A 72,089-nucleotide genomic window follows, 5' to 3' on the forward strand; every position below is an offset into this window, starting at 1 on the left:
TGAGCTCGGTTGCGTCACCTGCACGGTATCATCGGCACCTGCAAACTGGTTTTGGAAGTAATCTATGAGTCATGTGGACTCAACAATCTCACACCCTCGCGATCAAGACTATTTAAGCTTATGGGTAGGTAACAGGTATGTGAGGTGGAGCTGCAGCAAGCGCTAGCATATATGGTGGCTAACTTACGCAAAAGAGAGCGAGGAGAGAAGGCAAAGCACGATCGTGAACTAGAAGTGATCAAGAAGTGATCCTGAAACTACTTACGTTCAAGCATAACTCCAACACCGTGTTCACTTCCCGGACTCCGCCGGAAAGAGACCATCATGGCTACACACGCGGTTGATGCATTTTAGTTACGTTAAGTGTCAAGTTCTCCATAACCGGACATTAACAAATTCCCATCTGCCCATAACCGCGGGCACGGCTTTCGAAAGTTCAAAACCCTGCAGGGGTGTCCCAACTTAGCCCATCACAAGCTCTCACGGTCAACGAAGGATATTCCTTCTCCCAGGAAGACCCGATCAGGCTCAGAATCCCGGTTACAAGACATTTCGACAATGGTAAAACAAGACCAGCAAAGCCACCCGAATGTGCCGACAAATCCCGATAGGAGCTGCACATATCTCGTTCTCAGGGCACACCGGATTGTCCAAGGTTCCGGTAGGCCAGCCCAGAGTTGCCCCTGGTGGCCACCGGCAGCTGACGGGTTGGACCAACCCTCAGAGGAGCACTGGCCCGAGGGTTTAAATAAAGATGACCCTTGAGTCTGCAGAACTCAAGGGAAAAAGGCTAGGTGGCAAATGGTAAAACCAATGTTGGGCCTTGCTGGAGGAGTTTTATTCAAGGCGAACTGTCAAGGGGTTCCCATTATAACCCAACCGTGTAAGGAACGCAAAATCAAGGAACATAACACCGGTATGATGGAAACTAGGGCGGCAAGAGTGGAACAAAACACCAAGCATAAGGTCGAGCCTTCCACCCTTTACCAAGTATATAGATGCATTAATTAAATAAGAGATATTGTGATATCCCAACAAATATCATGTTCCAACCAGGAACAAACTCCAATCTTTACCTGCAACTAACAACGCTATAAGAGGGGCTGAGCAAAGCGGTAACATAGCCAAACAACGGTTTGCTAGGACAAGGTGGGTTAGAGGCTCATGGAAATATGGGAGGCATGATATAGCGAGTGGTAGGTATCGCAGCATAGGCATAGCAATAGAGCGAGCAACTAGCAAGCAAAGATAGAAGTGATTTCGAGGGTATGGTCATCTTGCCTGCAAAGTTCTCTGAGTTGACATAAACTTGATCCTCTAAAGTGTACTCAACGGGTTCCTCGATCGCGTGCTCGACTCCCGGCTCTACCCAAAGAAAGAACACAAGCAAAGGGAGACACAATCAACCACGGTGCAATGCACAAGCAACATGATGCAAAACATGGCATGATATGCGGGACGTGATATGCAATGCATATGCATGTTTCGGGAAGGAAAGATTGAACTTGGCCTCAAATTGGAAAACCAAGAGTGCCGCTGGAAAGATGAGTTGATTTTGGTCGAAATCGATATAAAGATCACCGGAAACGGATGCACGGTTTGCAAATGACAAGCAAAACAATAATGGCACAAAGTTGTGATTAACAGCACAAGGCCATCTAAATGCATCAAGAACAACAAGATACGGCACTCTAACATAGCAACAAATCACATGGCAGTGATCCACACAAGATGCTTGACAAAAGATGAACACTGAGCTACGCCTAATTCACTCAATAGCAGGTTCAAACAAGCATGGCAAAAGTGCAAAAGATAACAGGTTACAGACTTAGTGAAAATAACAACATGCCAGGAATTTAACATCAGGAAGCAATGTTTAGAGCAAGATAACAACATGTTACACGAACATATCATGGCAAAGCAAGGCATGTCATGAAGCTACTCAAAGCATACAACAAAAGTCCCTTACTGACCATAAGCCAAAAGGGATCAGAAAATACAATGGCAACCATGTGAACATAGCAACTTTCGTTAACAGATTCAGACTTGGCAGAAAACTGAAACATGGCAAAACAGATTCACGTAGGCATGTTTGCGAGCTCGATGCACTCACCACAAAGCATGGCATGACAAACTGAGCATACACCCAGCAAGTAGACATGATATATAAGCTAACCATGGCAAGAACACTCTCATAGTATGCATGGACAAACTATAATAACCTCGGCAAAATTGCTTAACATGTAAACAATCTGCCAGGAACATTTTATAGCAAAAGTAGAGCAAAATTGAGTCATGCTAGAGTGCTCCATAATTGCAAATAAAGACATGGATGGATAGAGCACAACAATATCGCAAAATGGTCCTTATTGAACATGCTCAAAAGAGGCACGGATCACTGTAACAACATGAATACATGGCATAAAAATATTATCAGGGAAAAGACTTAGAAGATTTCTAAGTCCCTGAAATCAGCAACATTACGAGAGCTACTTTGCATGCTTGTGCTAGTCACCACAAAGATCACAAAAATACATGGCATACACCCTGTAAAGATGGCATGGCATACTTCAAAACACATGTAGGGCTCAAGATCATAGGAGGCACACATTAATCATGGCAAAAAATGACAAATGTCCAAATACTGATAAGAATCTGAAACTAACATTGCATAGCACTCTTTCAACAGCATTTAGGGCATCAAGATGAACTCAAATAAACATGGTGCAATGGAACGAAATGAAGAGGGCATCCTAACGAACAATTTGATATGCTACACGCCCAAAACGGAGCTACAGGTGCAAAGTTATGATGCGATGAATATGGCATGAAAATAAGCAGATCTGGGGACTTAGTCGAAATTATACCCCCTCCGAGAAGTCAACGGGATGGAGCGGTGCGGGACGACGAGATCCGGGACGCGGGACGCGTTTGGTTGGAGGGACGGGTGGATCTCATCCAACCCGGCGACCGGATCCGGCCGGGGAGCTCCGGCGACGAAGGCGGCGGCGGAGGCGCGCTCCAGCGAGCTCGGGCGGAGCTGCTCGCCGGCGGAGCGGGCGGCAGAGGCGAGGTGCAGCGGTCGCCGGCGAGGCGTGCAGCGGCGAGCGGCACGGTGGAGCAGCGAGGAGGCGGCGGAGCACGCCGGGCGGCGCGGCCGGGGCAGGCGCCGGCGCCGGCGATGTGCGGTGGAGGAGGCGTCGTGCGGGCGGCGTGCGGGCACCGGCGAAGGAGGAGAAGCTCGGGCAGCGGCGTGCACGAACGGGCGTGGGCGGCGGAGATGCGCGGGACGGGCGGGCCGGCCTCGGGCCCCGCGGGCCGGCGGCGGGCGCGGTGGAGAGAGAGGGAGGCGGTCGGCTGAGGTGTCGCGCCCTGATTGGCGCGGGGCGACGGCCCTGCTGAGGTGGGGGGCGCTGATTGGCTGGAGTGATGTGGCGGCGGGGTGGACATGTCCGGTGGCGCGAGGAGGAGGGAGACTAGGGTTTGATCTGTGCGAGAATTTCGGAGGGAGACACATATTTATAGGTAGAAGGAGCTAGGAGACTCCAAATTTAGCACAGTTTTCGGCCACGCGATCGTGATTCGTGATCGAACGACCGAGATGATGGAGGGGGTTTTGGGCCACTTTGGAGAGGTGTTGGGCTGCAACACACACGAGGCCTTTTCGGTTCCTCGATTAACCGTTGGAGTATCAAACGAAGTCCAAATGGTACGAAACTTGACAAGCGGTCTACCGGTAGTGAACCAAGGCCGCTTGGCAAGTCTCGGTCTAATCCGAGAACGTTTAATACCCGCACACGAAAAGAGTCAATAGGAGGGCGCCGGATGACATAGGAGTGTCGGACTGAGAAACGGACAACGGGGAAAATGTTCGGATGCATGAGACGAACATGTATGCAAATGCTATGCGCATGATTACATGATATGAAATGCATGACATGCAAACAACTGACAAGGCAACAACAGCGAATAACTGGCAGACACCTGGCGCAACGGTCTCAGGGCGTTACAACACTCGACCACTACGAGAGGATCTCGACCCGAGATCTAGAATGGCACCGGAGGGAAAACGGAAGAGGAAGATAAGAGGTAAAGCTAAGTTGCTTCTTTGACAAATGAGTGAAACCAAAGAACCTTGCAAGATTGAGCAAATTTAAAGAAAGAGTACAACGAAGATGAACAAAGTTGAAAACACTCAGTTAGGAAAGAGGAACAAGGAACATTGCGAAAAAAACCTTGAGGTTGAAGGGCAAGATATATATTGAAACCACTCTGGTTAAAAACAAGATAGAGAAGGATTAAGAATGATATAATTTGGACAGCACTCTGACTGTAAATGGACGGAATCGAACAAGAACTTGACAAGATGAGAGTATGCTTGATGAAATCAACAACACACTGCCTCCGGACTATTGAAAGAATGGCACCCTGGGTAAGAAAGATTTCAGACAGCACTCGGTTATGAAGGGAGGCAAAAACTTGATAAGATGAAAAGGAACTTGAAAAGAGAACACCACACTCCAGTTAACGGATAAGCACGGAAAGGAACATGATCTTGCCAAAACAAGATGATGGGTCAAAGAGAGCAACATCGCAATGCCTCTGGAAGAAGAAAGAATGGCATGGAATGAACGGAGGGAAACAAGATCTTCAGTGAGCACGCATACAACATATGCTAGAACGGAGTTGTTGGATTATCAACAACGAAAGGATAAGCTTGATGTGGCTTATGGAGAAGATCTCACAACTATGGTGTGAAATTCTGCCACTAACGGAAAAAAACAATAGATTGGACTGATATGAACAAGGAGATGAGAAGCTTATTCACCGGGAGGATGAAAGAACTTGGGTCATTTATAAGCACCATAAATAGCAACAATCCTTAGGGAAGGCTATAGGTGAAACATGACACAAGATAACTCCAACAAAGAGATTGGTGGATTTAAAATACCTCATTCTTGATAACTTGTGAAGCATGAAACACGAAGAAAAATTATAAAGAATGACATAACACCACCTCAAAAGATAAGGTAAAAAGAATTGCACTCCGGATTGCAAGATGAAGAATGCTTGAACTCCTCAAAACAAAACATGTGTTGAGCACCATGTTTAATTTTTGAGTATAGCTTGGCAGATCTTAACTCCGAGAGAAAACTTGAAGAACAATTGAAAAGAATCCTAGACGAACCATCATGTAGCCTCCCTGAAGAACTTCGGTAATAAAAGGATGATAGGAAGAAAGAAAAGTTGAAAACATGAGGTGAAGCCTTGCGAAGATTTAGATGGATCTTCACGACGAGATAAATGGAAAGCTTAGAACTCCGGATAAGAAACGATGAAACAATTGAAACCGCGAATTTTGATGAACCTCCGGAATAAGGAATTGAATTTACTCGATGAAACAAGAATAAGAATTACATTATGCTTATTCTTAACCAATTTAAATTGATGACAAGCAACGGATTTTGCATACTACTTATTCTCGTTGAAAGGATTAAGATAGATATAGCGCAAACTTGAGAAGGTCTTCAACGAACCACCGGTAGGATTTGACAGAACGAATGAATTGATATGATAATGAAGGAAAAAATATTGAACGAACCACCATAAGAATTGAAAATGAACGTAGCAAAGGCACAAATCACCGGGTAGAATTGGAAAAGCGAATGAAGATGCTTGAGAGAATTAGATACATGAGAACGAAGAGAATCACGAGCTAATAAGAGAAAACTTGAATGATGCACCGACAAGATTTTGAGAATGATAGCTGAAAGCTGAGAATGAATAAATCTTCTGAAATGATGGGCTCCGGGAAATCAAACTGAAAAGACTCCTGAATTGCTCCGGATAGGTGGAAAGAATTCTCACAATTGAAAACAATTATGAGAGAATGGCAATAAGCTAGAACCATGAATCTTTAAAAGAACGGATAAGGATTTAAGAGGAACTCTTCTTCAATCTTCAAACGCACAGAATGACGATGAGAAACACCACCATGAATCGTTGAGATACTCCAGGATGAAAAATTAGAAAGGTTGAACTGACGATGACAAGAATTTGAAAGATCTTGGAGAAAAACATATGACTGATGATAATTCATTCTTACGTCAAACTTTGAAAGATTTGAGAATACCTCCGGAAAAAGAGAAGAAGAGTCAGGTAAGATCCTGGGAAAAGGCATGTGGGTTAGGGCCCACTCAAAAGAAACACCATTGAAATGATTTTGAAAAGAGATCGCACCGGTATGAGAAAACATTTGAAACGAGGACAGGATATGATCGGCAAAGCTTGAATTGAAATCCACCGGAGAAGAAGAAAAAAGAAAAAAATGATGAATGATGATCTTGCAGCTCCGTTAGCATCTTCCTGAGAATCACCGGATAAGAACATTGGCGGAAAAGAATGGAGAGACTTCTCATCAAAAAGATGATACTTGATTAAGAAATCTGAGTCCTTGAAGAAGAAAAAGGGTGGGTGGGCGGGAAAAACAAAGGCAACTTGAGGACAGATGAAATGAACAACGTAGGAAAAAAAACCAAGAGGTGATCTTGCGGATGTTGAAGTGATCGGATCCACTTGAAGAGAAACACGTCGGTTGAAAAGGATTGACAAGACAACCTCGATTATCATGAAGGATTAGTATTCCCATAGAAATATAAGAATACCGCTTAGGCAAGGTATGGAATCAACACTTGACATTGAAGCAACTCTAATACCACAACTCAAAACAAAACAAAGGATTGGCTTGCAAAATAAGCCGGAACAAACATATGATAGAGATTTCGTCCGAAGTTTTCATGGTGGGGCCCACACGAAGCGTCCCCGAGTCAGCATAGCCAAGGACTCTTTAAGACACAACGAGACCACTGTAAAACCAACCGTGGATAGGCGGACCACTAGACGTCGAACCCCAATTTCATATCATACATCTGTCGGAAAGATATCCTAAGAGCTACTTGAATTCCCACTTATAAACTCCCAAAACTTTCTAGTTATGCAATTACGTGTTGGGGATACAGGGGAAGCATAATATCTCAACCAAAACTAGCAAATCCTACATCCAGCTGTATCCATCCTTCAACACATAACCAAGAAACCTTCGGAAATCATTTACCTCAACCTTCGAAAATCATCTATTATACGAGTTATGGCAATACTCCCGAACTCCCGCCCCAGTACTGGGTGGCGTCAAGGTTATCTCACCAACAACTGCATAAAAGAGATTTTCGATGTCGGCGAACTTAGGTATTCCAGAACTGCAACGATAAAATTGTGACGACAACACCTCGGAGCTCAACTCCCCGGGACACTGCCACAACCCCTAAATGTCAGGAGGCACCAAGAACAATGTTCTCGTCACAAAACCATCGGAACGATTCCAAGATACCCGCGTGATCCTAAAATTTCTTTTAGTGAAATTTGAGAAGAGAAGAGTCAAAACTCTACGTCATGAGGCCTCACCAAAGCGACGAAGGGACTGGGGAGTAAAAAGAATCCTACTCTCCAATATATATAATCCTAAAAGACTCAAAACATTTTTCTAGACTCAACAACACCAACGATTCGATCAAGCAGGGGGCTCCTAAGTCGGGGAAGGCTCTGATACCAACTTGTAACACCCACGATGCGGCTATATCTCCCACATGTTGGAGCACGACTTAGAGGCATAACTGCATTGTAGGCAATGTCGCAAGAGGGGTAATCTTTACACATCTCATGTACTGAATAAGAAAGAGATACAGAGTTGGCTTACAATTGCCACTTCACACAATACATGAATATATCATTACAACATCCAGATACAATCAAGGTCCGACTACGGAACCAAAATAAAAGAAGACTACCCCTAATGCAAAAGATCCCCGATCGCCCCAACTGGGCTCCACTACTGATCAACTGGAAACGGAAACAACATAACGAACACGATCTTCATCGAGCTCCTCTTTGAGCTCGGTTGCGTCACCTGCACGGTATCATCGGCACCTGCAAACTGGTTTTGGAAGTAATCTATGAGTCATGTGGACTCAACAATCTCACACCCTCGCGATCAAGACTATTTAAGCTTATGGGTAGGTAACAGGTATGTGAGGTGGAGCTGCAGCAAGCGCTAGCATATATGGTGGCTAACTTACGCAAAAGAGAGCGAGGAGAGAAGGCAAAGCACGATCGTGAACTAGAAGTGATCAAGAAGTGATCCTGAAACTACTTACGTTCAAGCATAACTCCAACACCGTGTTCACTTCCCGGACTCCGCCGGAAAGAGACCATCATGGCTACACACGCGGTTGATGCATTTTAGTTACGTTAAGTGTCAAGTTCTCCATAACCGGACATTAACAAATTCCCATCTGCCCATAACCGCGGGCACGGCTTTCGAAAGTTCAAAACCCTGCAGGGGTGTCCCAACTTAGCCCATCACAAGCTCTCACGGTCAACGAAGGATATTCCTTCTCCCAGGAAGACCCGATCAGGCTCAGATCCCGGTTACAAGACATTTCGACAATGGTAAAACAAGACCAGCAAAGCCACCCGAATGTGCCGACAAATCCCGATAGGAGCTGCACATATCTCGTTCTCAGGGCACACCGGATTGTCCAAGGTTCCGGTAGGCCAGCCCAGAGTTGCCCCTGGTGGCCACCGGCAGCTGACGGGTTGGACCAACACTCAGAGGAGCACTGGCCCGAGGGTTTAAATAAAGATGACCCTTGAGTCTGCAGAACTCAAGGGAAAAAGGCTAGGTGGCAAATGGTAAAACCAATGTTGGGCCTTGCTGGAGGAGTTTTATTCAAGGCGAACTGTCAAGGGGTTCCCATTATAACCCAACCGTGTAAGGAACGCAAAATCAAGGAACATAACACCGGTATGATGGAAACTAGGGCGGCAAGAGTGGAACAAAACACCAAGCATAAGGCCGAGCCTTCCACCCTTTACCAAGTATATAGATGCATTAATTAAATAAGAGATATTGTGATATCCCAACAAATATCATGTTCCAACCAGGAACAAACTCCAATCTTTACCTGCAACTAACAACGCTATAAGAGGGGCTGAGCAAAGCGGTAACATAGCCAAACAACGGTTTGCTAGGACAAGGTGGGTTAGAGGCTCATGGAAATATGGGAGGCATGATATAGCAAGTGGTAGGTATCGCAGCATAGGCATAGCAATAGAGCGAGCAACTAGCAAGCAAAGATAGAAGTGATTTCGAGGGTATGGTCATCTTGCCTGCAAAGTTCTCTGAGTTGACGTAAACTTGATCCTCTAAAGCGTACTCAACGGGTTCCTCGATCGCGTGCTCGACTCCCGGCTCTACCCAAAGAAAGAACACAAGCAAAGGGAGACACAATCAACCACGGTGCAATGCACAAGCAACATGATGCAAAACATGGCATGATATGCGGGACGTGATATGCAATGCATATGCATGTTTCGGGAAGGAAAGATTGAACTTGGCCTCAAATTGGAAAACCAAGAGTGCCGCTGGAAAGATGAGTTGATTTTGGTCGAAATCGATATAAAGATCACCGGAAACGGATGCACGGTTTGCAAATGACAAGCAAAACAATAATGGCACAAAGTTGTGATTAACAGCACAAGGCCATCTAAATGCATCAAGAACAACAAGATACGGCACTCTAACATAGCAACAAATCACATGGCAGTGATCCACACAAGATGCTTGACAAAAGATGAACACTGAGCTACGCCTAATTCACTCAATAGCAGGTTCAAACAAGCATGGCAAAAGTGCAAAAGATAACAGGTTACAGACTTAGTGAAAATAACAACATGCCAGGAATTTAACATCAGGAAGCAATGTTTAGAGCAAGATAACAACATGCTACACGAACATATCATGGCAAAGCAAGGCATGGCATGAAGCTACTCAAAGCATACAACAAAAGTTCCTTACTGACCATAAGCCAAAAGGGATCAGAAAATACAATGGCAACCATGTGAACATAGCAACTTTCGTTAACAGATTCAGACTTGGCAGAAAACTGAAACATGGCAAAACAGATTCACGTAGGCATGTTTGCGAGCTCGATGCACTCACCACAAAGCATGGCATGACAAACTGAGCATACACCCAGCAAGTAGACATGATATATAAGCTAACCATGGCAAGAACACTCTCATAGTATGCATGGACAAACTATAATAACCTCGGCAAAATTGCTTAACATGTAAACAATCTGCCAGGAATATTTTATAGCAAAAGTAGAGCAAGATTGAGTCATGCTAGAGTGCTCCATAATTGCAAATAAAGACATGGATGGATAGAGAACAACAATATCGCAAAATGGTCCTTATTGAACATGCTCAAAAGAGGCACGGATCACTGTAACAACATGAATACATGGCATAAAAATATTATCAGAGAAAAGACTTAGAAGATTTCTAAGTCCCTGAAATCAGCAACATTACGAGAGCTACTTTGCATGCTTGTGCTAGTCACCACAAAGATCACAAAAATACATGGCATACACCCTGTAAAGATGGCATGGCATACTTCAAAACACATGTAGGGCTCAAGATCATAGGAGGCACACATTAATCATGGCAAAAAATGACAAATGTCCAAATACTGATAAGAATCTGAAACTAACATTGCATAGCACTCTTGCAACAGCATTTAGGGCATCAAGATGAACTCAAATAAACATGGTGCAATGGAACGAAATGAAGAGGGCATCCTAACGAACAATTTGATATGCTACACGCCCAAAACGGAGCTACGGGTGCAAAGTTATGATGCGATGAATATGGCATGAAAATAAGCAGATCTGGGGACTTAGTCGAAATTATACCCCCTCCGAGAAGTCAACGGGATGGAGCGGTGCGGGACGACGAGATCCGGGACGCGGGACGCGTTTGGTTGGAGGGACGGGTGGATCTCATCCAACCCGGCGACCGGATCCGGCCGGGGAGCTCCGGCGACGAAGGCGGCGGCGGAGGCGCGCTCCAGCGAGCTCGGGCGGAGCTGCTCGCCGGCGGAGCGGGCGGCAGAGGCGAGGTGCAGCGGTCGCCGGCGAGGCGTGCAGCGGCGAGGAGGCGGCGGAGCACGCCGGGCGGCGCGGCCGGGGCAGGCGCCGGCGACGGCGATGTGCGGCGGAGGAGGCGCCGTCCAGGCGGCGTGCGGGCGCCGGCGAAGGAGGAGAAGCTCGGGCGGCGGCGTGCGCGAACGGGCGCGGGTGGCGGAGATGCGCGGGCCGGGCGGGCCGGCCTCGGGCCCCGCGGGCCGACGGCGGGCGCGGTGGAGAGAGAGGGAGGCGGCCGGCTGAGGTGTCACGCCCTGATTGGCGCGGGGCGACGGCGCTGCTGAGGTGGCGGGCGCTGATTGGCTGGAGTGATGTGGCGGCGGGTGGACGCGTCCGGCGGCGGAGTGGACATGTCCGGTGGCGCGAGGAGGAGGGAGACAAGGGTTTGATTTGCGCGAGAATTTCGGAGGGAGACACATATTTATAGGTAGAAGGAGCTAGGAGACTCCAAATTGAGCACGGTTTTTAGCCACGCGATCATGATCGAACGACCGAGATGATGGAGGGGATTTTGGTGGGTTTTGCGCCACTTTGGAGAGGTGTTGGGCTGCAACACACACGAGGTCTTTACGGTTTCTCGGTTAACCGTTGGAGTATCAAACGAAGTCCAAATGGTACGAAACTTGACAGGCGGTCTACCGGTAGTGAACCAAGGCCGCTTGGCAAGTCTTGGACCAATCCGAGAACGTTTAACACCCGCACACGAAAAGAGGCAAAAGGAGGGCGCCGGATGACATAGGAGTGTCGGATTGAGAAACGGACAACGGGAAAAATGCTCGGATGCATGAGACGAACATGTATGCAAATGCTATGCACATGATGACTTGATATGAAATGCATGACACGCAAACAACTGACAAGGCAACAACAGCGAATAACTGGCAGACACCTGGCGCAACGGTCTCGGGGCGTTACACCAAGGAAGGAGAAGAAGGGCAGGGGCCTCTCTCCACCTCTCTTCTGGTGGCCCCAGAGTGCCGCTGGGGGAACCATTGTCGCCGTTATTTCTTCATCAATTTCAGCGGCTTCATCAACATCTTCCTCCTTCTCTATTCAACGGTCTACTCTCTCGTAACCTGTTGTAATCCCTACTTGAACATGAATTTTTTATGCTATTATTATCCAATGATTTGTTTCGTTGTTATTATTTTTGAGTAGTTTCTTTTTGTCCTATAGATTAACTGTGATATGCCATGGTTGATTTTAGTTATATGTTATTATGGTGTTGTCCTATGGTGCCTACCGTTTGCGCACACGGATGAGACTCACGTTGTAGGGTGCTGTAATATGTGATAAATTTGCTTATGATGGATTGATGGAGTGACAGAAACCTAAACCATTAAAAGGTTTAGAAGAACTTTGAGTTGGCAGAGAGTCAGAGAGAGAATCCGTTAAGTAAATAAAAAAGAAATTAACACAACCATGCTAGGAAACTAGCCAAAGAAATACATGTCATATTCCTCGGTCTTGATTGTAATTTTCTTTCTTAACTGATGTTCCTTCATACAGAGGCTAGCGTTCTTCACTTTTTGTCAGGTCTATGTTTACGTGCTTTCTAATATGTCCTTTATTACGATATAAAAGGAGACATGTATTACCATGCAAAAGAAAACTACTTTGCCATTTTCATGACGTTCCATTAAATGCTAACTAAGAAAAATCTTGGTGCATGTAAATAGACTGCCAAATTGGTGTTTAAAGATAAAAAGTGAGCCACTACACTATTAATCAGCATTTTAAGCCCGCTAATTGTGATTGTTGCGTTGATGGACATTAACTGGACATGTCAAATTCCTCTTTTGTTGCAATGCACGTGTATTTGTGCTAGTATCAAATTTATGTCTGTTTGTATGAATCCCGTCTTTATATAAATTTTGTTCGAATCTGTTTGCATTGCAGACGAAAGTTTACATATTCGAAAGACCGATTCTCGCATCACACGTTAAAAACATATGTGGAGCTGCCTCCAACGTAGCCAGTCGCCGCCTCCCCAAAACTAGGGTTTTTTTGCCTCCCACTGGCGCCGGCGCCGGTCCGTCCTGTCTCCAGTGGCCTTAGGGCCATGGAGGCAGAGTGGATTTCGGCCCTTGCCGGTGGGAGGGCTCTGTTTTCATATCTTTTTCCAAACTTTGTTAGGGTTTGTGTCTTGCTCAGGAAGGCGAGACGGCGGCGGCTCCCTGAAGATGGAATAAAGGTCTCTCTGTCTAGTCCCCGTTCCGGTGATGCGTGTAGCATCATCGGTGGGCGTGTGGAGGTGTGCCTCCGGCGGATCTGTCTTTAGTGGATTTGCTCGGATCTGTTCGTCGTTCGTCTTCGTTCGTGTGTCTTGAGGTTGGATCCTTTTGTTCTACACTCTTCATCCGTGTCGGTTGCTATTCTGGTGCGTTGGTTCTATGGGACCTTAGCATGACAATTTCCCGATTGTGTACTACAACAAGGTTTGCCCGGCTCCGATAAGGGAGGGGCAATGACAGCGGCGCGCCTTCGGCTCGCTTCAGTGTTTGTAGTCATTGCTGGGTGGTCTACGGATCTGGATGTAATTTTTATTATTTCTATTATTTGTTGTACTACCATGATTGAATATGAATAGGTTGAAAGTTTTTAAAAAAAAAACATACGTGGAAAAAATACTATATGTCCTTTTGGGTGGCTCTGAAGACAGGTCCGCACTCCGCGGCAGCAGAGTATCAATCTGCAGCTAAAAAAAAGTAGTATCAATCTGACATGTGGACGGAGGCTGCGAAGAGCAGAGCCCACCAGTCAGCCTACCGGTCACAGGAGCATCTCCCGCCGCCGGCCACGCAGGTCCGCCGGATCCGGCCTACCTCCGCCCTAAAAGCGCCGCCGCCGTCGTCACGTGCAGCTCCACCACGGCCAGACCAACAAAACGTGCGTGTGCTCCCCAAGCTTCTGCAAGGTCCGAGCAAAGCATCCGCATCGTGTTCTCTGTGCCACAGCCACCTCCCCCCACGTTCTCGGGAATCTCGCGCCCCCGGCCGCGATGGAGGTGGAGCTCCCGGCCCGCGCCTCCTCCTCCCAAGCCAAGGCGAGGGAGACGCCGCCGCCCTCCCCGGCGGCTTCCGCCGTTGCCGCATCACCCGCGGAGGACGCGCCGCTCCTCCCGGGCGAGGGTGTCGTGCGGCGGCGCGCGGTGAGGGAGCGGTTCGCGGCGCGCAGCCTCTCCTTCCGCCGGGACGTCGGCCACGCGGCCTCCGAGACCTTCCTCCTCACCCGGCTCACGCTCACCCTCCTCCGCTACCTCGGGTACCCGCCACCAGTTCCATTTCCACTCGCTACTTTGCGCTTTCGCTCTGTTGCCACCACTTCCACTTGGTGATCTGCTTGTGCTTTTGGTCCAATTTCATAGTTGTTGTGGGGCGGAGCTAGCTCCCGGCGACCCCGGGCCACCGGTCTTCATTAAGTATTTTTGTCATGCATGGGATGGGATTAGTAATGATGCCGGGGCCAATGGTGGCCAGCGTTCCACTGAGTAGACCTTGCCCAGGCTCCCTGAATAGGCTGGCTCCGCCCGTTTTGGCATTTATTTCGGAGAATTTGTGTGTCTCAACATGTTTAGCACTGAGCGGATTGAATGCACGATAATGGCAGGAGAGCTGATCATCTCATCTCGCCGAATTTAAGTACATAAGCATAATGAAGTGGTTTAGTAGATAAGTAGAATGGTTTCAGGTTAAGTCTGAGGCAGATTTAGCTAGTGGGGTTTCTCATAATTTTTCAAACTTCCCATTCATTGTGGAACATCGGGTGATCCCGGTTCGAGAAAACTGAAGGGGTGGAAGGAAACATGGAGAAAAGTCTCAGTCATTGATGGTTATTCGGTTCACCGCAATAACTTGTCAGATTTATGCAGGATAGGCTACAGATGGATTCGTCAGTTCCTAGCCCTCTGTTGTTATGCTCTATTGCTCATGCCTGGTTTTATTCAAGGTTGGTGTTTCGAAACCCTTGATTTGTTCTTGATGCAATGAGTTTCCTATGATTGTCTCGTAATTAGAATCTACGGTGATATACTTGGTTGATCATTGCCTTCAAACCATGTTTGATATGATATAGTTATCTCATATAGCAGATTTAATTATCTGTTTTTGCTTCATTTCAGTTTTATATTATTACTTCTTCTCAAGCCAAGTTCATAGAAGTGTTGTATATGGAGAACAACCAAGAAACAGGTGTTTATTTCTTTTTCTATTACCATCTGATAGCGCTACTCAATAAACCAATTTGTTGTTTATCTTGGTTTATTTGGTAAATTAGTGAAGTTGTTGATATCTTATACACTGCATTGTTTTTGTAGATTGGATTTGTATATACCAGCTGGCACCAGAAGGTTGAAGCCAGTTGTGGCATTTGTCACTGGTGGGGCATGGATCATAGGGTGAGTACAAGTATGTACTCCCTCTGTAAACTAATATAAGAGCATTTAGATCACTAAAGTAGTGATCTAAACGCTCTTACATTAGTTTACGGAGGGAGTACTGTATTGGACCTCAAGATTTTTTTTCTTTCTCTTTAGCTTTCTAGAACACCAGTAAGTTTTATATTTTGTCTTGACTTTGTGTGAAGCAATTCATATATCTCAGGTACAAAGGGTGGGGTGCCCTTTTAGGCAGACGCTTGGCAGAAAGGGGCATCTTAGTTGCATGCATTGACTACAGGTACTAGGAATAAATCCAAATACGCAAACCAGCATGCTTCTTATATACATATCATACTCATGGGGCATAGCAATGGTTTGCTTGCAGAAATTTTCCTCAGGGGACTATTGGTGACATGGTAGAAGATGTATCCCAAGGAATCTCATTTGTCTGCAACAATATAGCTAGCTATGGAGGTGATCCAGAAAGGTTTATAGCTTATAACTGATCAAAATTTTAAGCTTGTCTATTGCAATTTAAAATCATTCCTTCTTATGTATGCTCTGCACATGTGCACATATGAGAAACCTTCTGTGTGATTCAGGAATTCATTAATGTGGAAGTTGATGTAGAATGTATAGAAGGCATTGTTCATTTGGTTATTCACCTTTTGTAGGACTGCAACTTAAAACATCTCTTTTCCAAAAGATTATTGGCGCACTATATCCTTAAAGCTGAATAGAGGAAAAAATATCCTGAAATGACACATTTATAGTCATTTTGTTCTGATATTTTCTATCTACATCATGCTAACAGGATTTATCTTGTTGGACAATCTGCTGGTGCACATATTGCTGCTTGTACTCTCGTAAATCAGGCTATCAGAGAATGTGGCGAAGATACTTCCACTTGGAGTGTTGCGCAACTAAAAGCATACTTTGGTATTTCTGGCGGGTAAGCATGTGACTGGCAGAAATTGCAGATGTCCCTATTTTCTTGACAATTTGTGGGCACTATCGCCAGCAATCAGTTTTTTTGCATTGTCAATATTGGCAGTCTGTCCAGTAGAACTTATCTCTAGCTGCAGCCGGCAGTTTAGTCTCTTGTGCTTCCTTGTTGAGCAGAACGTTAATATACTTGTTCTAAATTACGAGGGGGTATTTGCCTGTTCAGTGATTCTAGCTTACAAATTACAAGCTCCTGCTCCAATGCTACTTATCCCTTTAGCGCCTTTGTCCAAAATTTATTGTGTAACGTAACATTTGATAGGAGCATCATTACTGATTCACACATATGAGTGCCTGAGAATAGCTGTACTGGCCTTGACATTCTTTGTTCTGTTTCTGCAGTTATAATCTTCTTAACTTGGTTGATCATTTCCATAGGCGTGGTCTGTACCGGTCTGTTTTTCTCAGGTATTTATCTTTGACCGTTAGCATTTATCCATGTTTGGACACCAAAAAACATTTCCTTTTGTGAAAAAGGCATTTTTTTCCTTAACCGCTATTGTCAGGATACTATACCATTGCGACCTTATGTTTCAGCATTATGGAAGGTGAGGAATCATTGAGGAAATTTTCTCCAGAAGTGATGGTTAAGGACGTAGCTGTTAGATCTGCAGTTTCTCTATTGCCTCGGATTATCCTTTTTCATGGGACAAGTGACTGTTCAATGCCTTCTGCTGAAAGGTGGGTCAAACTGAAATTATTAGCCACATCAGATTTTATAACTGTGCCCTCATGACTTTTTAGCTTGTATTCTGGATATTGGTATGAACTGACTCAATCCAAAAATGTAGTGAGGCATTCCTTGATGCTTTACAACAGCGTGGTGCTAAAGCGGATCTATTCTTATATGAAGGAAAGACACACACTGATTTATTTCTTCAGGTAATTATTGCGATTTGTGACACTAGCACTGTTTGAAAGGATTTCTTTGTTTGAACATTTTGACCTTGGTACTATTTTGAAGTGCTTAATTTATCCATGTATAAATAGGAAGTACATTGTTTTCTTCCTGAACTTACTATTTTCCATGTTGTGATTTTGAGCATGGCCGTGAATCTTGTTCTCTTGGAAAAAAAGTGCTCGGTTAGAGCTTTGTTGTTTTTTCATGCTAGGTTTGCTCATAAATCGCTAACTGAAAACCTCTGTAGCTCAATAAAAAATGATTGGGTTGTCTTGGTGTGGAGTGCAGACGTATTTCGACGATTAGAAGATAAATGACTTGCTATTTTTAGAGAGCAACTCTTTTGTGTGATCTCCATGTAGCTTGAGTCTTATTATTGTGATATTATCCGGACACTATCTACCTCTGAGCTGCCGGTACCTATTCCTTGCGTTTTTCTAAATTTTGATGCTTATGGTTCTAATGCTCGATCCCTTTCCTCTTGTCATAAATATTGCATCAAAAGGATCCTCTTCGGGGCGGTAGGGATAAGATGCTGGAAGAGATTGTCACCGTGATACAAAATGACGATCCAGGGGCGTCCGCACAGCACCTTGCCGTGCCCGTTGCACGCCGCCTTGTTCCGGAATTCATGCTGAGGCTTGCTGGGAGAGTGAGCCCTTTCTGAACATGGTGGTGATTAGTGGACACGACGACTAGCGAGGCGATTTACTGCAAGAACCATATACTTACTAGTTAGCTACAGAATTCGTTTGGTGGCCCGCTGCACTGTTAATTAACCAGAGATGTATCTCGCTGTTCTGTATGAGTTGTGTAAAGGCAGACCTTACTGTAGATGACTGCCACTGCTGTATACTTGTATTGTATCTCAGTGTATAGTATGGCTCATTATTTTCTTAGCTCTTGAGCCTCGCATTGTATCTTGTGTAATTGGAACAAAGGCCAGCCTGTGGGGGAAATACCCTTTGGTTCATGGGTGTATATACACCTCATATGGGGTTGTTTTTTGATAATTAAAATAAAGTTAAAAAAGTTTGAAAGTTTTTTTACAATAAACTTGACTTTCTTTTGCACTAGTATATAAATTTTTGCGAATAGAAAACCAGCGTTGACTTCAGGGCAAAAGAACAAAATTTATTTGCTGTTATAGGTCACTATTCATGCTATTTTGACGGATTTTTGTCTTCTTTGAAAATAAGTCAATGACACCTTTTCTTTTTGTGAAATTGTTTTTACCAGTACAATGGAATGTCAAGTTTATTTTAAAAATATTTTCAGAATTTGTTGACTTTTTATTTGATTAGTATTTTTTTCATATAGGGTGTATATGCACCCATATACCAAAAAGTTCCCTCGCAGTCGTAGCCTGTGATTGGTATCACTGTGAAACCTAATTAGTTATGGAAATGCTGATGGCTCACAAAAATATGAATATAAATGAAACTAAGTCAATTTACACATCAAAGCCTAAAATTGCACAAAATGTTTTGTGAGATTTTAGGGGTAGAATCTTTAAACCTAAAGTTACACGTCAGATCAAGGTCGTATGCCCGCATGTGCAACAGGAGCGACTGAACAAGGCCCCCAGCATCGGAGGGGCCCCAAATTGTTTGTTAATCAAGGTTTTAACTCAAGCACCAATACCACAGTAAATAACCGTTGGAAATATTTTAGCCAAGCCACCTTAGGTGCCCATCTCCAATATCGCCGGGTCTTTGAGTTTGTACGTGCTTCCAACTGGTGTAATTCCCTGTGAAAAATTGCAGTGGTCGATAAAAAATATTATTGTTTTTCTTTCACACATATGGCCTAATCTTGATATGCACAGGGCCTTCAATTTCCCTGGTACGGCCCTGCGTCAGATGACGGGTCAACGTTGAGGCACGTCGACTTGCAAAGTTGAGGATTGTTGACTTGAAAATAAGAATTAAGACCGGCTTAGAAATAGATGTTTCCAAAATAGTACTTACTACTCACGGTTCAACTAGTCGCTACTCACTCAACTCCACAATAATGTCTACGGCATGTTTCATGACTTAGAATAAACCTAAACCTTTAAGTATTTTGAAGCGACGGGGTAATTTTTATCCAAACACGAAAGAAAATAAAACTCAACACCCAAACAGAGTAGATGCAAAGTATGACGCTTCCTGATACATTAAAGACGCATAACTTCCACGCTGAACACTTTTCTATCTGAGATCATCTTGTGAATGTTTCGCTAAAGAACACCAAAATCAACTCACAGCTCCTCTCCCTTTCACCTCGGATCCATATCGCGAAAAGTCCATGTGAGATATAATCCAGCTAAAACCCTGCAGAATGCATTTTGCAAAAAAAAAAACCTAAAGAATGCAATAACAAAGAAAAAGTAAACTAAAAGGGTAAAGTTAGTGGGATAATCCGAAGAATATTAGGGGTAAACACATGAAAAATATGGGTGTAAAATACACTCATTGATGATTGAGTTGGAAGTGTGACTCCATCTAGTCAGTGCATATGGTTTATTTTTCTCATTAGTTTTCTGGATGATATTAATAAAATTTACCTATAACCAATGTTCCTTCACTTTTATTGCATATAGTAGCAAATTCAGTAATAAAGTGATATTTTCCTTCAGTTTGGGGAGATCCATAAAAAACTATCAGCTGCCACTTGAGTTGGAATGTTTTTATCCACAAGTTGCACAATAACAAAAATGTTTATCATACCGAACCGCATCAAAATTGTAATCTCCCTAACACTTGACTTGCCAGTTGGAGCTAAATGCTGCCAAAAGAAGAAAAAAAATTCCCGGCTCAGAAATTTTCCTATGCCACCAAGGTGTGAAATCATGTATTTCGATCACACTAATGAATTGGAATCCCTTCTCCAAAATCATCTCTACGAGGAGGATTTATCAGGGCGTCCCAAAAACCCAATGGTTCCAAAAGAGACCTCACATTTTAACTTGTTGGGTCTATCCTTTTTGCTATCTCAACCTTGAAAATAAGGGAGCACCTCGACATGGATTTGGGTGGGTGGTTCCACCAAATCAAGTTATCGCTTAGAACATCTGCAGCCGCGCCCCCAACAGGCCCTCCACAGGCGTTTTTGCCGCGCCGGCGCCGAAAAAACGGCCCAGACGCGTCCCCAGAAGCCCGTTTTTCGCCGGCTCGGGGCGAAACTGGTGCCGGCGGACGCAGGCCGAACCCGGCTTCCTGGGGCGTCTGGGGCGCCGGCACAAGCAAAAAGGGTGCGTGAGTCCGCCCTGTCGGCGAGGCGAGCGCCTCTTCCCGCCGTTTCTTCCTGCGTTTTCCCTACTTCCCTCCCGTACTCTTCCTTCCTCCCGCCAATCTCCCTCCCGCTCGCCTCCCTCCCAGCCGGCCGCCATGCCATCGAAGAAGTACGTCGCCCCCCTCGCGCGGCGGCAACCGCGACTGCCTCCGTCGCCCAGCCGAAGCAGAGGAAGCCGAGGGCGCCGCCGATCAAGCCATCGGGCATGTCAAACGCCGAGTGGAGGGCGGAAGTTCAGCGGCGGGAGGCTGTCACCGCCGACCGGCGGAACAGGGCCATCGCCAAGAAGGCCCGCGACAACGCGGCGCGCGCGGCTGCGGTTGCCTTATCGGCGGATCAAGCCGAGGCCGAGGCGACTCGCGCGGGGATGATGAATCCACCAGGAAGCCACACCCAGTACACGCCCTGGGGCCAGCAAGGTGTCGGCTCTCCGCAGCCATGGGGATCGCCCTTGCCGGGCTACGCCTACGGGGACGCGCACGGTGGGTTTAACCCAAACGTCACCTTCCCCCATGGATACCCGGCCCAGCGCACGCCCTCTCCCGCCTTCGTCGGCGTGCAGTACCCTCCATACAATTACTCGCCGCCCGCCTATGCTTCCTCCCCGACGCCCCCGCTACGCCATGGCCCGCTGCCCTTCTCGCACCTCGGCGACACCGACGAGACCGAGGCCGACATGGACGACATCATCGCGGTAGGTTCGGCCGCGGCCGCCGCATCTCCCGGGTTCGTCACCCAGGACGAGGTGGTGGATCTCAGCGGCGGCATGGACGGCGAGCTCGGCTACATCTACGGCGAGGAGGAGCAGGAGGAGCAGGAGGAGGAGCAGGAGGAGGAGGAGGAGGAGCCGACGCCTGCAACGGTGAGGGGGCGCAAGAAGAAGAAGCGGGCGGCCAGGACAGGCGAGCCGCGCATCAAGTGGGCGTCCAAGAAGGAGGAATGCCTCGCCGAAGCATGGAAAGTCGTCTACCTCGACCCGACGACTGGCACGAACCAGAGCATCGACACGTACTGGGACCGCATCAAGGCCAAGTTCGACGAGCGCAAGCTCGTCGACCCCTACTTCAAAGGCGTCTACATGCAGCGCGGCTCCAAGGCGATGGCGAACCATTGGGGGGTATCCAGGGGGCGTGCAACAAATGGCATGGGGTCGTCGAGGAGGTCGCGGCTCGCCCGTAGAGCGGCGCCAGCGTCGAGGATCAGGTATGCCACGCCGGCCTCCCGCCTCTCTTCGTCGTGTACGCGCGCCAACTGTTTGTTCATCCGCGCAGTTGCTGCGCATGTTCGCCCTGTACCGGCAGAGCAACAGCGACGCCAAATTCAAGTACCTCCACGTCTACAAGCGCATTGACAAGTGCGAGAAGTGGGCGGAAGTCCGGCGCACCCTCGACAAGGCCAAGGAGACCTACAAGCCGGACGCGCCGACTCCTGGCGCATCAGAAGGGCGGCCGGACGGCAACAAAGTTGCCAAGAAGGGGAAATACGCCGACGCGGCCACCGCTCGAGTGCAGGAGTCTATCGAGCACTACCTCGCCGACGCGCAGGCCCGAGCCGTCCTTCGTGAAGAGAAGACCGAGGCGCGGTGGTCGGCGTTGATGTCGAGCAGCGTCGTCAAGCTCGACCTGCTCCGGATGAACGTCGTCGCGAAGAAGAGAAACACCGACCTGGCTTTCCTGCTGGGCGGGGCGGACATGCTCCAGAGCACCGACGAGGCGGTCAAGGCGTGGTACTTGGCGGAGCGCGGCCTCATCCTGAACCAGCTTCCCTTGACAAGGCCGCCGACGCCGACGCACACGCCGACGCCGCCGCCAAGCCTGCGTGACGACGCCTCCACGACGCCCTGCACCACCGAAGCCGCGCCGACACCGCCCAGCGCAGAGGCTGCTCCGACACCGCCAAGCCCGCGCACGCCAACTCCGCCGACGCCTGGGGCAGAGCCCGCCGAGTGATGCACACGCGAACTTCTGCCGCTCTATTTTTGTACGCCGAACTGTGGCTTGCGATCGCCCGACTTGTGGCGTCTTTTGTGAGCGGGAACGACCAAGTTCGAATTTTTCGCGTCCTGGGGGCGGCGCCTGGGGGCGTGACTGGGAGCTAGGTCGCCCCCAGGGGCCGAACTAACGCCGGTTCACCCCCAGACCGTCCTTTTTTAGCGCCCTGGGAGGCCGAACGGCTGGAGATGCTCTTATGTTCATCACCTAATGCTACGCTATATATCTGACGATGAGAAACCAACTTCCCTCGTGGGCAAATTGTGGCGTTGTCCTGGTTGTAAGATGTATCATGCGAAATAGAGATAACAAAAATATTTTCGTCATTCAAAGCTACAATCTACGGTTGAGCAACTTAAATAACTAATATTTATATTTCCTTTTCTAAAATTGAACAACTTGTGCTCACTACAGCAACCATGGACGATGTTCGATTAGATTTTTGCCTATGTTATCATTTGTTATGAAGTTTCCTGTTCAAGCATCCTATGGAAGGTGTGCTCTTTCATGGCAATGTGTAATTTATTGAGTAAGATCAGAGTTGATGGGTCAAGAAAGCAACCATTTGTGTTCATAGAATTGTTCCCATTTATGAACAAGTTCACGGGTATGCTCTTGGATAAGAACCATACATGGATGTTTGAGTGGAAAATCTCCTACTATGCCTTTCGTAAAGGAACACCATTCATAACAGCGAAGTTCCGTGTTCTGCGCTTCTTGATCTATTAAACTGAGTAGATGGTGAGCAGTGCCGCTTCCTGATATTTTAAAGACGCACAACTTCCATGTTTAGCAATTTTTCATTTGAGGTCTTCTTGAGGACGTAATTGGCAGTCACAAAATCATCAAGAACTTTTAAGTATTTTTGGAACCAAGGTAGTAACTTTTATCCAAACACGCAAGGAAACAAAACTCAACGCCGAACTGAGTAGATGCAGAGCGGTAACGCTTCTTGACATATTAAGAATGTAGGACAGCGTTCAGATGTCTTGCTCTGTCCGTTACAATCATGTATAGATGATAGAGAGCAAATCTCAGTCAGTGTTACATTGTGAGCTTGAATGTAAAAATACATCAATCCATGCAGGGCCAGCTCCGGAGTACAGCAACGATGCTTGGCAGGAACATGCACTCGCTAAACCACCATCTCCAACTTGCAGTGCAGTGCTCCACTTCCCTAGAACTGCACTGCTGTACTATCAGCATGCGGTATACCTGGCGGAAACGCAGCGCCAAGGCTGACTTTCGTCGTCGTCGCTGCACTAGGCGTGCATCTTGGAGACCTTCTCGGATAGTCCGTCGACGGCCCCTTCCATTTCCTCGGAGATTGCATCGTCATACTGAACAATAATAGAAACAAAGAGTGGAAATGGAGTCAGTGCTTGAGTTCAACTTGCACCACCGTCCTTTCTTATTTGTTGATAGCGTTGATAGTGCAAAGCTATGCCATGCCTAGTTGTAATAACTAATAACCAACGAAGAATTCAGGTAGCACAGCACTAGTACCTCTGGCTGTTTATTCGGGTTGACAACGACGCACTTGGAAGCACTAATGCTCGCGCTCTTGAGGTAGGTCCGCGAGCTCAAGCTGGTTGGGCTCAGACCATTCTGGCCAACACCGGGTGCATCCTGTGACTTTTGAGGGCTCACTGCACCATGGGCATCAGGCTCTGCACTCATCTCCTGATCACTAATATGCTGTTCATTATTACCGTCATTCGATGCACCTACTCTCTGCCTGTTGCACACAAGTCAATGCAGAACTCAGCACAAATAACTGAATAACCGAGATCAGAGTAACAAGCTCGGCACTTCTAATTTCTGATGACTGCGGTGTTATATGTACCTTGGTAAAGAGGCGTGCTTTCTTTGCAGCGGAGAACCTCGTTCTCCTTTGCTGTAATGCTCCTCCAGGTGTGCAAACTGCCGTTTAAAGCGGTCAACACCACTGCAGCGTCATAATAGCCCATATAAAGATATGTTAGCTGTGTATTTTATCAAGTCCAATAACTTGCATCAAAATTAAAGCAAGTTCGTGTTGCACACCTTGGATAGAGGAAGCTAATCTGGTCTCCACCTTTCATGTATTCCTCCAGCATCTGTGGATGGTACTCCAAAATCTGTTTGTTCTCATAACAAATAATCAATTATCGAGAAACATAAAATATATTATTAACACAAAATAGGGAACCCAAACTATGCCTCCTTACCTCTCGATAGATCAATTCCCTAACATCATCTTTTGTCACCTTTCGTCTCTCAAACTCAAACTCAAGTTTCGAAATTGGATGCCTTGAAGGCTCACGCTCCACATTGGCAAGAGATGCAAAATATGGGTCTGCTAAAGCCTGAAGAATTATGGGCACGACAAAATTATAGCATATCAAGACAAATATATGTGTTTGTGGAACTGTTAAACAAATGTATATGAGTTTACCTCTTCAGCTGAAGGCCGGTCTTTAGGATCAAATGCAAGTAAACGACCCAGTAGACGAACCGCCAATGGATCAGCATTAGGAAATTTCTGAGTCAAGGGTACTGGGTGTTTTTTCCGCATGCAACTTAAGTACCTCCTGGCCTTCTCATTTCGAATCTGCAATGGTCATAGACAGCTGTAAGTTATTAATCCTGTAACCTAATGTACCATTGCAAAATTTGCAGCTGAAAGACCAGCATATATGACAAAAAATATAACTAGATGGAATCTGGGGAATTGCTCTAGCAGCCTACAATGCATTTTACTTAAGGGCGCAGCAGGAATGAGATGCATTATTTCATCTTGTTAGTGAAACGAATCACGTTGAAGTACCTTGTGAGTGAATGAAGCAAAAGTAAGGGACAGGGAACAAACATACCCGAGATAAGGTTTCTGTTGACGGAGTTCCAAGAAGATCTGTTATTATATCTAACTGGTGTACGACATTCTTCCCAGGAAAGAGTGGCCGTCCAGTGAGAAGCTCGGCAAATATGCATCCAATACTCCAAATATCAATAGCAGGAGTGTACTGCACAAAAATGGGCTCTTATCAGAATGATGGGACGAATCTGACACTTGCAAAGAGAGTATACTAAGTCCCTACATGAATTTTACTAGTCTAATTTTCAACTGATTTAGTTAGTTTGCAGCTTGTTTTGACAGAAGAACTGGGTGTATGCACAATTACAATGAGAAATAACAACAAAAACTTGTTCTACTGTTTAATCCTTAATTTTGTGTACTTTACTTCATACAGGCTGTAGATTACAGAGTTTTTTAATAAAAATAAAAATAGCAATAGGGAACTATAAATGTAACACAATAAATATATCACAAATATAAAGACAGCATCTGCACATATAGTGCTCCAAAAGCATTAATCTTGCTTGGATGAGACTTTATGAGTTCAGGAGTGAAGAACTCACTTTCGAGAAAAAGGAGCCACATAATTCAGGGGCTCTGTACCACCTTGTTGCTACATAATCCTTCACAAAGAAAAACAATGCAAAAAGTAAGAAATTATAGTAAAATGTGAATTATGACATACAATGACAAGCTCTTTACCGTCCAAAATATAGCTGAAGGAGCATCATTAAATGATACACGCGCAAGTCCAAAGTCACAAATTTTCAGTTTGCAGTCTGCGTTGGCCAGTATATTCTTGGGCTTCAGATCGCGATGAAATACATTAGCTGTGCCAAGATAAACAGCAAAATATGTCAGAAATATGAACAGAAGTCCAATCACAATTTGGTAAACCAACTCAAAGATTGTGCTAATAAATAAGCTATAGCAGATCCATGGAGATTAGCATTCATTGACTTACCCCCATGGATGTACTTGAGAGCACGGAGAAGCTGGTAAAGGAAAAACTGGTAATGCTCAGCTGTGAGGTCATCATTAGCTCTGATGACCTGATGGAGATCTGACTCCATGAGCTCGAAAACAACATATATATCTTGGAACTCCCTCCGAGAAGGGGGGAGCATTATGTGCTTGATCTCTACCACGTCTGGATGACGTAGCAGCCGAAGGAGCTTGACCTCGCGGAGGATGCGTGTGGCATCCGAGACATGCTCAAACACATCGTTGATCTTCTTAATCGCAACCCGCTCACCGGTGCGGGTATCTATTGCAGCAGCAACTACTCCATAACTCCCCTTGCCAACAACTTCCTGGATTTGGTACTGGCTTGCCTCTCCATACTCTGTGAAGAATTCTTTCTCCATTATGTTCTACAAGACCAGAATTCAAAAGAGCAAGTTAAAACCGGTCACTCATGTATGGAACATTTTGGATTGAACAAACTGAAGAATGAATTCAGAATTGTGTTAAAGTACTATATTTAGTAGTAAAATAACCTAAGGTTACTTCAATAGTTGATAAGTAAAAGCAATTCGACGGGAAAGCGAATGTCATACGCAAACGCACAAGCTTATAAATACATTTGGTTATAAAATACAATATCTTCACCTATAATTTATCATGACCAAACACCATTCTTTTAACAATGTGGATCCTCAATCCCATTAGACCGGTCCCAGTCCCCAGGTCGTTGGGCTCCTAAAGAGATCTTAGAGTACCACCACCACAACACACAGCCCGAACCCCCAGAACGGAAAAAGTCTAGCCCGGTAGGTGGAGGACCATTCTCAGCAATGAGCAATCAGGGAAATGGTCAGGTTCACTGAGAAACTAAGGAAGCAGCCACCATGGTGCAAGAGTGAGGTGGACATGAGCAGTTGAGCACGAGGTCCAGACCATGTCAACCTAACTGATCAATAGCCGATTCAGTCGCTGTAGAACCAAGTGGACAAATTGGACATGAGGAGCCCCTTCGGATAAGTTCCATGCGGATGCTGAAAGCAACCGTAGTAGTTGAAAATCAACAAAAAAAAATGTGTGAAGAGAAGCCCCAAAGGGCACCGGCTTTATGCAGCAGATGCTCCAACTACGCATCTCTGAAGAAACAGGATTCCGTTTTGCATAACATTTTCCCAGATCAGTGAAGCGGCAGGTCGATCGGTAACTCGATCGCAAGCAGTGGCGCGTACGTCGTATCGATCCGGGGATGGGAAATTGGATCGAAGAATCAAGCTCGCCTGCCGAGCTGCCGTGTCAACTACTAGTAATAGTAAAAGAAAAGAAAAGAAAAGGAGAAGACAAGCTAGTATTGTACGGTAGTGGCGTATCTGAGCTAAGCAGGTGCCGCAAAGATCCGATCTTGGCTAAGAACTCGTCGTGACGACGAATCGAGGGTCACGAGAAATGGAGATAGCATCTGCCAGAAGCTCCCGGTCCCAAACTGGAAGCATCAAGAATAAGCAGCAGAGAGCATCAGAGTACTGCTCTCACCTTCTTGTGGCTCTCGACGGGGAGCGGCATCTTGCGCTTGGGGACGCGGATGGGGCGGAGGCCCACGAGATCCAGGTCCTCGGCGGCCTCGACGTCGGAGGAGTCCTCGCCGGCGGAGGACTGGTTGGAGCTGCCGAGCACGGAGCCGGAGGGCGTGCGGCGGTGGAACAAGCGGCGGAAGCCGTCGACGATGCCGTTCCCTCCCCCCATGTATCCCCTCCCTACCCCTGCGGCATTGGCTAGCTGCTAGCCGCCTCCTCCAGCCACAGCCCACAGCTCCTCCTCCTCCTCCTCCTCTCGCCTCCCCCTCCCGCCGCCACTCACTGGCTCGAGATGGGAGTGCTCGGCCGCTACCTCCGGCGGTGTCGTCGGCGCTGAGGACGGACGGATTGGATGCGGGGTGCGCTCTTATACTGCCCGGCGCGATTTGGGGGCGGGGCGGAAGGAATTTTCTCTCCTTTTTCGGCCCTCGCCTCTGCGTTTTTTTGCCGTGCGGGTGAGTGATAGATACAAGCTGTCACAGCACACGCTCGCTCACACACGGTGTGTGTTGACGAAGGCAAACAAACCGCGCGGCGCGTACCCAGGGGAGGGAAAGAGGATTGACCGGCTTGCCGTTGCCGGGAAGGATCGCGGGCGCCAGGGGTATGGATCAATGGACGGGTGGTGGTGCCGGAATTCCGGTACAGCTGTGGTCAGGTGCGCAAAGCATCGATCTTTCTGGGCGAGCCGGACACGCAGCCCCGGAGTCCACTGTCGTCTAGGGCGTAGGGGCTGTCTGCTGGCCGTGGAAAATGTGGCGTGGGGGAGCCTGAAATGTACCGCCTTTGTTCGGCCGCCGGCGAGCACTGGTCGGCTCGGGCATCTTTGGGTCAAAGGGTTTTCACCAAGTTAATTTGAAAAAACAAGGTTCTCACCAGGTTTAAGATTTGAATTTTTATGTTTACGATTTATAAGAGTGATTTATAAGAGTGATGTGGACAACATGATTGGAACTACCGAGTTCAAACAGGATGCACCGATGTGCCCGTGGTTGCATGGGAATCCCTCTTCGGTTTTTTCTCTTATAAAACGCAAAAGCCTCATGTTTTTATGTGCTTATGGAAAGAACATACGACCCCTAAGACGGACTACCCCCGACATTTACAGTACTAAGCACAAGGCGACTACGGCGTGACCAAAACACACAAGCCTTAAGACGAACAACAGCCGACAATTACAACCCGACACCTCTGATCCCTAGGCACAAATCACCGCAAGAATCGAGGGCGTCGGACCCCTCCCACCCGTCATCAACCGTTACCTAGCCTCGACTTCGAACGTATCGAGCGGGCAAACTAAGATGAGGTGTGCGTTGTCGAAGATGAGCGTGTTGCGATCCTTGCATATTCACCGTGTCACCAAGATTATAGCCGGAGACTCATTAACATTATTGTCCTTTTGAGAAATTCAATGCACTCTTTATCTCAGTGTTGCCCTTATCTGATCATGTCCCTCTCTTTGTCTCTCTCACTCGCTCTCTTTTTTAATTCCTTGAACTTTTCAAGTATTAATTTTCAGTGCACTATCAAATTCACTATATTAAATAGCATTGTGTTTTTCAGATTATTATACGGTGACTCATCAATTCCATGTTTTCTTCTTATTTATTTTAAATTCTATTATGTAAATAAGCCCAAAGTCAAGGACCAACCATTGGTTGGATGTTTATGAGGGGTTGTTGTATCCTCGGCCCATCAATAATTAAACATTGCATTTTACGTCTTGGTGTCTCATTAATTGGATTGTTATGTTAGTAACTGACGACGTTTTCATCGATAGCGAGATGACAATGGTGACTTCTTCAATCCTAAAGTTTCGTGACTCCAGTCTAAGGACAAAAGAGATGTAGAGAGACATGATGTCAGTTATCTAGCTTTTTTCTATAATGTGCATAACTGAGAGAAATGGGAGAGATTAAGACAATTTTCAGCGGACCAAAATACATTAGATAGAATGCACACAAAGACATGAATGGCCCCAAACAACAACAACCTAGAATCACACGCCCTACTCGTGTCCAATGTTGTAGGGGCGTCTTACTTTCACCACATGCTCCTAGATTGAAAAACATAACAATTGCAATCATTTTTCCAAGAAAATGCATGAGTGTGTCTCGATGTATTTCATAGACAGAAGAATATGTAGAAGACCAAAAAGGCCTTGAAAAAGGTTACACGAGACCACGAGGGGTGGGGGGACGTGTAATCGTGAAGCCCTAGCCCAGTCATGTGCCTCGGACTTGACGAAATGCACACAACGAGCAACACCCGGGGTGACACCTATCGAAGATTGCGGTGATCCGCTCCTTCAAGATGGACCAAACCGCGAGCATGATCACGATAGAAGAAACCTTGCACACCTTTGCCGCAATGGCGAAGATGCTGGTCATCCAATGTTGTGGAAAGCTATTATTGATGGCCAACAGGCGTGTTGTGGATCTAACCCAGGAAAGTACTGTTGGGGAACGTAGTAATTTCAAAAAAATTCCTACACACACGCAAGATCATGGTGATGTATGGCAACGAGAGGGGAGAGTGTTGTCCACGTACCCTCGTAGACCGAAAGCGGAAGCGTTAGCACAACGCGGTTGATGTAGTCGTACGTCTTCACGATCCGACCGATCAAGTACCGAACGCACGACACCTCCGAGTTCAGCACACGTTCAGCCCGATGACGTCCCTCGAACTCCGATCCAGCCGAGTGTTGAGGGAGAGTTCCTCAGCACGACGGCGTGGTGACGATGTTGATGTTCTACCGACGCAGTGCTTCGCCTAAGCTCCGCTATAGTATTATCGAGGTGGACTATGGTGGAGGGGGCACCGCACACGGCTAAAAGATCAACTTGATCAATTGTTGCGTCTATGGGGTGCCCCCGTATATAAAGGAGCAAGGGGGTGCGGCCGGCCAGGGAGAGGGCGCGCCAGGAGGAGGACTCCCCCCCTTTCCTAGTTGGAATAGGATTCGGGAGAAGGAAAGAGAGAGGAGAAGAAGGAAAGAGGGGGGCGGCCCCCCTTGCCCTAAACCAATTCGGTTTGGGCCTTGGGGGGCGCGCCCCACACTCTCCTTGCTTCCCTCTATTTCCACTAAGGCCCATATAGGCCCATTAAGCTCCCCGGGGTTCCGGTAACCTCCCGGTACTCCGGTAAAATCCCGATTTCACCCGAAACACTTCCGATATCCAAACATAGGCTTCCAATATATCAATCTTCATGTCTCGACCATTTTGAGACTCCTCGTCATGTCCTTGATCACATCTGGGACTCCGAACAACCTTCGGTACATCAAAACATATAAACTCATAATATAACCGTCATCATAATGTTAAGCGTGCGGACCCTATGGGTTCAAGAACTATGTAGACATGACCGAGACATGTCTCCGGTCAATAACCAATAGCGGAACCTGGATGCTCATATTGGCTCCCACATATTCTATGAAGATCTTTATCGGTCAAACCGCATAACAACATACGTTTTTCCCTTTGTCATCGGTATGTTACTTGCCCGAGATTCGATCGTCGGTATCTCAATACCTAGTTCAATCTCGTTACCGGCAAGTCTCTTTACTCGTTTCGTAATACATCATCCCGCAACTAACTCATTAGTTGCAATGCTTGCAAGGCTTAAGTGATGTGCATTACCGAGAGGGCCTAGAGATACCTCTCCAACAATCGGAGTGACAATTCCTAATCTCGAAATACGCCAACCCAACAAGTACCTTTGGAGACACCTGTAGAGCACCTTTATAATCACCTAGTTACGTTGTGACGTTTGGTAGCACACAAAGTGTTCCTCCGGTAAACGGGAGTTACATAATCTCATAGTCATAGGAACATGTATAAGTCATGAAGAAAGCAATAGCAGAATACTAAACGATCGTGTGCTAAGCTAACGGAATGGGTCATGTCAATCACATCATTCTCCTAATGATGTGACCCCGTTAATCAAATTACAACTCATGTCTATGGTTAGGAAACATAACCATCTTTGATCAACGAGCTAGTCAAGTAGAGGCATATAGTGACAATCTGTTTGTCTATGTATTCACACATGTATTATGTTTCCGGTTAATACAATTCTAGCATGAATAATAAACATTTATCATGATATAAGGAAATAAATAATAACTTTATTATTGCCTCTAGGGCATATTTCCTTCAGTCTCCCACTTGCACTAGAGTCAATAATCTAGATTACACAGTAATGATTCTAACACCCATGGAGCCTTGGTGCTGATCATGTTTTGCTCGTGGAAGAGGTTTAGTCAATGGGTCTGCAACATTCAGATCCGTATGTATCTTGCAAATTTCTATGTCTCCCACCTGGACTAAATCCCGAATGGAATTGAAGCATCTCTTGATGTGTTTGGTTCTCTTGTGAAATCTGGATTCCTTCGTCAAGGCAATTGTGAAGGAAATATGCCCTAGAGGCAATAATAAAGTTATTATTTATTTCCTTATAATCATGATAAAAGGTTTATTATTCATGCTAGAATTGTATTAACCGGAAACATAATACATGTGTGAATACATAGACAAACAAAGTGTCACTAGTATGCCTCTACTTGACTAGCTCGTTAATCAAAGATGGTTATGTTTCCTAACCATGAACAATAAGTTGTTATTTGATTAACGGGATCACATCATTAAGAGAATGATCTGATTGACATGACCCATTCCATTAGCTTAGCACCCGATCGTTTAGTATGTTGCTATTGCTTTCTTCATGACTTATACATGTTCCTGTAACTATGAGATTATGCAACTCCCGTTTACCGGAGAAACACTTTGGGTACTACCAAACGTCACAACGTAACTGGGTGATTATAAAGGAGTACTACAGGTGTCTCCAAAGGTACATGTTGGGTTGGCGTATTTTGAGATTAGGTTTCGTCACTCCGATTGTCGGAGAGGTATCTCTGGGCCCTCTCGGTAATGCACATCACATAAGCCTTGCAAGCATTGCAACTAATGAGTTAGTTGCGGGATGATGCATTACAGAACGAGTAAAGAGACTTGCCGGTAACGAGATTGAACTAGGTATGGGATACCGACGATCGAATCTCGGGCAAGTAACATACCGATGACAAAGGGAACAACGTATGTTGTTATGCGGTCTGACCGATAAAGATCTTCGTAGAATATGTAGGAGCCAATATGGGCATCCAGGTCCCGCTATTGGTTATTGACCGGAGACGTGTCTCGGTCATGTCTACATTGTTCTCGAACCCGTAGGGTCCGCACGCTTAAGGTTACGATGACAGTTATATTATGAGTTTATGCATTTTGATGTACCGAAGGTTGTTCGGAGTCCCGGATGTGATCACGGACATGACGAGGAGTCTCGAAATGGTCGAGACGTAAAGATTGATATATTGGAAGCCTATGTTTGGATATCGGAAGTGTTCCGGGTGAAATCGGGATTTTACAGGAGTACCGGGAAGGTTACCGGAACCCCCCGGGAGCTAAATGGGCCATGATGGGCCTTAGTGGAAAAGAGAAGAGGCAGCCCTACATGGGCTGCGCGCCTCCCCCTTCCCCTAGTCCTATTAGGACTAGGAGAGGTGGCCGGCCCCCTCTCTCTCTTTTCCCCCTCCGCGAATCCTATTCCAACTAGGATTGGGGGGGGGGCGGAATCCTACTCCCAGAGGGAGTAGGACTCTCCTGGCGCGCCACACCTTGGCCGGCCAGCCTCCCCCCTCTAGTCCTTTATATACTGAGGCAGAGGCACCCTAGAACACACAAGTTGATCCACGTGATCTATTCCTTAGCCGTGTGCGGCGCCCCCAGCCACCATAGTCCTCGATAATACTGTAGCGGAGTTTAGGCGAAGCCCTGCTTCTGTAGTACATCAAGATCGTCACCACGCCGTCGTGCTGACGGAACTCTTCCCCGACACTTTGCTGGATCGGAGTCCGGGGATCGTCATCAAGCTGAACGTGTGCTCGAACTCGGAGGTGCCGTAGTTTCGGTGCTTGATCGGTTGGATCGTGAAGACGTACGACTACTTCCTCTACGTTGTGTCAACGCTTCCGCAGTCGGTCTGCGTGGGTACGTAGACAGCACTCTCCCCTCTCGTTGCTATGCATCACATGATCTTGCGTGTGCGTAGGAAATTTTTTGAAATTACTACGAAACCCAACAGTGGTATCAGAGCCTAGGTTATTTATGTTTTTTTTGACTGGAAACTGTGAGGCAACAGCCCCACAACACTTTATTAAAACCCAACCACCAAGCATAACAAAAGGTTCTGTAAAGGAAATCTAACTAAAGGATGAGAGGCCTACTTACCTACTGAGCTATTTACAGCCTATACACAAATATATACATGGATACATACAACCAATTAAGGCATAGAATTAACCCAAGCTAACAGCAGAGGTCTAATAGTAGGCTTGAATCTGTGAGAGTGCAGGGTAGCATCATGAATGAAATTTCTCTTCCAAGCAGCAATAGATGGCCTTTCATGTCTGAATATTCTGCCATTTCGGAGGAGCCAAATATTCCAGGCTGCTAGATAAACAACCTCCCTGAAGAAAGGTTTGCCAAAGCTTTTCCTTGCAGCAAATAAACATTGGGCTGGTGTTAAACCAGCTAACCATTGGATGCCCAAGTAGTTCCATACTCTTGTGCTGAATTGGCATGTAAAGAAGAGATGATCTCTATCTTCATGGGCATGGGCGAAGCATAACGAGCAGGTGTTATCATCCTGAGTGGATCTCCAGTGCCTTCTCACTAGCATGTCTCTTGTATTGAGTCGATCATTTAGCATCAACCATGCAAAAACCTTTATCTTCATTGTCGCCTTACTTTCCCAAATCCACTTGGTTGGAGTATCTGTGGCCATATGAGAATGCATTACAGTGTAATAACTCTTTGCAGAGAAAACACCTTTACCAGGTGTCCATGACCAGTAATCTGGTATCTGTACATCAGCATGAAGGTCAAAAAGACCAGACTAGACAACATTCAGTTCATCCATTGCTTCTAGCGACAAGGGCATATGAAAAAGATCAGCCATATTAGGTGTGCTGAGAACCTCACGTACCGACACCTTGTCATCAATGACAAAATAGAATAGTCTCTGAAATCTCTCTCTGAGGGGAGTAGATGAGCCGAGGAACACCCAAGCATCATACCAAAAAAGAACAGAGTCCCCCATGTTGATGATTACCTCTGAGTGGAGTCTGAAAACATCATTGAGCTTAAGGATATCTCTCCACCAGTAAGAACCACATAAAACTGTGCCATGAGGAACAACACCATCATAATAAGTGTACCAGATGAGAGTAACCCATGGAATATCTGCTTTGTTATAAAACTTAGATAGGTGCTTGGACAAAAGAGCTCTATTTTGGATGCTGAGATTGATTATCCCCATGCCACCTTTATCTTTGGGTCTGCACACAAGGGGCCAAGCTGCAAGTGATTTCCTAGGAGTATCAGAATTTCCTCTCCATAAGCATTGCCTCATAATCCTTTCAAGTTGCTTTATAATGCCAGCTGGCAAACTTAAACTGCAAAGAAAGTAAATAGGCAAAGAAGACAGTACTGACTGGAGGAGTTGTAACCGAGCACCCTGATTGAGAAGACTTGAACTGGCAGATAACCTTCTTTCAACCCTATCAACCACAGGAAACAAGTCTTGGATTGTGGGTTTAGTTGTTCCCACAGGAAGCCCCAGATAAGTGAAGGGGAGGGTTCCAACTTGGCAGCCGAAAACAGCAGCCAACCGGGCAGTTTCTGCATCATCCACATTAATAGGCAAAATGCAAGATTTATGGAAGTTTACTCGAAGACCTGTGGAGGCATGGAAGTCTTGAAGCATCTCCTTGAGAGCTAAAAGCTGCGAATCCACCGCAGGTACAATGAGAAGAGTGTCATCAGCATATTGCACTATAGGGAAATCTGGATCATGTGATTCAATAGGTAGGGAGAGAACACCAGATCTGAGCATATGATTGACCAGGGTTTGCAACAGGTCGGCTGCAAGAACAAACAAAAGGGGTGACAGTGGATCACCTTGCCGTACTCCCCTTTTACAGGTAAATTGCTTTCCGGGCACCCCGTTTAAAATGACAGAGGAAGTACCCGAGGATAGTAGCTCTCTTATCCAACCAATCCATTTGCTATCAAATCCTTTGTGATGCAAAAGTCGGAGAATTAGATCATGCTCAATAGTATCGAAGGCTTTGGCGAAGTCCAACTTGAGAATCAAAATGGGTTTCTTGGATTTGTGGCACTGATGGATATATTCTAAAGTCCAAGCAATACAATCCTGTATAGATCTACACTTAAGGAACCCATATTGATTTTTGTGAATGCACTTTAGGATCACCTCCTGTAATCTGTTGGCCAACAGCTTCGTCAAAAACTTCAGGCAAGTGTTGGTCAAGGAAATAGGTCTGAAATCATTAGGACTTTCAGGTGAAAGTTTTTTTGGAATTAGGGTGATTAAAGACCCATTGATGCTGCTAATAGTGATCTTGCCATCATAGAAATCCTGAAATAACTGCAAGAAATCATCCTTAATGATGTGCCAGCAACGTTTGACAAACAAACCAGTAAAACCATCAGGGCCAGGTGCCCTGTCAGTAGGCAGAGACTTTAGCACTTCATTTATTTCCTCTTCAGAAAAAGGAGCAGATAAGCTATCCAGATTATCCACTCGTTCGATCAGTGAGGCTAAGTCAAACTTCATATCAATCTCCTCAGAAACACCCATTCTGTCCTTGAATGTACCCCATAACATGCCAGCCATCTGCTGGTGGTCAGAGACAACAGTACCATCTTCATTCTGCAGAGAGGAAATTGAGTTTCTCTGAAAACGTTCAGTTGCCATTGCTTGGAAAAACTTAGAGTTTTCTTCCCCAACTTTTATCCACCGAACGGTACACCTCTGTTTCCAGTATAAAAACTGTAGATGGAGAATTTCCTCAATATGAAGTTTTACTATTTTCCTGAAATTAAATTCAGGTCTCGTTAAAGGCCTTGACTCCTCAAGATCATCAAAAAAGATTACCACCTTGTTACACACTTCAATGGCTTTCTTGAGTTTAGAGAGGCTGATGTACCAGTGTTTAAGAGCATTCCGAAGCCTTTTGAACTTTTCTGTCAAACGAGTTGCAGAATTTGTTCTCTTGGTTGGGGCACTCCATGATTGTTCCACACAGTCAAAGAAACCTGGCAGATCCACCCAATAGTTTTCAAACCGAAAAATCTTGGACTTGGGGATAGTTGTTGCAATGGAGACAACACAAGGTACATGATCCGAGGCTGTTCTTGCTAAAGGAAAGACCATTGTGTTAGGATAATCATTAATCCAAGTGGAGGAAGTAAAAAACCAGTCCAATTGCTCTAGCAACGGGTTTTCTTGCATGTTAGACCATGTGTATGATCTTCCTTTTAAAGGTAACTCAAGAAGACCAAGGTGACCGATGACTTCATTGAAGAGGGAGATATCATTTATGTCTCCTCCTGGCAAGTTTCTATTCTCAGGAGATCTAATGAAATTAAAATCTCCCACAAGAAGCCAGTTATCATCAGGAGGAATATCCAGATCATACAACCATTGAACAAAATTATCTCTAGGCTGTCCTTGACAAGGCCCATAAACATTAACCAAGGTCCATCGACTTGCATTATGGGCAGAAGTGAATGATACTATAATACCAAACGGCTTAATATCCACTAATGTGCCAGTGAACATGTTGGAACACCACAGCACAAGAATTCCACCAGAGGCACCAGAAGAGGGTGAATAAACAAAATTATCAAACCTTCGCGGGCAAAACTTTCTAATCGCACGTTGATCAAAGAAATCACATTTAGTTTCTTGTAGACAGATGATAGAGCACTGGCTTTCTTCAATTTTCGCCCTAACACTTCTCTGCCTATCTTCAGAATTTAAACCTCTCACATTCCAACAGAGAACCTTCCAATCTCTAGTTTGGTGTGCATTCATGAGGAGATAATAAGAGGAGACAGAGATAATAGTTCACTGCATAACAGTGAAACAAAAGGCCATAGATAAAACCATCCACACAAACCAGAGTGCAGACCACAGTGCAGACGGCAAACAAGAGAAAGACAAGGTTCAGATAACTGGCATGACAAGGGACATGCCGCCCTGTAAAACAAATAAGAGTCTCAATCATCATGGGAAACTGCAGGCGTGGGGGCAGTGTCAGAAGAAGCCATAAGCTTCTCCGCAGTCAGCTTCTCAGCCGGGACACCAAGAGCTGCTCCAATCATCTGCAGTGTGGCAATTGGGGTTGGAGGAGGGGCCTGGTCTTGAGGTGCATTATCATCTGACTTGGCCTGCGAAGCTGGAGTGGAGTCAGTCTTTAGCTTCTTGGCTCTGGGCCTCCTGAGAGGCTTGGGCTTAGGAGACATCGGAGATATGGGTTTGAAACCCTGGGACTTGGCAGCACTCCTGGTCACCCTTCTGTCAGAAAAATCAGAAGCAGCCTGAACAACTGAAGGTCGACTCTTTTTGGCACGAGCTTTTCTGATTGGTTGCACTGTAGAGGAGAAAGTGCAAGCCAATGTGTCTGCTTGACTTTCCTGAGCAGATGCTTGAGCAGATGCTTGAGAGAAGGGCACACTATCCTCTGACACCTGTGCAACAGTCTTGGTGCATGGGCTCTTCAAGAAAAGTTTCCTAGCCATGCGCTGAGGCTGGTCAGGAGGTGGGAAGCAGAAAGACAGCGTTGGCTCAAAAGCCATTGTCCAAGATCTCTTATACTGGGGCAAACCAGGTGGAGGCATGGCCTTAGGGATCTTGGCAGCCAGAAAAGTAGGCATGAGTGATTCGAAAGACCTCCGCCAGATGAAATCGGGCGGCAGAGCCGGTCCCATGACAATTCTCACATGCCCAACATGTAGAGGGGGTGCCTGAACCACAATTGGGTTATATGGGACTATTGCAAAATTGTTGTGGCCCGGATCCTGCACATCAGCAGGCACAACAACATTGTCAGGGTTTTCCAGAAGATGGTGCTGCTCCTGTTGGACATGAATGTGCTGCTGTTCTGGTTGGTCATGATGAAACTGCTCTTGTTGAATTCCTTCCATGGCATGATCCTGAACCAGTATAGGGCCATGTACAACTGCATTATTTGGCTCATCGACAAGGGGAACAGGCTCCAATGGGCCCAAAGCATCATCTGACTCATTTGAACCCATGGAAGGGTTTAAAACCATGGAATTAGCCTCTTGGACTTGTGGCTGTACTTGTTGAACCTCCTCCTCGTTGTTGTCCTGCCCCCAGCCATGCAGATCCTGCGGATTGGGCTGTGGTGGCTCCTCTGGTTCAGCTGGTTGTGGGATATCATTCCACCCAAGAGCAGGGTAGGGTGGCAAAACCCAAAAGTTCTCAGGTGGGTGCAACTCCCCTGGCATTGGGTGTGGGTTTCCATCGATCGGCATTACATCCTCATCAGGCGGCAATTGCTCAGCGAAGTCAGCCGTGAGGATACTGAGGCAGTCCATGAGATCACTGCTCCACCGATATTCGCAAACTGACGAAAAACAACATCCCGTGGGACTAACTGATTATCAGGGAAAGAAGCATAAACGAGGGCTTTGACAAGCCTATCATCTTGATGATTCCAATAATGAAACTGACCAAACATGCCCACTACCTCAGCTAAGTTGACTTCATTACGGTAATCCAAAGGCACTCCAACAAACATAAGCCAGCCCGTTCTATGCCCTTGCAAAGCACGGAAACCCTCTCCATGATCATGTCCGATAAATCTGAGAAACAACTCATTGCCATGCTGATCTAATCCAAGTGGCCAAGGGGTGTGTGAAATTAAAGCAGCGCAGATGACAGGATCCTGCATCTCATACAGCCCTACCCCCTGAAACCAAGTTTGTGCAGATCGTACCAGAAGCTCAAGTTGGTTGGTGATGAAGGCATGGACCTGCTGCCGACGGATAGCGACATCCTCAGGTGGTGGCGGTGGGTCAACAACGCCGACCATGAAGGACTCATGGCGCCGGGGAGGAGCCTGAGCCGGCGTGTAGAAAGTCCGCAGGACACGAAAAGGCCCACCATCGACAATGTCATGACCCGCCGGAAGGAAGCGGCGGGGGTCAAGCTCGTAGACTGCCATGGATGGAGGTGGCGCTGGAGCTAGGATCGGTGACGGACTTAGCGCTGGGCTACGCGGCGGCGATGGAGATGGTGGTTTTGTTGGGGAAGCGGAGGAGGCTGGCTTTTTTGGTGGGGATATGTCAGAGGTGGCAAAGGGGACGGTGGAGCTCGAAGAGTCAAGATACCTGCTGAAGGCGCGAGGTTCGATGGTAGGCGCTTTGGTTTTGGGAACACAAAGTTTAATATTTGGAGGAGACCGGGTGCAGTCTTTCTTAACGTGACCGGACCGGAAACAATTACGGCATCTAACCAAATTGGTGCAATGTTCCATAACATGTCCCATGCCAAGGCATTTTGAACAATCCCAAAATCTAGCAGCCATCTCTTCCACAACAAGATCAAGTCCTTGTAAATCACGCACTATCTCAACTGGTGATTTAGGCGGAGAGTCCTCAGACATTACTAACTCATGTGTTCGGATCAAAGAATATTGTTCTTGGTCAGAATCATCATCCGAAAGCTTCAAAGGGTGCTGGGCCGTTCCTAACATACTGGGCTGCAGGCGTGACATAGGCCCAACATGACTTGCATGGGAAAAGACCAAACCATGTGACGTACCTGATCCCGAAAACTCCGGTAGAAGATCATGGGGAGATATTGATCCAAACGTGACATCCGGATATAGCAAACTCCTCGTCGGCGAGGTGGCCGGAGTTGGCGCCGGAGGTGTTATGGAATCCATCCGAGGGAGATCAGCACACTCTTGAGGATCAACGGAATAACCAGCATCTAGAGTAACAACTTTAACTTCCTCGGCAGTGGCCGGATAACGATAACCTTTGCAGGCATCATAGTTCAGAAAGGTGGCAAAACGTAGGGATTTCTTAACAGCATGCTTAGATGAACGCAAAGAGGATTTGGCTGGTGCATGTTTCATGGCCTCCAGTCCAAGACGTGCTCGACGCTTGGAGGGACTAACTAGAGTCCATTCCTCCTTGCATTCAACTTGCCAAAGACGAAACTCTTTCTCCCAATCTGGGCCACCATGGCCCCAAAGATGAAAATAGCATTTGAATTGAGGGCAGACGAAAGATCGTTGATGCAAGATGAAAAACCCCACTTCTTTGCAAGAAACATTAAAGGCAAAAACCTGATCACGCAGACAAGATACCTTGAGGGAGGAACAATATCCTCCAATCGCAGATTCCAGAGCCAAAGACACGTTCTCCTCATCTAGCCGAAAGTTGTGGCGTGCAAAAGACACCACCATGATGAAGTGGCCAGATCTATCCGAGGGATGCACTGTGCGATGGAGGGAGTGCCAGATCGCCTTTGCCATGTCAATCCCAGGGGAGAAATCCAACCCCAAGGAGATGGCCGCATGAACAGCCATGGAGATGCCCACCAGGAGAAAGAGGAGACTATGCCGGACGTGATGGCCAGATCCAAAAACCAAAACCCACGTGGGGAGATGGAGATCGCCGGCGGTGGGTGGGCTAGGGTTTAGGGGAGGGGCAAGAGGTGGGAGTCGCCATCTAGGTTATTTACGTTGATGTTATATGCACGAGTAGAACACAAGTGAGTTGTGGGCGATATAAGTCATACTGTGTACCAGCATGTCATACTTTGGTTCGGTGGCATTGTTGGACGAGACGACCCGGACCAACATTACGCGTACGCTTACGCGAGACCGGTTCCCCCGACGTGCTTTGCACATAGGTGGCTTGCGAGCGACTGTCTCTCCAACTTTAGTTGAACCAAGTATGGCTACGCCCGGTCCTTGCGAAGGTTAAAACGGAGTCTATTTGACAAACTATCGTTGTGGTTTTGATGCGTAGGTGAGATTGGTTCTTGCTTAAGCCCATAGCAGCCACGTAAAACTTGCAACAACAAAGTAGAGGACGTCTAACTTGTTTTTGCAGGGCATGTTGTGATGTGATATGGTCAAGACATGATGCTGAATTTTATTGTATGAGATGATCATGTTTTGTAACCGAGTTATCGGCAACTGGCAGGAGCCTTATGGTTGTCATTTTATTGTATGCAATGAAATCACGATGTAATGCTTTACTTTATTACTAAGCGGTAGTGATAGTCGTGGAAGCACAAGCTTGGCGAGACGACAACGATGCTATGATGGAGATCAAGGTGTCACGCCGGTGACGATGGTGATCACGACGGTGCTTCGGAGATGGAGATCACAAGCACAAGATGATGATGGCCATATCATATCACTTATATTGATTGCATGTGATGTTTATCCTTTTATGCATCTTATCTTGCTTTGATTGACGATAGCATTATAAGATGATCTCTCACTAAATTATCAAGAAGTGTTCTCCCTGAGTATGCACCATTGCGAAAGTTCTTCGTGCTGAGACACCATGTGATGATCGGGTGTGATAGGTTCTACGTTCAAATACAACGGGTGCAAAACAGTTGCACACGCGGAATACTCAGGTTATACTTGACGAGCCAAGCATATACAGATATGGCCTCGGAACACGGAGACCGAAAAGTCGAGCGTGAATCATATAGTAGATATGATCAACATAACGATGTCCACCATTGAAAACTACTCCATCTCACGTGATGATCGGTTATGGTTTAGTTGATTTTGATCACGTAATCACTTAGAGGATTAGAGGGATGTCTATCTAAGTGGGAGTTCTTTAATTAATTTGATTAACTGAACTTAAATTTATCATGAAACTTAGTACCTGATTAGTATCTTGCTTGTTTATGTTTGATTGTAGATAGATGGCTCGTGCTGTTGTTCCGTTGAATTTTAATGCGTTCCTTGAGAAAGCAAAGTTGAAAGATGATGGTAGCAATTACACGGACTGGGTCCGTAACTTGAGGATTATCCTCATTGCTGCACAGAAGAATTATGTCCTGGAAGCACCGCTGGGTGCCAGGCCTGCTGCAGGAGCAACGTCGGATGTTATGAACGTCTGGCAGAGCAAAGCTGATGACTACTCGATAGTTCAGTGTGCCATGCTTTACGGCTTAGAATCGGGACTTCAACGACGTTTTGAACGTCATGGAGCATATGAGATGTTCCAGGAGTTGAAGTTAATATTTCAAGCAAATGCCCGGATTGAGAGATATGAAGTCTCCAATAAGTTCTATAGCTGCAAGATGGAGGAGAACAGTTCTGTCAGTGAGCATATACTCAAAATGTCTGGGTATAATAATCACTTGATTCAATTGGGAGTTAATCTTCCAGATGATTGCGTCATTGACAGAATTCTTGAATCACTGCCACCAAGCTACAAGAGCTTCGTGATGAACTATAATATGCAAGGGATGAACAAGACTATTCTCGAGCTCTTCGCAATGCTGAAAGCTGCGGAGGTAGAAATCAAGAAGGAGCATCAAGTGTTGATGGTCAACAAGACCACTAGTTTCAAGAAAAAGGGCAAAGGGAAGAAGAAGGGGAACTTCAAAAAGAACGGCAAGCAAGTTGCTACTCAAGAGAAGAAACCCAAACCTGGACCTAAGCCTGAAACTGAGTGCTTCTATTGCAAGCAGACTTGTCACTGGAAGCGGAACTGCCCCAAGTATTTGGCGTATAAGAAGGATGGCAAGGTGAACAAAGGTATATGTGATATACATGTTATTGATGTGTACCTTACTAATGCTCGCAGTAGCACCTGGGTATTTGATACTGGTTCTGTTGCTAATATTTGCAACTCGAAACAGGGACTACGGATCAAGCGAAGATTGGTTAAGGACGAGGTGACAATGCGCGTGGGAAACAGTTCCAAAGTCGATGTGATCGCAGTCGGCACGCTACCTCTACATCTACCTTCGGGATTAGTATTAGACCTAAATAATTGTTATTTGGTGCCAACGTTAAGCATGAACATTATATATGGATCTTGTTTGATGCGAGACGGTTATTCATTTAAATCAGAGAATAATGGTTGTTCTATTTATATGAGTAATATCTTTTATGGTCATGCACCCTTGAAGAGTGGTCTATTCTTGTTGAATCTCGATAGTAGTAACACACATATTCATAATGTTGAAGCCAAAAGATGTAGAGTTGATAATGAGAGTGCAACTTATTTGTGGCACTGCCGTTTAGGTCATATCGGTGTAAAGCGCATGAAGAAACTCCATTCTGATGGACTTTTGGAACCACTTGATTATGAATCACTTGGTACTTGCGAACCATGCCTCATGGGCAAGATGACCAAAACACCGTTCTCCGGTACTATGGAGAGAGCAACAGATTTGTTGGAAATCATACATACAGATGTATGTGGTCCGATGAATATTGAGGCTCGTGGCGAATATCGTTATTTTCTCACCTTCATAGATGATTTAAGCAGATATGGGTATATCTACTTAATGAAACATAAGTCTGAAACATTTGAAAAGTTCAAGGAATTTCAGAGTGAAGTTGAAAATCATCGTAACAAGAAAATAAAGTTTCTACGATCTGATCGTGGAGGAGAATATTTGAGTTACGAGTTTGGTGTACATTTGAAAAATTGTGGAATAGTTTCGCAACTCACGCCACCCGGAACACCACAGCGTAATGGTGTGTCCGAACGTCGTAATCGTACTTTACTAGATATGGTGCGATCTATGATGTCTCTTACTGATTTACCGCTATCGTTTTGGGGATACGCTCTAGAGACGGCCGCATTCACGTTAAATAGGGCACCATCAAAATCCGTTGAGACGACGCCTTATGAACTGTGGTTTGGCAAGAAACCAAAGTTGTCGTTTCTGAAAGTTTGGGGCTGCGATGCTTATGTGAAAAAGCTTCAACCTGATAAGCTCGAACCCAAATCGGAGAAATGTGTCTTCATAGGATATCCAAAGGAAACTATTGGATACACCTTCTATCACAGATCCGAAGGCAAGACTTTTGTTGCTAAATTCGGAAACTTTCTAGAAAAGGAGTTTCTCTCAAAAGAAGTGAGTGGGAGGAAAGTAGAACTTGACGAGGTAACTGTACCTGCTCCCTTATTAGAAAGTAGTACATCACAGAAAATTGTTTCAGTGACACCTACACCAGTTAGTGAGGAAGCTAATGATAATGATCATGAAACTTCAGATCAAGATACTACTGAACCTCGTAGATCAACCAGAGTGAGATCCGCACCAGAGTGGTACGGTAATCCTGTTCTGGAAGTCATGCTACTAGATCATGATGAACCTACGAACTATGAAGAAGCGATGGTGAGCCCAGATTCCGCAAAATGGCTTGAAGCCATGAAATCTGAGATGGGATCCATGTATGAGAACAAAGTATGGACTTTGGTTGACTTGCCCGATGACCGGCAAGCAATTGAGAATAAATGGATCTTCAAGAAGAAGACTGACGCTGACGGTAATGTTACTGTCTACAAAGCTCGACTTGTCGCAAAAGGTTTTCGACAAGTTCAAGGGGTTGACTTTGATGAGACCTTCTCACCCGTAACGATGCTTAAGTCTGTCCGAATCATGTTAGCAATTGCCGCATTTTATGATTATGAAATTTGGCAGATGGATGTCAAAACTGCATTCCTGAATGGATTTCTGGAAGAAGAGTTGTATATGATGCAACCAGAAGGTTTTGTCGATCCAAAGGGAGCTAACAAAGTGTGCAAGCTCCAGCGATCCATTTATGGACTGGTGCAAGCCTCTCGGAGTTGGAATAAACGCTTTGATAGTGTGATCAAAGCATTTGGTTTTATACAGACTTTTAGAGAAGCCTGTATATACAAGAAAGTGAGTGGGAGCTCTGTAGCATTTCTGATATTATATGTGGATGACATATTACTAATTGGGAATGATATAGAATTTCTAGATAGCATAAAGGGATACTTGAATAAGAGTTTTTCAATGAAAGACCTTGGTGAAGCTGCTTACATATTGGGTATCAAGATCTATAGAGATAGATCAAGACACTTAATTGGACTTTCACAAAGCACATACCTTGACAAAGTTTTGAAGAAGTTCAAAATGGATCAAGCAAAGAAAGGGTTCTTGCCTGTGTTACAAGGTGTGAAGTTGAGTAAGACTCAATGCCCGACCACTGCAGAAGATAGAGAGAAAATGAAAGATGTTCCCTATGCTTCAGCCATAGGCTCTATCATGTATGCAATGCTGTGGACCAGACCTGATGTGTGACTTGCTATAAGTCTAGCAGGGAGGTACCAAAGTAATCCAGGATTGGATCACTGGACAGCGGTCAAGAACATCCTGAAATACCTGAAAAGGACTAAGGATATGTTTCTCGTTTATGGAGGTGACAAAGAGCTCATCGTAAACGGTTACGTTGATGCAAGCTTTGACACTGATCCGGAAGATTCTAAATCGCAAACCAGATACGTGTTTACATTAAACGGTGGAGCTGTCAGTTGGTGCAGTTCTAAACAAAGTGTTGTGGCAGGATCTACATGTGAAGCGGAGTACATAGCTGCTTCGGAAGCAGCAAATGAAGGAGTCTGGATGAAGGAGTTCATATCCGATCTAGGTGTCATACCTAGTGCATCGGGTCCAATGAAAATCTTTTGTGACAATACTAGTGCAATTGCCCTGGCAAAGGAATCCAGATTTCACAAGAGAACCAAGCACATCAAGAGACGCTTCAATTCCATTCGGGATCTAGTCCAGGTGGGAGACATAGAGATTTGCAAGATACATACGGATCTGAATGTTGTAGACCTGTTGACTAAGCCTCTGCCACGAGCAAAACATGATCAGCACCAAGGCTCCATGGGTGTTAGAATCATTACAGTGTAATCTAGATTATTGACTCTAGTGCAAGTGGGAGACTGAAGGAAATATGCCCTAGAGGCAATAATAAAGTTATTATTTATTTCCTTATAATCATGATAAAAGGTTTATTATTCATGCTAGAATTGTATTAACCGGAAACATAATACATGTGTGAATACATAGACAAACAAAGTGTCACTAGTATGCCTCTACTTGACTAGCTCGTTAATCAAAGATGGTTATGTTTCCTAACCATGAACAATAAGTTGTTATTTGATTAACGGGATCACATCATTAAGAGAATGATCTGATTGACATGACCCATTCCATTAGCTTAGCACCCGATCGTTTAGTATGTTGCTATTGCTTTCTTCATGACTTATACATGTTCCTGTAACTATGAGATTATGCAACTCCCGTTTACCGGAGAAACACTTTGGGTACTACCAAACGTCACAACCTAACTGGGTGATTATAAAGGAGTACTACAGGTGTCTCCAAAGGTACATGTTGGGTTGGCGTATTTTGAGATTAGGTTTCGTCACTCCGATTGTCGGAGAGGTATCTCTGGGCCCTCTCGGTAATGCACATCACATAAGCCTTGCAAGCATTGCAACTAATGAGTTAGTTGCGGGATGATGCATTACAGAACGAGTAAAGAGACTTGCCGGTAACGAGATTGAACTAGGTATGGGATACCGACGATCGAATCTCGGGCAAGTAACATACCGATGACAAAGGGAACAACGTATGTTGTTATGCGGTCTGACCGATAAAGATCTTCGTAGAATATGTAGGAGCCAATATGGGCATCCAGGTCCCGCTATTGGTTATTGACCGGAGACGTGTCTCGGTCATGTCTACATTGTTCTCGAACCCGTAGGGTCCGCACGCTTAAGGTTACGATGACAGTTATATTATGAGTTTATGCATTTTGATGTACCGAAGGTTGTTCGGAGTCCCGGATGTGATCACGGACATGATGAGGAGTCTCGAAATGGTCGAGACGTAAAGATTGATATATTGGAAGCCTATGTTTGGATATCGGAAGTGTTCCGGGTGAAATCGGGATTTTACTGGAGTACCGAGAAGGTTACCGGAAACCCCCGGGAGCTAAATGGGCCATGATGGGCCTTAGTGGAAAAGAGAAGAGGCAGCCCTACATGGGCTGCGCGCCTCCCCCTTCCCCTAGTCCTATTAGGACTAGGAGAGGTGGCCGGCCCCCTCTCTCTCTTTTCCCCCTCCGCGAATCCTATTCCAACTAGGATTGGGGGGGGGGAATCCTACTCCCAGAGGGAGTAGGAGTCTCCTGGCGCGCCAGACCTTGGCCGGCCAGCCTCCCCCCTCTAGTCCTTTATATACTGAGGCAGAGGCACCCTAGAACACACAAGTTGATCCACGTGATCTATTCCTTAGCCGTGTGCGGCGCCCCCAGCCACCATAGTCCTCGATAATACTGTAGCGGAGTTTAGGCGAAGCCCTGCTGCTGTAGTACATCAAGATCGTCACCACGCCGTCGTGCTGACGGAACTCTTCCCCGACACTTTGCTGGATCGGAGTCCGGGGATCGTCATCAAGCTGAACGTGTGCTCGAACTCGGAGGTGCCGTAGTTTCGGTGCTTGATCAGTTGGATCGTGAAGACGTGCGACTACTTCCTCTACGTTGTGTCAACGCTTCCGCAGTCGGTCTGCGTGGGTACGTAGACAGCACTCTCCCCTCTCGTTGCTATGCATCACATGATCTTGCGTGTGCGTAGGAAATTTTTTGAAATTACTACGAAACCCAACAAATTGCACCAGTATTTTCACAAAAGATTTTCATTGGACCCGATGCACTAGGTATGACACCTAGATCGGATATGAACTCCTTCATCCAGACTCCTTCATTTGCTGCTTCCGAAGCAGCTATGTACTCCGCTTCACATGTAGATCCTGCCACAACACTTTGTTTAGAACTGCACCAACTGACAGCTCCACCGTTTAATGTAAACACGTATCTGGTTTGCGATTTAGAATCTTCCGGATCAGTGTCAAAGCTTGCATCAACGTAACCGTTTACGATGAGCTCTTTGTCACCTCCATAAACGAGAAACATATCCTTAGTCCTTTTCAGGTATTTCAGGATGTTCTTGACCGCTGTCCAGTGATCCAATCCTGGATTACTTTGGTACCTCCCTGCTAGACTTATAGCAAGTCACACATCAGGTCTGGTCCACAGCATTGCATACATGATAGAGCCTATGGCTGAAGCATAGGGAACATCTTTCATTTTCTCTCTATCTTCTGCAGTGGTCGGGCATTGAGTCTTACTCAACTTCACACCTTGTAACACAGGCAAGAACCCTTTCTTTGCTTGATCCATTTTGAACTTCTTCAAAACTTTGTCAAGGTATGTGCTTTGTGAAAGTCCAATTAAGTGTCTTGATCTATCTCTATAGATCTTGATACCCAATATGTAAGCAGCTTCACCAAGGTCTTTCATTGAAAAACTCTTATTCAAGTATCCCTTTATGCTATCTAGAAATTCTATATCATTCCCAATTAGTAATATGTCATCCACATATAATATCAGAAATGCTACAGAGCTCCCACTCACTTTCTTGTATATACAGGCTTCTCTAAAAGTCTGTATAAAACCAAATGCTTTGATCACACTATCAAAGCGTTTATTCCAACTCCGAGAGGCTTGCACCAGTCCATAAATGGATCGCTGGAGCTTGCACACTTTGTTAGCTCCCTTTGGATCGACAAAACCTTCTGGTTGCATCATATACAACTCTTCTTCCAGAAATCCATTCAGGAATGCAGTTTTGACATCCATCTGCCAAATTTCATAATCATAAAATGCGGCAATTGCTAATATGATCCGGGCAGACTTAAGAATTAATTGCTACGGGTGAGAAGGTCTCATCGTAGTCAATCCCTTGAACTTGTTGAAAACCTTTTGCAACAAGTTGAGCTTCAGTAACATTACCGTCAGCGTCAGTCTTCTTCTTGAAGATCCATTTATTCTGAATTGCTTGCCGATCAACGGGCAAGTCAACCAAAGTCCACACTTTGTTCTCATACATGGATCCCATCTCAGATTTCATGGCCTCAAGCCATTTTGCGGAATCTAGGCTCACCATCGCTTCTTCATAGTTCGTAGGTTCATCATGATCTAGTAGCATGACTTCCAGAACAGGATTACCGTACCACTCTGGTGCGGATCTCACTCTGGTTGATCTACGAGGTTCAGTAGTAACTTGATCTGAAGTTCCATGATCTTCATCATTAACTTCCTCACTAATTGGTGTAGGCGTCATAGAAACCGGTTTCTATGATGAACTATTTTCCAATAGTGGAGCAGGTATAGTTACCTCATCAAGTTCCACTTTCCTCCCACTCACTTCTTTTGAGAGAAACTCCTTCTCTAGAAAGGATCCATTCTTAGCAAGGAATGTCTTGCCTTCGGATCTGTGATAGAAGGTATACCCAACAGTCTCCTTTGGGTATCCTATGAAGACACATTTCTCCGATTTGGGTTCGAGCTTATCAGGTTGAAGCTTTTTCACATAAGCATCGCAGCCCCAAACTTTCAGAAATGACAACTTTGGTTTCTTGCCAAACCATAGTTCATAAGGCGTCATCTCAACGGATTTCGATGGTGCCCTATTTAACGTGAATGCGGCCGTCTCTAAAGCATAACCCCAAAATGATAGCAGTAAATGTGTAAGAGACATCATAGATCGCACCATATCTAGTAAAGTACGATTACGATGTTCGGACACGCCATTACACTGTGGTGTTCCGGGTGGCGTGTGTTGCGAAACTATTCCGCATTGTTTCAAATGTAGACCAAACTCGTAACTCAAATATTCTCCTCCACGATCAGATCGTAGAAACTTTATTTTCTTGTTACGATGATTTTCAACTTCACTCTGAAATTCTTTGAACTTTTCAAATGTTTCAGACTTATACTTCATTAAGTAGATATACCCATATCTGCTTAAATCATCTGTGAAGGTGAGAAAATAACGATATCCGCCACGAGCCTCAACATTCATCGGACCACATACATATGTATGTATGATTTCCAATAAATCTGTTGCTCTCTTCATAGTACCGGAGAACGGTGTTTTAGTCATCTTGCCCATGAGGCACGGTTCGCAAGTACCAAGTGATTCATAATCAAGTGGTTCCAAAAGTCCATCAGTATGGAGTTTCTTCATGCGCTTTACACCGATATGACCTAAACGGCAGTGCCACAAATAAGTTGCACTATCATTATCAACTCTGCATCTTTTGGCTTCAACATTATGAATATGTGTATCACTACTATCGAGATTCATCAAAAATAGACCACTCTTCAAGGGTGCATGACCATAAAAGATATTACTCATATAAATAGAACAACCATTATTCTCTGATTTAAATGAATAACCGTCTCGCATCAAACAAGATCCAGATATAATGTTCATGCTCAACGCTGGCACCAAATAACAATTATTTAGGTCTAATACTAATCCCGAAGGTAGATGTAGAGGTAGCGTGCCGACTGCGATCACATCGACTTTGGAACCATTTCCCACGCGCATCGTCACCTCATCCTTTGCCAGGTTCACTTAATCCGTAGTCCCTGTTTCGAGTTGCAAATATTAGCAACAGAACCAGTATCAAATACCCAGGTGCTACTGCGAGCTCTAGTAAGGTACACATCAATAACATGTATATCACATATCCCTTTGTTCACCTTGCCATCCTTCTTATCCGCCAAATATTTGGGGCAGTTCCGCTTCCAGTGACCAGTCTGCGTGCAGTAGAAGCACTCAGTTTCAGGCTTAGGTCCAGGTTTGGGTTTCTTCTCTTGAGTAGCAACTTGCTTGCCGTTCTTTTTGAAGTTCCCCTTCTTCTTCCCTTTGCCCTTTTTCTTGAAACTCGTGGTCTTGTTGACCATCAACACTTGATGCTCCTTCTTGATTTCTACCTCCGCAGCTTTTAGCATTGCGAAGAGCTCGGGAATTGTCTTATTCATCCCTTGCATATTATAGTTCATCACGAAGCTTTTGTAGCTTGGTGGCAGTGATTGAAGAACTCTGTCAATGACACTATCAACCGGAAGATTAACTCCCAGCCGAGTCAAGTGATTATGGTACCCAGACATTCTGAGTATATGCTCACTGACAGAACTATTCTCCTCCATCTTGCAGCTGTAGAACTTATTGGAGACTTCATATCTCTCAATCCGGGCATTTTCTTGAAATATTAACTTCAACTCCTGGAACATCTCATATGCTCCATGATGTTCAAAACATCGTTGAAGTCCCGGTTCTAAGCCGTAAAGCATGGCACACTGAACTATCGAGTAGTCATCAGCTTTGCTCTGCCAGACGTTCTTAACGTCTACAGTTGCATCAGCAGCAGGCATGGCACTCAGCGGTGCTTCCAGGACGTAATTCTTCTGAGCAACAATGAGAATAATCCTCAAGTTACGGACCCAATCCGTGTAATTGCTACCATCATCTTTCAACTTTGCTTTCTCAAGGAACACATTAAAATTCAATGGAACAACAACACGGGCCATCTATCTACAACAAACATAGACAAGCAAGATACTATCGGGTACTAAGTTCATGATAAATTTAAGTTTAATTAATCATATTACTTAAGAAGTCCCACTTAGAAAGACATCCCTCTAATCTTCTAAGTGATCACGTGATCCAAATCAACTAAACCATAACCGATCATCATGTGAAATGGAGTAGTTTTCAATGGTGAACATCACTATGTTGATCATATCTACTATATGATTCACGCTCGACCTTTCGGTCTCAGTGTTCCGAGGCCATATCTGCATATGCTAGGCTCATCAAGTTTAACCTGAGTATTCTACGTGTGCAAAACTGGCTTGCGCCCGTTGTAGATGGACGTAGAGCTTATCACACCCGATCATCACGTGGTGTCTGGGCACGACGAACTTTGGCAACGGTGCATACTCAGGGAGAACAGTTTTATCTTGAAATTTAGTGAGAGATCATCTTATAATGCTACCATCAATCAAAGCAAGATAAGACGCATAAAAGATAAACATCACATGCAATCAATATAAGTGATATGATATGGCCATCATCATCTTGTGCTTGTGATCTCCATCTCCGAAGCATCGTCATGATCACCATCGTCACCGGCGCGACACCTTGACCTCCATTGTAGCATCGTTGTCGCCTCGCCAATCTTATGCTTCCATGACTATCGTTACCGCTTAGTGATAAAGTAAAGCATTATAGGGCGATTGCATTGCATACAATAAAGCGACAACCATATGGCTCCTGCCAGTTGCCGATAACTCGGTTACAAAACATGATCATCTCATATAATAAAATTTAGCATCATGTCTTGACCATATCACATCACAACATGCCCTGCAAAAACAAGTTAGACGTCCTCTACTTTGTTATTGCAAGTTTTACGTGGCTGCTACGGGCTTAGCAAGAACCGTTCTTACCTACGCATCAAAACCACAACGATAGTTTGTCAAGTTGGTGCTGTTTTAACCTTCACAAGGACCGGGCGTAGCCACACCCGGTTTAACTAAAGTTGGAGAAACTGACACCCGCCAGCCACCTGTGTGCAAAGCACGTCGGTAGAACCAGTCTCGCGTAAGCATATGCATAATGTCGGTCCGGGCCGCTTCATCCAACAATATCGCCGAACCAAAGTATGACATCCTGGTAAGCAGTATGACTTATATCGCCACAACTCACTTTTGTTCTACTCGTGCATATGACATCTGCGCATAAAACCTGGTGACGGTGTCCTGGACTAGGGGGTACTCACCACGTCATCTCCCGATCTATTAGATTGGGCCGAGGCCCCCATGGTCGTATACTCGGGCCAGTTCAGACAGCTGCCGCATACAAGGAAGATTCCACAAAGACTTGGCGATCAAGACAAGGACTTCTCCCGGCGTATTCGGCTAGGACTCTTGTTAACCTAGGCCTCTGGTGCATTATATAAACCAGGGCCAGGCTAGTCGATAGAATATACAACTTCATCATACAACAATCATACCATAGGCTAGCTTCTAGGGTTTAGCCTCCTTGATCTCGTGGAGCCTAATTTCGACACGAGTGTGCGGTCACTAGCCGGGGAGCCTAATTTCTCTCTCAAAGCCGCTAGAGTTTAGTTTGCTAAACTGGCCTGATGAGAAGTACTCCGCCCTCGGGATAGGAGGTTGAAGCCGTAGGCTGACCCGCTCGAAGTCTTGAGATAGGATGTATCATGTTAAAGCACGACAGAAGCACTTCTTTTTTCTAAGACCAACTTTCGGATTGGCACCGAACACTTGATATTGTTCGGACTTCATGTTTTTACTGACGTTTCTTGGTTTTCCAAGCTTTTTGGCACTTTTAAACTATTTGTGCTATTCCAGCATTAGTCTCGCAGTGCAACGCCGGACACCTTTAGGTATTCGGCAAAAACATTCTCAGATATTGCTATGTATACATCGGTTTCGAATTGTGTCTTCGGTCAATAGTTGGGTTGCCCGGCTCCTGTACTTGCTTCCTACGTTCCGTTCTGTTCGGCTAGGCGTGCAAAGGGAAAACCACTGCGATTGTGCTTCCAGCTCACATGGTTAAGCACCTCAGTGGAGAAAGCCGAAAACTGACTTTCACAATAAGCGTAAACTGGTCAGCGATCCGATGACTATGTTAAATGATGGGCCGTTCATAACATTGGCCGAAGTGTTTACGGCTTGGCCCCGACTGTCGCCGAACACTACCGGGGCTATTAACTGGCCTCCCAAACTAAATCCTCAATATTTTGCTCTTACATTAGAGCTGAGGTTTAATGATCATGCTTAGCATGACAACCCAAAGAAAGGAACCGACAGCGGGACTATTTTCTTTGGAAGACATTTCTTCTGTTAAACAGTGATATAACTCTCTGCGTACCTTTGTTTATAAAACCGTATGGCTAGATTGCCTTGTTTGTTGTAAATCTTTACCCTCATAAAGACTTCATAAAGTAGGACAGTAGCCGAGGAGGTGGAAGCCGATGGTCGGTCAACAAAGTTTTGTACAATGCGGATCCGAGCATTAATGACGTAAAGTACTTGGATACATAGAGTCATTACACATAATTTGTGATTTTACTATGGATATTGATCCTTAATTCGGCCACCCGTGCCCGCATTAAGGCTCGGGGGCTACTGGGCTTCGGGATTATTATTTACAAATATTAAAGGGGCACATCGATCCCCTGATCTAGTGTTGCCACCCGACCAGTGTCTCGGGGGCTACTGCATTGCTTGTCCAGTGCAGAAAATTTTATGTGCAATATAGTTTCCGAGGAGATTTTGATCCTCAGGTTGGTCGGCCGCACCCAACCTAAGTCTCGAGGACTGAGCACGCCGCTTTTAGTGTCCCGAAGTATTCTACCGATCTTGGACTTGATCCTCAGGCCGATTTTGCAAATCAACCTGAGTCTCAGTGGCTACTAGGATCAGCGGTCTTACGTCATCCTTCAGGTGCATCTCGGGTTTTAGACCGATACACACCTTGAGGGATACTGGCTATATATCTCGGTAGAGAATAAATTGCACCAATAAAAAATATTCACAAAAATCGGCCCACATTCGGGGTGGTGCACCACCTCGGAAGCAGTCCGGCATAAAGCTCGGGCACTAGTGGCTGGCTCCATAGAGGGCATTTCCGGCATTAAGCTCGGCTAAACTCCTTCAACTTTTTTGAACCAAGGTGATATGACACCTCAGGTATAGTCCGGAGTTGGAGCTGGGACACTGTCCGGCGTTGGAGTTTGGACATAGTCCGGCGTTGTAGCTCGGATACATTCCGGCGTGGGAGCTCGGAAGCGGTCGAATGCAGTCCGGCGTTAGAGCTCGGACGCAAGAGGACACTGCCTCCCGGGAACAACTTCAAACCTGAGGTGTGGCATAAAAATAACAAGGCATTGATAAAGGCCGGAAACTTAAAGGGGCTCCTCGGATACCCGACGTGTAAAGTCGCCGAATGCATGTCGGCGATCCTCAAGATCGAAGATGAGAAGATTTGTTGAACCAGTTTTCAAGACCGTCGACCGAAGATGAAGAATAGTTCGGAAGAATCGAGGAGCGTCCCTAACTTGAAGACCGGTTCAGGGGGCTACTGACGGTGTCCTGGACTAGGGGGTACTCACCACGTCGTCTCCCGATCTATTAGATTGGGCCGAGGCCCCCATGGCCGTATACTCATGGGCCAGTTCGGACAGCTGCCGCATACAAGGAAGATTCCACAAAGACATGGCGATCAAGACAAGGACTTCTCCCCACCGGCGTATTCGGCTAGGACTCTTGTTAACCTAGGCCTCTGGTGCATTATATAAACCAGGGCCAGGCTAATCGATAGAATATACAACTTCATCATACAACAATCATACCATAGGCTAGCTTCTAGGGTTTAGCCTCCTTGATCTCGTGGTAGATCTACTCTTGTACTACCCATATCATCAATATTAATCAAGCAGGACGTAGGGTTTTACCTCCATCAAGAGGGCCCGAACCTGGGTAAAACATCGTGTCCCCTGCCTCCTGTTACCATCGATCCTAGACGCATAGTTCGGGACCCCCTACCCGAGATCCGCCGATTTTGACACCGACACCTGGCTCGGATGCCACTGTTGGGGAACATAGTAATTTCAAAAAAATTCCTACACACACGCAAGATCATGGTGATGTATAGCAACGAGAGGGGAGAGTGTTGTCCATGTACCCTCGTAGACCGAAAGCGGAAGCATTAGCACAACGCGGTTGATGTAGTCGTACGTCTTCACGATCCGACCGATCAAGTACCGAACGCACGACACCTCCGAGTTCAGCACACGTTCAGCCCGATGACGTCCCTCGAACTCCGATCCAGCCGAGCGTTGTGGGAGAGTTCCGTCAGCACGACGGCGTGGTGACGATGTTGATGTTCTACCGACGCACGGCTTCGCCTAAGCATCGCTACAGTATTATCGAGGTGGACTATGGTGGAGGGGGGCACCGCACACGGCTAAAAGATCAACTTGATCAATTGTTGTGTCTATGGGGTGCCCCCGTATATAAAGGAGCAAGGGGGGGTGCGGCCGGCCAGGGAGAGGGCACGCCAGGAGGATTCCTACTCCCATCGGGAGTAGGACTCCCCCCTTTCCTAGTTGGAATAGGATTCGGGAGAAGGAAAGAGAGAGGACAAGAAGGAAAGAGGGGGCCGGCCCCCCTTGCCCTAAACCAATTCGGTTTGGGCCTTGGGGGGCGCGCCCCACACTCTCCTTGCTTCCCTCTATTTCCACTAAGGCCCATATAGGCCCATTAAGCTCCCCGGGGTTCCGGTAACCTCCCGGTACTCCGGTAAAATCCTGATTTCACCCGGAACACTTCCGATATCCAAACATAGGCTTCCAATATATCAATCTTCATGTCTAGACCATTTCGAGACTCCTCGTCATGTCCTTGATCACATCCGGGACTCCAAACAACCTTCGGTACATCAAAACATATAAACTCATAATATAACCGTCATCATAACGTTAAGCGTGCGGACCCTATGGGTTCGAGAACTATGTAGACATGACCGAGACGTGTCTTCGGTCAATAACCAATAGCGAACCTGGATGCTCATATTGGCTCCCACATATTCTACGAAGATCTTTATCGGTCAAACCGCATAACAACATACGTTGTTCCCTTTGTCATCGGTATGTTACTTGCCCGAGATTCGATCATCGGTATCTCAATACCTAGTTCAATCTCGTTACCAGCAAGTCTCTTTACTTGTTCCGTAATACATCATCCCGCAACTAACTCATTAGTTGCAATGCTTGCAAGGCTTAAGTGATGTGCATTACTGAGAGGGCCCAGAGATACCTCTCCGACAACCGGAGTGACAAATCCTAATATCGAAATACGCCAACCCAACAAGTACCTTTGGAGACACCTGTAGAGCACCTTTATAATCACCCAGTTACGTTGTGACGTTTGGTAGCACACAAAGTGTTCCTCCGGTAAACGGGAGTTGCATAATCTCATAGTCATAGGAACATGTATAAGTCATGAGGAAAGCAATAGCAGAATACTAAACGATCGTGTGCTAAGCTAACGGAATGGGTCATGTCAATCACATCATTCTCCTAATGATGTGACCCTGTTACTCAAATGACGACTCATGTCTTTGGTTAGGAAACATAACCATCTTTGATCAATGAGCTAGTCAAGTAGAGGCATACTAGTGACAATCTGTTTGTCTATGTATTCACACATGTATTATGTTTCCGGTTAATACAATTCTAGCATGAATAATAAACATTTATCATGATATAAGGAAATAAATGATAACTTTATTATTGCCTCTAGGGCATATTTCCTTCAAGTACCACGTGCCAAGTGTATTAGTGAAGACATGGCCCGCCAAGAGGTGTTGCATGACCTCAGAAGACTAATCGCATAGACATAGTGTGTCGAGGTGCGGGAGACCTTGTCGTGCGAACCAGTTGGCGATGTAAGTGCATCTAGTGCCACCCCTAGTTGGTTTTGGAGTATTGACGACAAACCTAGTTGAGGGACTAATGTGTTTGTGAGAATTGCAGGATAACACAGGTAGAAGTCCCTCATTGATTCGGTTTTCGTACCAGAGATTACCCCTAAAAATGTATGAAGACATTGATGTCAAAGGTGGTTTATGAAGATATTCTCATTGAAGACTATGACAAGAGAAGACATTGCATGAAGCCTATGGAGCTCGAAGACTTAGATCTTTCGTAGTTTTTTTTCTTCTCTGTTGAGTCATAGGAACCACCGTACTGTTAAGTGGGGTCCAAGAGAACTAGTCAGAATGACTGAAGTGATGCTTAACCAAAACCTATGTCTTCGAGTGAAGACTATGAGAGCGAATCTTGTCCAGAGTCGGACAAGTCAGCTTTGCTTGTAGACCAAGTAAAGTTGCCGTGTGAGTTTGAAATCTGACCGTTGGAACACGTGTCAGTTCCTTAGTGACCCAGGGTCATTTCGGACAAATAAGGTCGGGTTGCCTAGTGGCTATAAATAGCCCACCCCCTACAACCATAAACGGTTGGCTGCTCAGAGTTAGAGTACGGATTTTGTCGTTTGAGAGCAACCCACCTCGAAGCCTTTGAGAGAGAATTCCTTGCGAGGATAAAGCCCTAACCACCCAGAGCGAAAGAGTGTTAGGCATCACTTAAGTCTTCTTGTCTGAGTGATCTGAAGACTTATTACACTTGAGGACTGTGAATCCTCCAGCCAGTTAGGCGTCGCGTTCTGAGCATCCAAGAGACATTGTGGATCACCGGTGAATGAAGTCTGTGAAGGTTTGGGAGTCTACCTTGAAGACTTACCAGAGTGATTGGGCGAGGTCTGTGTGACATTAGCTCAAGGGGAATACGGTGAGGACTGGGTGTCCTAAGCTGCGTTTTCAGGACTGGGTGTCCGGGACTGTGTGTCCTCAGGTTTAAATACCTAGCCTCCCTAACCAGACGTACAGTTGTCACAGCAACTGGAACTGGTTCAACAAATCATTGTCTTCAACGAGTCACTGGTTTCATCCTTCCCTTCCCTTTACTTACTGTTGGTCCTTGTGAAGTCATTGTATGATTGCACTATCTTCTGTCTTCACTGAGTGACTGCGTGTTCTGTTTGGCTTCATAATATCTTCCTACCTGATCCTTACTACCTAGCTGCTATTAGTCACTGTGCTTTCACTTCATTGAATACTTGACTATGTTTTTCCTAGCGTAGTCTACCTTCCGCTGCATGGTAATAGGTTTATCTCTGTCGTTTGTCTTCAAAACTTCCATGTTTTGAAGACTTTCATAAAAATCGCCTATTCACCCCCCCTCTAGTCGATATAACGCACTTTCAATTGGTATCAGAGCAAGGTACCCCCTTGTTCTGTGTGATTTGGTTTAACCACCTGGAGTTTTAGCTATGTTGACTGCAGGGATAATTAAAGTCTCCGCTGCGTGCCCCGTCTTTGACGGAACTGAATATCCCTACTGGAAGAATAAGATGTGCATGCATCTCGAAGCCATTGACGTCGACCTATGGTATGTCGTCAAGAACGGCGTTCCCAAGGCTGGAGAAGGTGTCACTGCTGCTGACGTCAAGAAGTTCGTGCAACTGGACTCTACTGCCAAGAATATCATCTGTGGTCATCTGACCAAAGGACAGTATGGTCGTGTGAGTGCTTTGGAAACATCTAAGCTAGTCTGGGACTGGCTCTCCAAGGTCAACGAAGGCGTCTCAACCCAGAGAGATCAGAGAATCAGTGTACTTCGCAACCTCTTCAACCGCTTCAAGCAAAATGACAATGAGAATGTCCAAGTCACGTTCGATCGACTCACTGACATCACAAATGAGCTTCAAGCCCTCGGTGCTACTGAGATCACCAAGCATGAAGTCGTCAACACACTACTGAGATCACTTGACAGTTCGTTTGACACCCTAGCCCTGATGATTCAAGAACGTCCTGATTTCAAGACACTCGATCCGTCTGACATACTTGAGAGGCTCAACACACATGAGTTTCAGCTTTCTGAGAAAAGATATATCTACGGTCCAAACTATGGGCAAACTCGTGCCTTGAAGGCAAAAGCTGTCTCCTCGTCTGAAGAAGAATCTGACAGCAGTTCTGATGATCCTGAAGACATTGGAAAGGAACTTGCTATGCTTGTGAAGAAGTTCCAAAAATTCACCAAGAAGAAGGGTTTCAGAAAGTCTTCACGATCAACCTCAAGGAATGATGAAGCTTCTGCTCATGACTACAAGAAGAAAACATGTCACAAGTGCAAGAAACCTGGCCACTTCATCTCTGAGTGTCCGCAGTGGGACAATGAGAACAAAAAGAAGAAGAAAAGCAAGGAATATGACTCTGACGACAAGAAGAAGAAGAAATACTCAAAGTCATCTTCCAAGTCTTCCTCAAAGTCTTCATCACACAAGAAGAGCTCATCTAGCAAGGCACGTGCGTTTGTTGGCAAGGAAATGGATTCAAAGGAGGAGTCCACTTCTAAGGAGGCGGAGGTGGAGTCTGAGGAGGAGTCCGATTCTGGCGTTGCAAGTCTAGCTACAGCATACGTTGCCAAGTCCATCTTCAACACTGAAGACAATGACTTCATCACCGACACCGATGCAAATGACAAGGACTACTCCGCTCCTACCTACTGCTTCATGGCACGCGGTGCCAAGGTAAACACACGCACTACTCACTATCAAACATCTAGTGAAGATGACTCTGATTGTGGTTCAAGACCTAGCTACAAAACACTTGCTAAAATTGCAACTGAACAACAGAAAGCTATGGAACATATTCAAAAACTGTTAGACAAAAGCGATGATCTATTAGGCGCTGAAATGACTCGATCTGAGTCCTTAATTGAAGACATAAAAAATCTTCACGTTAAGTATGAGGAACTTGAAAGTCGTCATGAAACGCTCTCAAAAACTCATGAAAAGCTTTCCTATGATTATCTTCAAAGGAAGGAAGATCTTGAGAAATTGAGAGCGGCTCATGAAGATCTTCAAAAGGAAAACGAGTCACTTCGCGCCGAACAGATCAGTTCCGCTTAGGAAGGATTTGAACCACCATGTCTTAAATGCATTGAGCGTGATAATGCTACTTCTGTTGCTGAATGTTCTATTGCTGCTACTGTTGCAATATCTTCAACTGTTGATGTGGGAACTAACCCCTCTGCTGAGGATACCACTGCTATTGCTGATGAGAATGCTAGGTTGAAGACATTGCTTGAAACAGGGATGTACAAAAGTCTTAAAGGGCATCAGACACTATGTGATGTCCTCAAAAAGCTGATCCTGAACCGAAACCCGAGGAAAGAGGGTGTTGGGTTCGTAAGGAAAATGAATGCTGATGGCTCTTACTGGAAACCTGAGCAGTACCCCAAAGCCACATGGGTTGCTGCAAAGGAATCTTCAGCAGATCCATCCACTCTATTTGGCTTCACTTGTGCTAACCCCATTGTCATTGATGAATCCTTTGATGCAAACTATAAACTGTTTAAGAATCAGAATGGTGAAGTGTTTGCCAGGTATATTGGTACTAACTGCAGGAATGGGCCGCCTATGAAGAAGATCTGGGTGCCGAAAAAGTGTTTGGAGAATCTTCTTGTGAATGTCATCATGACACCACAAGTGAAGAAGACAAACCCCAGACCACAGGCTTCATACAGTCCTATGAATATGAGCGCGGTTCATCGAACCGCCATGTTCATAAGACCAAGAACTATTCTGCTTATTTTTATGAGTACTATTGTCCGCCTGCAAGACTTTTTGCTAGGACTCCAAAGCCAAAGTTCTCAGATGCTGCACTTAGACTTATTGCTTCTAAGCCACCCTTGAAGATGTGGGTGGCTAAGAAAGCTTAAACTCTCTTTTTCAGGGAAAGGTCTCCAGCAAAAAACCAAAATCGTCTAACGCTATTGCTGGGGACCTTAAACATCTTGTAGGGCGCAAGATCAAATGCCCGAATGGTCTTACTATGTACTTCGTTCCTGAATCGCTTGCTACTCTCCCTATCAGTCCTAATCTGGATCTAAGCTTTCATAACCCACTGGTTCGTCAAATGTTTTTGCTTCACAATTCTCTTCGTGAAGCCTATCCCCCTAACTGCACTATAGGGTACGACACCAGCGTCTTTAGAATGGATTATTGATAGTGGGTGTACCAATCACATGACTGGCAAAAGAAGCCTTCTTATGGACTCAACCTTACGTCCATCCGACAAGAGTCACATCACATTTGCTGACACTGGTAAAAGTAAGGTATTGGGTCTAGGTAGAGTTGCAATCTCAAAGGATCAACACATGGATAAAGTCATGCTTGTTGAATCCCTTGGCTTCAACTTAATGTCTGTCTCAATGCTTTGCGATTTAAATATGATCGTAATGTTTGGAAAATATCGTTGCCTCGTTCTAATGGAATCTGACAAGTCTCTAGTGTTTGAAGGGTATAGGAAGGATGATTTGTACGTGGGAGATTTCTCAGTAGGACCACAGCTTGCCGTATGTCTTCTAGCAAAAGCTTCAGAATGCTGGCTCTGGCATCGGAGACTAGGGCATGCTGGCATGAGGAACCTCCACACCCTTGCAAAGAAGAAGCATGTCATAGGCATCGAGGGCGTCAAGTTCAAGAAAGATCACTTATGCGGTGCCTATGAAGCAGGAAAGATGACGAGGGCCAAACATCCCTTGAAGACAATCATGACAACTACTTGACCCTTCAAACTGCTCCACATGGATCTTTTCGGTCCCACTCATTACTCAACTCTTACTACTACTGCTTGTCTCTATGGCTTTGTCATTGTTGATGATTATTCTAGATATACTTGGGTGCATATAATCCTCTATAAGACTGAAGTGCAGGATGTCTTAAGACGCTTCGCCAATCGAGCAATGAACAACTATGGCGCCAAGATAAAGCACATCAGAAGTGACAATGGCACTGAATTCAAAAACACTGGCCTTGATACATATCTTGATACTTTGGGCATCACACATGAATTCTCAGCTCCGTACACGCCACAGTAGAATGGCATCGTCGAACGCAAGAACAGAACACTCATTGAGATGGCCCGAACGATGCTAGATGAATACAAGACTCCAAGAAAATTCTGGCCTGAAGCCATTGATACTGCATGCCATACAATCAATCGTGTTTATCTTCACAAGCTTCTGAACAAGACATCTTATGATCTCCTTACTGGCAAGAAGCCAAATGTCAGTTACTTCAGAGTGTTTGGTGCCAGGTGCTGGATCAAGGATCCACATCACTCTTCAAAATTTGCACCAAAGCACATGAGGGTTTTATGCTTGGATATGGAAAGGATTCGCACTCCTATAGAGTCTTCAATCTCTTTCATTATAAAGTGGTTGAAACAGTGGATGTGCGGTTCGATGAGACTAACGGTTCACAAAGAGAGCACCTACCAAATGTGCTAGATGAAGTTCCATCCAGTGAATCAATCAAACTAATGGGAACTGGAGAAATCATACCCTCTGAAGCTCAACCTGAAGAGGAACTTATCATATCCGCAACTGATCAACCTGAAGACAATGCTCATCCTGAAGACAATCCTTCTAACAATGACAATGATCAGCAAGAGCAAAATCTTCGCCCTGTACATCCTCGTGTTGCCAATGAAGTGCAGATTGAGAGAATAATTGATAGCATCAATGCACCCGGTCCGCTCACTCGTTCAAGGGCAACTCAGATAGCAAATTTCTGTGGGCACTTCACATTCGTCTCAATAACAGAACCCAAGAAAGTTGAAGAAGCCTTCATGGAACCTGAATGGGTTCAAGCCATGCAAGAAGAGCTTCAACAGTTTGAGCTGAATAACGTATGGGAACTGGTTAAGCGTCCTGATCCTCGGAAGCACAATATAATAGGCACCAAATGGATATACCGCAACAAGCAAGATGAGCATGGTCAAGTTGTCAGAAACAAAGCTCGTCTCGTTGCTCAAGGATATACTCAAGTGGAAGGCATTGACTTCGATGAAACATTTGCTCCTGTGGCTCGACTTGAAGCCATACACATACTGCTGGCCTATGCAAATCATCATAACATACTTCTATATCAAATGGATGTGAAGAGCGCTTTTCTCAATGGCAAGATTGAAGAAGAAGTGTATGTTGCACAACCGCCTGGCTTTGAAGATCCAAAACATCCTGACATGGTATACAAGCTCAACAAGGCACTGTATGGCCTCAAACAAGCCCATCGGGCTTGGTATGACACACTCAAATACTTCCTGAAGAGCAAAGGCTTCATACCTGGTTCCCTCGACCCCACTCTCTTCACGAAGACGTATGATGGTGAACTGTTTGTGTGCCAAATATATGTGGATGACATCATCTTCGGCTGCACCAATCAGAAGTACAGTGAAGAGTTTGGATATATGATGCAAGAGCAATATCAAATGTCCATGATGGGAGAGCTGAAGTTCTTCCTCGGTCTTCAAATACGACAACAACGCAACGACATCTTCATATCTCAAGAGAAGTATCTCAAAGATTGCCTGAAGAAGTTCGGTATGCAAGACTGCAAAGGCTTCACGACGCCAATGCCAGCCAAACATCATCTGGGTCCCGACAACAATGGTAAAGAGTTCGATCAAAAGGTATACCACTCCATGATTGGTTCTTTACTTTATCTATGTGCATCTAGGCCAGATATTATGCTTAGTGTTTGCATGTGTGCTTGATTCCAAGCGGCACCAAAGGAGTCGCATCACTTAGCTGTGAAGCGAATTCTTTGATATTTGGCTCACACCCCAACTCTAGGATTATGGTATCCAAAGGGCTCAGAATTTGATTTGGTTGGATTCTCGGATGCTGATTATGCTGGTGACAAGGTGGGTCGCAAGTCTACATCAGGCACATGTCATTTTCTGGGACGATCACTTGTATGTTGGTCTTCAAAGAAGCAGAACTGTGTATCTCTCTCCACTGCTGAATCTGAATACATTGCTGCTGGATCTTGCTGCGCTCAGCTTCTGTGGATGAAGCAAACACTCGAGGACTATGGCATTCATCTGAAGCAAGTGCCACTCTACTACGACAACGAAAGCGCCATCAAGATCGCCAACAACCCAGTTCAGCACTCGAAGATAAAGCACATTGAAATTCATCATCACTTTCTCAGAGATCATGTTGTGAAGGAAGATATTGATATCATACACGTCAACACTGAAGAGCAATTGGCAGATATCTTCACCAAGCCCTTGGATGAGAAGAAATTTTGCAAGTTACGGTGTGAGCTAAATATCCTGGAATCCTCAAATGTCCTGTGATCAGGCACACATCCTAACACTTATGCATATTGATGACTTAGATGTGCAACACACGAAGTAAAGTATATCTTCAATCAATGAAGACATACATTCTAAGTGTGAATACATTAATGTGGAATTTGACTTCGGAGCGCCACGATAATTGTGCGCCGTGTCTGGGTCTAATACTTCCTATACGGTGGGTAACGCCACCACCAAAGGTTCTGTTTGAAGTGTTTCACTCATGGCGTTACATTTGCTATGTCTTCACATTTGGTTTGGCTTCAATTTCAACATGTCTTCATGGTTATCTTCACTATGTTGAATATATATATACTAGTGTTCTGTCCTCTACAGCATTCACTTATAGCTATGTCTTCTTGTTGAATCTTTTGAACTAAGTGAATGTGATCGGACCCTAACCTCTCTATGCTTTCTATCTCAAACTCTATCTCTCCAAATCATATGCACTCTATTGAAACTGTCGAATGTCTTCTCTGCGTCCTTGTCAGCAGAAGATACAAAGACAAACATTAAGTCCGTTTTCAATGCTCATTCCTTCACCTGAAACCCGGAGAAGTGGGAACGACCACCCGACAATCCAGGCGTGCGTGGGACATGGAACAACCCCCGATATGCTACATGATGGCCACGTGTTCCTCAGATGTGAATCGCCAGGGGCACCTGTGTAATAACACTGAGCCGCCCCTGTCCCTATAAATATACGCCTCACCATAGTCATTATCTCTTCTTCCACTCTCGCACGAACCCTAGCGCCACCGCTAGCCCTCGACGACGCCGGCGACGAAGCGCTTAGCTGCCGCAACCTCTCCGACACCGTCTTCACACCGACCGCGGACATCGTCTTCTCCGCCGTCGCCGTAGGTGTCCTCCGTCGCCAAGTTAGGGCACGGACGATCGAACTGCTCGGCCTCCTCTTCCACTCCGTCTAGCAGTTCTTCACGTGGTAAATAAAACTTCCTTTTTATGGCCCCTTTGATCCTATAGCTTCGTCACTTTCTACCACAAGCAGTTTCTATTCACACAAGTTGGATCTCTTTCATACTGCATCTCATAACATGCCTAGTATATTCACTTATGATTCACAAAGTAGTTAGATTCCTCACTTGTACTGATCTCTGGATTCGTACAAATCTGGAACCAACTCCTTATGTATGAGTGAATGTCTTCGCACGATGAGGTCAATGTCTTCTAAACTGATTTATCTTCAAAATCTTCTAAGAATGCATATGACCTCTTCCCCTTCCCTCGCACCTTAATGCTGTCACAGGTACATGTCCGTGGGAGAATCCCTTGGTTCTCATAGTCTGCATTCATTTGCAGAATTCTTACAGCATCATATAAATTCTCCCGAAGCCAGTTCCTGTTTGTCCAGCAAGCGAAAGCCTTTGAAGCCTTTGAACGTATTGAAGCCCTTCAGTTTGAAGTTCATGGCTTCAGAGAAATCTGCAAGGAAGGGAGGCAGACAGCGTCATGGGGGAACATCAAGAGATTTGCCTGATGACCTCTCAGAGCTTTACAAGACAGATCCTGAAGAGGATTATAATCAGCGCAAGACCCGAATCCAGTGGATTCGAAGATATTGGGCAGAACAGTGGTACAAATACAGATTCGTGACCATGGAATATGCTGAGAAGAGTGCTATCAAAAGTCCATGGGGTGATATTCTCTTCCGAGGCCTTCCACCCAAGAACAAAGCTGAAGCTATTGCTCAGGGTTTCTATCCCTGTATGGTCCATGGATCTCAGCCTGAAGATGCCGACCCATCATCATTGCTATGGTGTCGTGACGATAATCTCTTCAAGCGCAACTTCCAGCACACAAAGGCATCGGCCAAGGAAAACAAGAAGTCATTGGGACTAGACTTCAACCCTGGTGCTTCTGCTCCCCAGGCTGATGGCACACGCGATGCAGAACCCAATGTCATCGGTCCTTTCTACAACCTTGAAGGTCTCATCACCCATATCGTGGTTCAAGGGACTGCCGTGAATGAGCCTGCAGATGATGCTGAATCAGATGAAGCGCCTGCAGCGTCGAAGCCAAAGAAACTGAAGCAGCCAAAAGCTTCAAAGCCTGCCTCTGCACCAAAAATCTCACGGGCGAAGCCACTGGCCACTACACCTCCTGAAGACAGTGTGTAGTCTGAAGATTTGTCACGCATCTCCAAGCCCCAGAAGGTCAAGATGCCTCTGCGACACACCGGCCAAGAACTGACTGCTGCTGCCATTCTGCGAAACGATGCCATCGATCTATCCAGTGATGAAGATCTTGCAGATGACGCTCTTGAGCAACTGATCAAGAGCAAAGAAGAAGAAGAAATCTTCAATGATCTGCCTCTCTTTGATGTGGCTATCATCCACAATTTCATTGATGAGTGGTTTGACACGCCCAATCTCAGCTTCGAAGATCTGCAACTTCCCATTGGCCTCAGTGTCGCCTTCCGTGGCACCATTGCTTCAGAATTAGCTATCGCCCAACGCATTGTTGAACTGAAGCAAAAGATTGACTATGAAAAAGCTCAGTTCAAGAAGCATATGGCCAAGCTCAGCGTGCAAGAGGTGAAAAACTTCAAGATTATGCTGCACGAGCTCAAAGAAGCCTTTCTCAAGAAACGTGCAGAAGCTCAGGGTTCTCGTGAGCGCATGAAGAGCCTGGCTGACAAGTGTGTGCAAGCCTACAATGAGGCTGAGAAGCGCAAGGCCCTTGGGCATCCTGGCGTCGACCCTAGGATGGCTGCAAAGAAGAAGAAGAAGCCCGCTATGGCCGAACCCGACGTACCAAGGCAGGAAGCAGATCTCATTGTCTTCCCAACTAGCAAGACTGGCTCGAAGCCAAAGGCCCGGTCAACCGCTTCAGAGCTGAAGAAGACGAGGACTGCTGAGGCTGAAGCCAGAAAGAGGAAACATCCTGAAGCCCCTGCTACTGCTTCCTCCAAGAAGAAGCGGAAGACCAAGAAGGAACGGGCTGCTCCCACAGAGCCCTTGATTGTTGAACCCATCTCCATGGTTCGCCCTGACGCTGAACCTCAGGAGCGCCAACTGACTGTCCATGAGCCTGCTTTCACAGAGGCTCATGAAGCTGAAGACTTTCCAGCAGCTGATCCCATTGCTACTGAAGACATTGGTCACCATGACCATGCTGAAGATGATGTAGTTATTCCTCAGCTCGAGCACCAACAGGTATCATCGCCTGTGCTAACGCACAGCGAGCTCATCAGCATTGGTCGTCCTCTGACGCCAATTGCTCAGGGTGCATCATGGGCTGATCACCCACAAGCACAAGAGGAAGAAGACTTTGAGGCCCAGCCAACTCCAACTCCACAGGCGTCGCCAGCGTTACGCAGACTTCACAAAGGACCAAGGCCTCCAGTCTCTCAGTCTGAAGCCAAAGCTGTTGAAGACATTCTGGCTGCATCAACCGATGAAGAAGAAACCCCAAGCGCTGCTACACCCCCGTCTCACCAAGAAACTGTTCTCGAGGAGAACGTGACTGTGACCGACCCTCCAGCTCATCAAGTGGAGGTTGAGAATTTTGAGGCTACCACCGACGCCACTGACGCTGTCATGACTGAAGCCAATGTGGAGCCTTCACCAACCCAAGCATCAGAAGTCAGTGAAGCCACTGAGGCTACTGCTTCTGTCCCTGCGCCTGCTGCTGGTCCTCAGTTTGACTATCATGTTGAGCACAGGCCTCAGGTACAGAAGCCAATCCCAAGATTGCCCAGGTTTCCAGGTCCTGCATCAGCACCTGGATCCTTCAATGTCAATGGCTTCAAAGCAGACAACACCTTCTTCAATAGCTCCAAGAACCCCTACTCAAGGGAAAGAATATCTTCTGATCGGTTCTGGAGCTATCCGTAGCGAAGCTATTACTCCTGCATTCTGTACAATCAAGGTCGCATCTTCCCACATAAGCGTCTTGACATCGAAGCAATAGCTGGTCTGCCCTGTCTGGAAGAAGCTCTGGATTGCTGCCGTTTTTCACCGACCAAGAGCACTGGAATGAAGAGTTGCTGCTCCAATTCTATGCCACACTTCACATCCGTGGGTACAACAGAGATCCGAAGACTTGGGTCCTGGAGTGGATGACAGGAAATGTTCATCACGAAGCCAAAGCCTTTGATATCATTGAGCTCACTGGTCTCCCCACTCCTGGCGATCTCTATGAACATGGCTGTCAGCTTCACAGTGAAGCTGTGGAGAGCATCTTTCAAAAGCCTGAACCAAACATGAGGCAGATGCTTAGTATGATGAAGTCATTGCCCCAAGATGCTGCATATCCCAAGGAGTTCTTCGTTGAAGACCTTGAGTATCTGCCCAGGACTATTTATCACATCATAAGGCGAACTCTCTGGCCCATCAAAGGACATTCTCCACATGCCAAGCTGGAAGGTGCAATGAAAACTTTGGTCTTCTATATTCTTCATGGCAAATGCTTCAATGCACAGGACTTCTTCATCCGCCAACTTGCTGCATCAGGCTCTGATCTTTTTGGCTTGAAGTTCTACGCTCCATGGATAATGCGGCTGATTAAACTCCACTCCGCTATCTCATATCAGCCATCTGCTCGCAATCATCGGATCTTTCTGCCTGATGTGGATATGTCTGTTGAAGCCATTTATCCTGAGCCTGCCAAGGAACCTCTAAGTCTTCAAAATGCGGAGCATCAAAGTTTTTCTCAGAACATTGAATGAGTTGAAGCAGTCACTCGTGTGTATCCTTTGGCCGGAACTACACGTGCACCACATCCTGCTCTTACTGAAGCCACCGATAGCACAATTTCCCAACGACCCAAGAAGCGCACTCGTGTTCTCAACGACCGAGAGCTTCTGGTGGCTCTTCATCAAAAACAGGATAGGCATCATGACTGGCTGAAGCACCAAATGCAAAGCCTCTTGGTGGATGTTAACCGCATTCACAATCTTGCCACCAAGAATGCCTTTTTTGCACATGAAACCTCTCGACGCACATGGAAAGGGCTGACGCTTATGTGCTCTGAAGATGATCTTCAAGAGGATGGCTTCTCTAAACGCTTCAAGTTTGACTCCACACCTCCTTGAAGGGCAGTGCTGCGACGAACTCCATCTCTTGAAGACTCTGAGTTCTCTTCCTCTGCTACAACTGTGAATGCCAGAGTGATCGAGGATGAAGACGATGCTACTTCACCGCCACCTCCTTCAGCACACTTCGACACTGCTCCAAGTTCTTCTGCACCGCCGAACACCACCGACGACCCTGCTGCTTCACCTACTCTTCATGGGAACGAGTAGATGCTCTGTGTCTTCAAACCTTTTTGGTCCTTACTGACAAAAGGGGGAGAAGCATATGAGTTTGATAGTCTTCAGGCGGGTCCATATGGGCGGTTGCTTTATATTTTGCTTCGTGTTTACAACTCTTGTTTTGATACATTTGGTTCTTTGAGTTGTAACACTTAAACTCGATGGTCGTCTGCTACTTATTTGCCACTTTGTGATGCAATGATAAATTCCGCAAGTGTGACGATAAATTCCGCACTTAGATCATTTTGCAGACGTCCATTTTCCATTATGCATGTCATTATCTTCACATACCTTCACATGCATAGTGGATTGTCATCATAAGTTGAAGAGGATCACCACAAGCACAACCTGCCATGTGCATTTGCATTCCAAAAGCAAATTACTTATATGCACATCTTCAGGGGGAGCCCTTGCAACTTATGAAGACAATTCCTTATCCTTTACAATTGCACATATTATATTCCCCGTTGAAAACCTCAACTAGTTTGTCATCAATCACCAAAAAGGGGGAGATTGTAAGTGCATCTAGTGCCACCCCTAGTTGGTTTTGGAGTATTGACGACAAACCTAGTTGAGGGACTAATGTGTTTGTGAGAATTGCAGGATAACACAAGTAGAAGTCCCTCATTGATTCGGTTTTTGTACCAGAGATTACCCCTAAAAATGTATGAAGACATTGATGTCAAAGGTGGTTTATGAAGATATTCTCATTGAAGACTATGACAAGAGAAGACATCGCATGAAGCCTATGGAGCTCGAAGACTTAGATCTTTCGTAGTTCTTTTTCTTCCCTGTTGAGTCATAGGAACCACCGTACTGTTAAGTGGGGTCCAAGAGAACTAGTCAGAATGACTGAAGTGATGCTTAACCAAAACCTATGTCTTCGAGTGAAGACTATGAGAGCGAATCTTGTCTAGAGTCGGACAAGTCAGCTTTGCTTGTAGACCAAGTAAAGTTGCCGTGTGAGTTTGAAATCTGACCGTTGGAACACGTGTCAATTCCTTAGTGACCCAGGGTCATTTTGGACAAATCAGGTCGGGTTGCCTAGTGGCTATAAATAGCCCACCCCCTACAACCATAAACGGTTGGCTGCTCAGAGTTAGAGTACGGCTTTTGTCGTTTGAGAGCAACCCACCTCGAAGCCTTTGAGAGAGAATTCCTTGCAAGGATAAAGCCCTAACCAC

The 72,089-nt window shown here is 45.7% G+C and overlaps 2 protein-coding genes across 2 annotated transcripts; one reads left to right on the top strand and one right to left on the bottom strand.

Moving 5' to 3' along the window:
* Positions 1–13,728: 13,728 nt before the first annotated feature.
* Positions 13,729–18,225, top strand: LOC125525978 (putative isoprenylcysteine alpha-carbonyl methylesterase ICMEL1). Its single transcript, XM_048690984.2, has 11 exons — positions 13,729–14,306; positions 14,914–14,990; positions 15,163–15,232; positions 15,358–15,438; positions 15,644–15,718; positions 15,806–15,907; positions 16,235–16,372; positions 16,768–16,833; positions 16,963–17,106; positions 17,217–17,307; positions 17,832–18,225. The coding sequence occupies exons 1-11, from the start codon at positions 14,044–14,046 to the stop codon at positions 17,991–17,993; spliced, it is 1,269 nt and encodes a 422-aa protein (XP_048546941.2). The 5' UTR covers positions 13,729–14,043; the 3' UTR covers positions 17,994–18,225.
* Positions 18,226–23,526: 5,301 nt separating this feature from the next.
* LOC125525291 (mitogen-activated protein kinase 12) lies at positions 23,527–28,466 on the bottom strand. The gene is made up of 11 exons (XM_048690285.2): positions 27,926–28,466; positions 26,397–26,805; positions 26,135–26,262; positions 25,996–26,055; positions 25,449–25,598; positions 25,031–25,186; positions 24,804–24,941; positions 24,640–24,713; positions 24,440–24,541; positions 24,100–24,331; positions 23,527–23,933 (listed from the first exon to the last, which is right to left on the bottom strand). Exons 1-11 carry the CDS (start codon positions 28,133–28,135, stop codon positions 23,856–23,858), a joined length of 1,737 nt encoding a protein of 578 aa, XP_048546242.2. The 5' UTR covers positions 28,136–28,466; the 3' UTR covers positions 23,527–23,855.
* Positions 28,467–72,089: the final 43,623 nt, after the last annotated feature.

This window comes from Triticum urartu, chromosome 7A (assembly GCF_056163025.1).
Source record: "Triticum urartu cultivar PI428250 chromosome 7A, HENAU_Tu73, whole genome shotgun sequence".
Classification (NCBI taxonomy): Eukaryota; Viridiplantae; Streptophyta; class Magnoliopsida; order Poales; family Poaceae; genus Triticum; species Triticum urartu.

Bases quoted from the DNA above. Each gene is read 5' to 3' on its own strand.
- LOC125525978 (XM_048690984.2), top strand. From the start codon at position 14,044: ATGGAGGTGGAGCTCCCGGCCCGCGCCTCCTCCTCCCAAGCCAAGGCG. The intron at 14,991-15,162 runs GTTGGTGTTTCG...GCTTCATTTCAG, and splicing joins CATGCCTGGTTTTATTCAAG to TTTTATATTATTACTTCTTC. The intron at 16,373-16,767 runs GTAAGCATGTGA...CTGTTTCTGCAG, and splicing joins TACTTTGGTATTTCTGGCGG to TTATAATCTTCTTAACTTGG.
- LOC125525291 (XM_048690285.2), bottom strand. From the start codon at position 28,135: ATGGGGGGAGGGAACGGCATCGTCGACGGCTTCCGCCGCTTGTTCCAC. The intron at 26,263-26,396 runs GTAAGTCAATGA...ATCTTGGCACAG, and splicing joins TCTCAAGTACATCCATGGGG to CTAATGTATTTCATCGCGAT. The intron at 26,056-26,134 runs GTAAAGAGCTTG...TTCTTTGTGAAG, and splicing joins CTTCAGCTATATTTTGGACG to GATTATGTAGCAACAAGGTG.